The following is a 72,089-nucleotide window of genomic DNA, read 5'->3' on the forward strand; positions in this document are numbered from 1 at the left end:
TGAGAAATAGAATGAAGAGAAGAAGAAATCTCTCTTGAAAGAGATAGATTGAACAATTGAGGACTCAAATAATTCCTTATCCAAGGAATTTCTTAAGAGGATAAAATGATTTTTCTTTTTGAGAGGATAAGACTTTTTGTTCTGAAAAAATCTGAGCAAATTTGTGTTCTAAGTCACACATAAATAGACCTTTGATGGCCATGTAAAAAACCATTTGAAAATTTGTGACCCTTGGAAATAATTTTCTGAAAATCTCCTCTGGTAATCGATTACAAGACTTGTGTAATCGATTACAGGCTTTAAAATTTGAATCAAAACGTTTAGTAACTGCTGTTAATCGATTACCATCCACATGTAATCGATTACACAGTGTAAAATTTGAATTCAAATTTCTAATAGTTGTTATAAATCATTTTGGCCACTGGTAATCGATTACATCCTCTGGTAATCAATTACCAGAGAGTAAATCTCTTGAAAAAGACATTTTTGCTTAAACTTCTGGGCCAAACCTTTTGCAGTTTCAATTTGGAATTCCCTTCCTAAAACACTAGAGATCTTCTTGATGTTTGTATCTTGTATTCTTGGATTTTTGTCTTGAATTAAACTTGAGAAGCGCATTTTCATAAGGCATCAAAACATCACGATCATATGGCATCATCAAAACATCAAAGGCAAAGTCTTTGCTTCTACAGAGACTACAATGCAGGCTAATTGGCTGCGAAACTTTATTTTAGGGCTTGGAATTGTCGACAGTATTGCCAGGGCACTGAAAATGTATTGCGATAATTCCACATCAGTATTTTTCTAAGAACGACAAGTACTATGAGGGTGCTAAGCATATGAAATTGAAGTACTTTGTAATGAAGGAAGAAGTTCAGAAACAAAAAGTGTCAATAGAACATATTAGCACAAACTTTATGATAATTGATCCTTTGATAAAGGGATCACTGCCCAAGACATTTATAAAACATGTTGAAAGTATGAACATTATTATTATTGATAATCATTAAGTGTAATTTACCTTATGCATTTTACAGACACTCTGATGAGCTCATTTATGATATGTTTCTGATTACATGTTCTCTATGTTTGCATGCATATTTGTATTAGAGTAATGTTAACAGGTTTTGTCTTGAATATAGATATTATGTTGGACCAATTATGTACTCCTAACTAATGGTAATATTAAGGAGAAAACTAATTTGTAGTACAAGGAAGGGACTATGTCGATTAAGTGATGTACAACCGCCATGACTCAAATTGGTTCGTATTCTTAATCATGAAATTATGATTTACCCAATAGAACAGTTTAGCCATTTTAATGCAGATTATGTTAGTTTACTCTATTTATTTATTTAGTCCATAATGTTTAGTAATGTCACATGAGCTAAGTGGGAGAATATTAGAATTAATGTCTCATGTGAGAGGCATGTGACTTATGTAGGGACTAAGAAATAAATAATTAATAATTAAGGACTAAATTGTAATTGGGTTAAATAGGAGAAGTTTCTAGAGGTAATTGTACTTGATGGGAGTAGTGGTTATAAAAGGGGTGAATACCCACTAACGTGAAACAAGGTTCCCTTCCCCATAGTGTTTTCTCTAATCTCTAGTCATCACAAACGTAGAGAAAGTACACCAGAGAAAAGTCTCACTATGGAGAAAGGTACGCATCGTTCATTTATTATTTGTGAGAATCAAAGATTTTAAGATCCTGTTGGTTTCAATCAAAAATAATTTTTTTAAAGAATTTTGATTATGATTGGATTAAAATGATTTTTGCAACAAAAATAAGAACAATATTTAAATGATTATAGGTGTATAATTTTCTTATTCGTCTAGGCACTAAGAATCTTAGGGCCAACCCTACTTAAGATGGTTGTGCTATATGCAACATGAGTGTGCTCTTCAAGTGTGATCTTTTTTTTAGCACATTTCAATGTCCTTTTGGGCTTATTTTCACATTTTTCACTTTCACATCTATTTGTTGCACACTTAACAAAAATCATGAGTTTTACCAACAAAGTTAGTTAAAAATAAGGTAAAACAAGGAAAAGAAAAGTTACACATTATCACATACAAATTCTGATTTATCAAATTTCACAGTGACTAAAGGCATAGTCAAAATAGTGTATAAAGGTGAAAAATTCTAAGTTAACTTTTTGAATTGATTTAAACCACAATCAAATTCTAAAATAGTATTTGATGCTTGAAATGTTTTAGTCCTCCACATGAACACATTATGTTGGATAACTTATGTTAACTAAAGATATAACCAAAATAATTTATAAGTGAGAAACAATTATCACACTATGAGTTAATTGTTTAGATTGAGTTAGGTTCAAATCTAAATTCTAAAATTTCTTTTTAATATTGGTTGAAAATTATTCAAAATTGTAAATTGAGACATGTTTTTCGCTGCTACTAAAATAAAGGCATAATTATGTTTTTGATCTCTAATAAATATTCAATTTTTGTGTTTGTTTCCTAGTTATTTTTTGTTTTACATTGAGTTCTTAATAAAACAATAATTTTGTTTTTGATCATTTTCACTTATTTTTGGTACCTAATAAATTAGTGAATTTTTTGTTTCCTCCATGCTAATTTTTTTCATTTGTTAATAATCTAGACTAAAATAAAATTCGTTAATTAATTAAGAAACAAACACAAAAATCACTCATTCATCAAGGATTAAAAAAATTAAGGACAAAAATTAAATTATTATTTTATTAAGGACTCAACTTAAAACAAAAATTTATTAGAGAACAAATAAAAAATTAAAATATTTATTAAGTATTAAAAACATATTTAAGCTTAAATTAAATAAAAATGCTTATAGTGAGTATTTTCTCAATACCACATTGAGTGCACTGTGCACATTCCACTTTTCAAGGCTTCAAAATTTCATGTGTCATTCATTATATATGTTTCGCTAAGCAGTGATTGTGTGTGTATGTATATAAGTAGATGAGCAAATATTGGAACAGAATGGAATTGACATGAAATCCTTGAGCCTTAAGGCAGGAGAGGAACGGTCCAAGCGACCAAAAAATGGAGACATATACAGAGAGGTGGCAGCCAATGTGCAAAACATAGAGAAACGGTTGAAATATCTATGAGAGAATGCTTAGTTGTTCTCAATTGACGCGGCTATTGAAATAGCTGATGCTGCATATCTTTTCAGACTTTTGAGAAAATCAAACCATGATATTGAGATGGTGGGGCAAATGGCACATAGAGGTCCCCTCTTGATGCTCTTCAGGCAGAAATGCTATCCAAGAAAGGAAAGGAACTACTCAAGCAGAGTAAAAACAAATTAAAGTCGACTATCCTGTCATGAGCCACTAAGGTTCATGTCCGTTAATGAAATAAAGAGTTAAAGTCATGTCCAGTCTAGATAATAATAAAATTCAGGTTAAATTATAAATTTCGTTAATTTTTTTATTTTTTCAGAAAAATCCTTATAAGAATTGAACTGATAACATTTTAATCAAACATGAGTAATAAACTACTACAAAACAATTAACTTTATAAACCCTATTTTATATTATTTTATATGTATCATTAGTGAAGAGTTATTAAATTTTTTAAAATTATAAATATTTATAAATTAAAAAATATTTCATATATAAATATTTATTAAATTTTTTAATATAAATTATGTATTTTTATTTTGAATGGTTTATGTATTTTAATTTTAATTTTAATAATTTATACTTAAATTTCATAAATTAATATATAAATTATTTACATAAATCAATATTAATGTTTATTATTTTTACTCTAATAATATAAATCAATATAGTTATATCATTCAATATGAAAATTATACAAATTACGTAAATATATTTTAATATGTAAATTATTTTATGTAATTTATAAAAGTTTATTTTGTATTTATAAATCATAAAAAAATTTATTTTCATATAAAAGATAATAAATTTTTATTGTTCAATTTTTAGATAATTTTAGTATTATTTTAATATACGTAACTTATATTAATTATTTTATGTAATTTATAAAATTATTTTTATATATAAATAATTCAAAATTTAATTCAAATTATTAAAATTATTATTTTTTTATTTTTACATTATTTAAAATTTACTTAATTTGTATAATTTACATAAAATAGTTTTTTAATATAACTATATATTTTTTTATGTCATTGTTGTAAAAACTATAATAAAGTGCGAACAAATTTTTATATATAATACTTTATTAATATATATTAAAATAAAAATTAATAATGAAAATAAATACATGTAAAATTAAATATTAAATATATTTAAATATTTATTATTTGGTTTTAATTTTTAAATTGTATAATTTAAGAAATGTTAAAATTAAAAAGATATAAAATATGTTTTAAATCATCAAAAAATCAAAATAAAATTTAATAATGAGAACAAATACATTAGTTTATATATTAATTCATAAAATTTAATTATAAATTAGTAAAATAAAAATAAAAATATTTAAACTATTCAAAATAAAAATATATAAAATGATATGAAACAAATTTAAAATGTTTATATATTAAATATTTATTTAACTTATAAGTTTTATAATCCAAAATAATAATAACTCTTAAATAATAATACATATAAAATAGTTTTCAAGATGTGTTTTAAACGAAGTAAGTGTATTAGTGGTTATCATCTTATCTTTGAATAAAAGGTCTTTAGTTCAACTCTTACTAAAATTATTTTTATTTTTTACTTTATTTAACTCCTTGTCAGATAAGTACCATGTCAACAGCTTACATAAGCGACATGTCAACACCAATACGATACATCAAAGTCAACATTTGACTTAGGACGGTCAACTGACAAAAGGTCCAAAATTGTTTATTCTAAAAAATAAGGGGACTAAATGTATTAATTTAGAAATAAAGAGACCAAAATCATAAATTTAAAATTATAGGGGACTAAAATTATAATTTAGTCTAAAATCTATTATTATGTTGAATTGGCTTATTTATTATGTGTATATTGTAATCATGATATTTTAAATAAATTGAATGGGGGTTAAATATAGAGTGATGATAATACACTATCTCTCCTGTTTTTTTTTTTTTCAATATACATCACTTCACAATTTAATTCTCAATCTACATTACTTTGAACATTGTACTTTGATTCACACCATTTGCAAATGAATGAGACCAAAGAGATCTGACAGCTGCAAACTCAGATGAATGTGAATACACTCTCTCTCCTTTTTGTTTTTTTAATTTAAAATATTATAAAATATAAATATTATATTATATAATTTTTTAAATTGGTTTTAAAATTACTTATTTGTTAAATTAAATTTTATAATTTTGTTTTTTATTTTTTAAAAGAAAATAATATTATTAAATATAATTATTTTTTTTTATTATTTAATTTACTTAACAAGTTTTTAGGTGAATATTTTTTATTTAAAATTTGAATTTTCTAATATAATTATTTTTAATAAAATTATATTACTAAATATAATTAGTTTGTTTATGTCATTAGATTTAATTAAAAATGATAAGACTTTTTGTTTAACAATTTATTTATAGAAGAACATTATATTGCATTATTAATAAAATACTTAAATAATACACTTGGCTAAGGAAAAACTTAAGATGGAGATATGTTAGAACAATTGTTTCTGTTATGACCATGTTGCCGGCAAATTCCACATTTTTTTTCTACTTTTCCGTTCATTTTCTTCTTCGTCCATCTCAATAGGAATGCGAGTTGAAATGGAACGACCCTTTGCAGTCCTCTTTCTCCTTGGATTAGGACCCCACTGATCTCGTTTATATTCTTGCCACATTGATTCGTGTGGTAGTAAACCAAAGGGGTTCTCGTAGACGTGCAAAATATGTTGTAAAGTGAATAGCATCGGCACATAGTTCATATGATTAAGATTGACAGATTTATAGGCAGCCATGACGTGAGAACACGGTAAGTGTTTAGCCTAATATTCACCACAATCACACTTTTGGGATTGTAACATTACTCTAAACCTTTCTTGTGGTTTGGGTGTTTGAAGAGGGGATTAAGTCTCTGTTATAATAAAAGTGTGATTGTGTCTGTCGAATTCATTTACAATGTGTGTATTAGATTCTTGTTGATCGCTATTCATTGCATCAGAGACGACTTCAGAATACTGTAAGTCGAAGTTGATCATTGCCTGAGTTTGTCAACCTCTAATAGCAAAGATTTGTGCGATCTTGAAATACTTCTCCTCAACAAACAATGACACCAGGAAATATCTTGTATTTTTTTAACATCGAATTAACAGACTCAGACAAATTGGTAGTCATATGTCCCCAATGTTTCCCCTCATCGAAGCAATGTACCCAATTTTGTTTGGGTAATTGATCAAGTCATTCAATTACACTTGGCTTATGTCGCCGGTGCATCTTCTCAGTGTTTGCGTAACCGGTAAATATTCAATTAATCTATTACATTATAAAATTTGATTAAAAATAAAATTTAATGAATAAATAAAATAGATTCTCACCAGCCAACATGAGTGATTTCTTTAAATGTTTGTCATTTGAGTTACAAAGTTTTGTGCAATGTGGCACAGGCAAAAGAAATGGGATGTGTTGTGAACACATAAGTTAGTTGGGTTGTTGTAGGCACTTATAATTAAGGGGTGTCTGTCTGAAATGAGAGAAATGTTAATTTGTAGAGTAACATGTCTTCTCAAATTTTTTAGAAAAAAACCTCAAGCTGAAGTTGTCTCCCCTTCTACAATGGCGTTGGCAATCAGAAAGATATGGTTAGCTTCATCTTGTGCAGTAGCTATGGCCAGTATACTTTCCGTAAAGCCATGTACCATCTACTTGTACTATGGGTTTGCAATATGCAAAGCCTTCAATGCATGAACCAAATGACCAAAAAACACGTTTAAACATTATTTTGCTCGGTACAATTTCTCCCCCCTCATACAAAGATTCTGTTTGAGCAGGGACCACAGTCCCAGGAATACAAGATTGTAAAGCTCCCAAAAGTTTTGGTAGTTTGACATATGATTCTTTCCCAGTTTTCATGAATCATCTCCAACGTTCCTTGCTTTGCTAACCATGTCTTTAGAATGTAGCATGGACAAGCTCAAGCATTTAATCAAGCAAGTTGCACCTACAGGGGTTTCTTCTTATGAAATTCACGAATCACAATTGGTTAGACGATTGTTCTTTTGACAACAAGGTCGTGCTAAGTATTCAGAAAATTTAATTGAATATGAAATAACAGAATTGAAAAATGACGAAGATGTGCTAAAGGTGTTGGCACAATTCAACTATTGGAAACGACTCTGCACAATAGAAATTTTGGCTACTTTTAACAAACCAGTAATCGAAATAGAAGAAGACATGTATCATGCATAACATATTTCAGATCATCATTAGTTTTGTCATATTTGCGTTGTAATTGTATTTTTTAATATGTTTCATTATTTTCGACTATCATCTCAGTTACTACACTTTCAAATTTTATGTTTATTATATAAGATAGATGTATCAATTATTTTTTCACTGTTTTTTAATTTGTTTTAATGCTACTAACTAATTTTCTTATTTTTTAATTAACGAACATAACAAAAAAATATCAAGAGCACATAAATTTAACTATAAAATTACATACAACGTAACTAAAAAATTGTACTCTAATTTTATCCATTTTTTATTTTTCTTTATCTATATATTTTTCTTTAAAAAAACAAAATTATAAAATAATTTAATAAATAAGTAATTTTAAAACCGATTAAAAAAATTATATAATAAATTTTATAATGCTTTAAATTAAAAAAAACAAACAAAAAGGAGAGAGAGAAAGTGTGTATTCACGTTCATTTGAGTTTGCAACTGTCAGATCTCTTTGTCCATGTTCATTTACAAAGTGGTGTGAATCAAAGCACAAAGTCCAAAGTAGTGTAGATTGAGAATTAAATTGCAAAGTGGTATACATTGGAAAAAAACAGGAAAGAGAGAGAGCGTATAATCGTGGTTATATAGATGTTTTTTATGATATATCTTTAATTACGAGTGTAAGAAAATTAGTAAAATTCAATTATTTTTTTGATAAAAAAATAATTGATGCAATTCCGAATGGAATAGGTATTACAAGTTTTTTTATGGGAGAGGCCATCAAATATGTAGGAGGCGGGCGAATTTCTTCATATATTTTATTGTATATATTCTATATAGTAATCTTTATACTAATTTGGTATTTTTTATTTACTAATATTTAAATCGAAACAAATAAATATTTACTAATCTTATTAATATTGAACTTGGTAAAAAAAAAGGGTTTAATAACTGAAAAATAAGATTCTGAAAGAAGATTCTTTGAATACTAAAATTACGTATTGAATTTGGATTCTTGTATCCATAATTCAAAAAGTTTTTGTGATTATTGCCGAAGAACTAAAATAAAAGATAGGGTAGAGCTATGACAGTTATTATATGGGATCTACCCAATGCTAAATGCAAAGGCGCATAATAGATCGATATGAACATTATGAGCTGTCCCGTAATAAACCCAGTTGTTGCCGATATTTTCTTCTCGGTCCCTTCTTCCACAAGCCTAGCTCGAAGAAGGAAGAGATAAGAGGGCCCTATGGAAAATGTGGTCAGAAATCCATAATAGAGTCCGACCACAAGTGGGTGTTTAAAATCCATTATTTATTTTAAACACTCCATTAACAATACTTATAGAGGGATGGTGTGTTTAAAACAAGTGGGTGTTAGAAATATATAGGATCACTCATATCACCAAACACACAAACATACATTTGAGAAATCATAGAATAATTGGTACATATTACATTAGGCATGCAGAAGCTTTCATTGTATTTCATATACAATCTTGCATCTAAAGTAATAATTAAAAAGGTTAAATTGTAATTTGGCTAAAATATATTGGTGATCCCTGGTATATATACCCGACTTTTGTTTTCGATTCATAATAAAAAAATTCACTTTTGCGTACTGATATTTGAAAAGTTTTGTCTTTGATCCCTGTCATTAGAATTCATTCATAACTGATGACGTGTTCATTTACTTTTTAAAAATATAATTTGTGACAATTTTAAAAACGCCAACATTCATTTGAAGATTAAAATTACAATTTAACTACTAGAATCAATTAAAGTAAAATAAAATAGATATAACATTATTCATTACAAACACACCACTAGAACTAATATCCTAGGATCTGGCTAGCATGTGAAATCTTAACATGTCTCCCACCATGGGAAACATATATGGATCATTGGATTTTATTTAACTTTAAATCAATAAGGGTTAAGATTTTTTTTATCTTTTATCTTTTCTTTTTCTTTATCTTTTTTTTTTTCATTTTGTCCTAGTTGCCTTTATTCCATATCACTTAGGCACTCATTTACATTGGAACATCACTGTTGTGGAATCTCACCATGCTGGAACAACAATGCCATTGGAACAACGATGTCGTTATCACCCACCATTCCTTATCATTTAATTGACTCGCTTTCCACCCTTCATGTCCTTGCATGAGAACGTCTTGAAGGTTTGGAGTGATTCCCAAATCAATTGACCCACATTCAAAGGTGGATCTTGGTTTTATTAGAACTGGACAATCCATCCCTAAATGATCCACTCACCTCTTAGTTTTGATAAAAAAAAATATATATTTATGATAACTAATGGTTTAAATATAAGTGAACAAGACCTATCAGTTGAAGCTAACGTGGCAAGATCTTTCTATTCTTAGTGAGCTTTATGATCGTCCACTCCCATTCACTAGAGCCTTAAATCATATCCAGTGTCTAACAGACCCCAAAACACTCAAAGACGAATTTGTTATGTTATTATTAATTGTGGTCCACTTATTCTATTTCGTAAAGGAAAATTAATTATAAATAGAATATTCTGTGGAACAATATTATCTTTCCTTTTATAAATAGTTAACGTTTGAATTTAGAATGAAGAATAAATTTAGAAAGGATAGATTCAAAATCATTATCGCTGAGGAGACCATGCCAGTCTCATCTATCTCCAACTGGAACCAAAGGATCAAGATTGACAATGGTCAAAATTTGAATGCACAAGATCCCATAATGATTCGATCATCATAATTGAGTAATAGAATCTATGATTCTTGAAAATGTTTGTTTATGGAAGCCATGAGTGAGTTAGTAACAAAACAATACTTGGGTATTTTTAGATTCATGCGAGTCTAAGGGTTGTGTCAATAGTGGTCTAGAAAATACTTGTAAAGTCGAGAGTAGCAGGCCAAAATACTTGTTATAATCAATCTTTGATTAGTGAAATCCTTTATTGTTTTGTAAAAGAGAACTAGACATAGCTCAAGTTGAGTGAACCAGTATAAATCAAGTTATCTAGTGCTTTCTTTGAGCTTCTTTGAGTACTCTTTAAATATTATTATTGACACAATGTTGCACATAAGTTTTATGTTGAATTGCTTTCCAAGTTACTATTTTATCAATCAATCGATGACAACTTACAAGACCTTTGTTAAAACTTAGTTCTGTCACTGGACAATAGTTCTTTATTATTGGACGACAAGATTAACAATTTGTTTGTTGCAACTCATTTCCATTGCAAAAAGTTTTATAAGTTTATCTAACACATTATTCAACCCTCTTCTAGTGCGATTTATTATATTTCAGGTTCTATGTTTCCTTTTATGGCAAATATGGTTTGAGAATGACACACAATCTGGAATTGATAGTGCAACATAAAGCTTCATTGTTGAAGCTCAGATCATACAGGGGGTTCAATCTAGATCCAAAACTTGGTCTATTTTGACCTACAAGGTCTTCATGACCTGCTTCAAAACCTTTGAGATCACCCCAACCTCATTAACAACATCATCAAAGCACTAATTGATGGTGGCAACAAATGAAAAATCAAAATCGAGAGCCAAGTAGAATGACAGATGCGCCCAACTGCAATCTTGTTGCGTTGCCTGCCCCACCACAACACCACCAACTCATCATCTTCATTCATATCTAAATGAAACACCACAACCACTATGTCACCATATTTGTGCTTTAATTGATTTTGATGGTTTTTAATTGTCAAAAATAGTAATTTTAATTTTGAAATGAATACTAGTGGTTTTTGAGCCACCGCAAATTGCCCTATCAAATATTTAGTAGATACGTTATCACTTAATTAATGATAGAAACTTAAAACAAAACTTTTCAAATATTAGGGAGCAAATGCGAAGAAAAAATTTATCAGGGATCAAGAACAAAGGTTGGGTATGTATCAAGGATCACAAATATATTTTAGTCTTGTAATTTTGGCCTCCCTAGTTTCCCAAATCCATGATTTTGATCTCCCTGATTTTTAATTGTAATTAGCATTTGATTCCCCTAATTTTATAAATTGGTGACTTTGGTCCCCCAGTAGATTATTAACTAATAATTATGATTAATAGTTATTAAATCAATTATATATTAAATAAAAACTATTAATCATTAAAAAAACTTTAATAAAAGATTACTAACCCTAATGTTGTGTTATTGTCGGTGGAGTCATGTGTGTTGGTGGAAGTGTTTGCGGAGAAGACGAGAAGCACAATATTATGGAGAATTAGGGTTAATATTTTTTTACTAAAGTTTTTAATAATTATGTAGTTTTAATTAATTTATAATTAACTTAATAACTCTATTAATAAGAATTATTTATTAATAATTTATCAAGGGCCAAAATCGCCAAATTATAAAACTAGTGAGACAAAATGTTATAATTAAAAACCAGAGGACCAAAATCATGAATTTGGAAAACAAAGGGTATCAAAATTGCAATTTAGCTAATTAAAAACACTAACCAAGGGATCTAGGTTTCTAACTCAGTTGGTTGAGCAAAATGCATATATGGAAATTGACAAACAAATGATACTCCCATGTATGGCAACTACTTTCCGATAAACATACCTAGCAACTATAAGGGTGTTCATGGATTGGATTTTTGAAAATTCAATCCATATCCAATTAAATGGATTGGATTTAAAATCTACATCCACTTAATTGGATAAAAGTAGTCCGGCATGTTGTAGATTTGATGCTTGCATAAGAGGCCTTACTCCTAGAAGTGGCTTCCTTATGTATGAGGCATGTTTCTTGGGTGTTGCAAAAATGTGACTACCCTATTGTAACATTACTCTTAATCGCATCGTCCACTCACAAAGAACCATGATCTTGTTTATTACGTTCTCTCGGAATTGTCTTTAATTCTCTCCTATTTGATGTCTATGAAGTATTGCTTTTGATCTCATTATCCAATAGCGAACCAAAACCCAGGGTCAGTCCTGACATTTTATTGACCTTACACGGAATAATTAGTAAGGACCTTTTTTATGTCTAAAAATATGTATTGCAATTTATTAGGGGCAAAAAAATGGATAGGTCAGCCCAACCTGGTCCATCGGGTCAACCATATTCTATATGAGCCTCATTTTTTTAAGTCTAACCAAGCTTGGTGGTCTATTAGGGCGGCCCATATTGGTCTATTTTACTTTTTCTTTCTTTCTAAATTTATACTAATTCAAAAGAAGAAAAAATTAAAAAATATTTCTTAAAAATCCTCTTCCTTTTCTTTTTTCTTTCTATTTCTCTTTTTCTTTCTCACCACATCATATATTTTTGTTCTCTACTAATATACTAATTTTTACTTTTAATTTTTTTTTATAATTTGAGTAATTATTTGTGTTTCGTATCTTATTAAAAAAACACTTTTAAGTTATGATAATAGGTTCATTACATGTTAATATATCACTTAAAAATTTATTAATCTAACATAATCTTATGAGTATAACGCATTAGATAAAAAGAAAAAATTAAATCTTCTATACTTTTGACTCACATCTCATATTTTAATTTTAAATAAAATGAGAAAAAATTTCAACCTACTTATAAAAATAACATAAAGCAATATAATTTTTTTACTACACATTTATAAATATATTTTTTTTTTACATTTTTTGGGTTTCTTTTAGTTATAGATCTTGAGACGTCGCACCATTAGACTATGTCCATGGTCAGCTCTGGCCAAAACTGTGGGTATTTTCTTGGGATGTTCCCAAATATGTTGCGGCACTACTCCTTATATCATTCTTCACTAGCTGAGAAAAAGTGGGGGCATATTTATTAAATATTCTTGGATTTTCCAAGCTTGATTATGACAAATGTTGATGAAGGTCCTTAGAACATTAATTAAGAAATTAAAAGAAAAAAATTATTAAAATATGTAAAATTATACTATTCATAATTTATTTTTATATTCTCTTATAATCTTCAAAATAACTTTTTTTCTTTTAGTTCCTTAATTAATATTCTAGGAGCACTAGTTTGCAATAACCTATCATTATTCTCAAGTGAAGCGAAACCGTGGAGGCTTGGCTTATGTGTGTAATATAGACTTGTAGTTGCTCACGTCAACACTTTAGTTTAACCGAATATATTAATTTACAATCTAGACCAAATTATTAAAGTTAAAAAGATTTGATCGTTTACCTTAAAAGGTTATATATATATATATATATATATATAAGATGAGAGAGGAAAAGTATATTTTCGCTTTCAAATAATTATAAAAATATTTATATTTTACTACACATAAAAATCCAAAACTAGTTGACTTAAAGATCCACCAGGTCAACAAGCCAGTGGTATTGAGAATCGACTAAAAAAACCAGTCGTCATGGTTCCAATCATTTCCCCAACTCTGCTGAGAAGTAACAGGGAAACTTCAAGTCTTCTTTTCCTTTTTCTCATCGTTTTCTGAGAACCTTCACATCCATAAAAGGCATATATGGTATCACAGAAGGAACCGAGAGGGAAGCAAAACTAAAATTGGTCTCAGTCACATATGTGCTTTACCAATTCTTTCTCCCATTCCTTTTGCTTCAATTCTTTGTGCCTACTACTAAGGCTCGGGGTATAGCTCGGTTGGATTGAGGAGGATGCAAGAGTTGTTGTAAATCCCTTAATATTCATTTTCGATTTCCACGAATAAAATATACTATTTGTGCCCACTTCTTGTTCCATCTCGTCACATTCATCCAACCTATTTTCCAATTCAAGATGACTCAACAACCAGACTTTAGTTGGATGGTTCCCATTGAAGTGATGCTGGGCTCACTCTACCACGGACAAGTCCAAGCCTGCAGCATCTCAAGCGTCACAGACGAGCTTCGAGGCCCAAACAAAGCAGCTTTCAAGCCAAAGGAAGTCTCCATAGGACCCTTACACAGAGCAACCACGAGGCACGTGCAACTAATGGAAGAGACCAAATGGCGTTACATGCGTGAGTTTCTCGACAGAAAAGGCACGCAGGAGCAGAACAGAAGATCGGAGCAGAGGCTCAGAGAGTGCGGCACTGATATCCTCAAGCTGGATAAGATAATCATGGCAAGCTATGGAGGTAACATCGAATCGGAACCGCGAGAGTTGGCTAAAATAATGATTGTAGATGGTTGTTTTCTGTTGGAGCTTCTTATTAGGCTTGGTGATTTTATATGTAACAGTAGCAATAGTACTAATAGTTATGCAAACGACCCTATACTAAAAAATAAAGAGAAGGTGGTGTCTGTTCTGAATGATATCACAATGCTTGAGAACCAAATTCCATTCATTGTTCTCAAGAAGTTGTATAGGAAGGTCTTTCCCGATTCCAGTGACATCAACAACGACCACCGGGTTGCTGATATCGTTCGCAAGGCCTTCGGTTACGACGAGGTGAAAAACCCTGTCCACATACTTCACTTGATGCACTTGTCCACGGTGCAACAGAGCCAGCAAGAGGGTAAACGCGTGAAGCAAGAGCTATTGCGCTGTGCCAAGAGGCTTCAAGCTGCAGGAGTAACAATTGAAGCTGTAAACACCACTTCTGGTCATGAGTTGGTGGATTGGTTCAACTTTGAGTTAAATTTCAGTGACAGTGTGCTGCGGATCCCACGGCTGTATGTTAAGGACACTACAGAAGTGAGGTGGAGGAATTTGATCGCGTGGGAGCAGAGCAGAATTTGGATAACATGTAAATACACTTCGTATGCTCTTTTCTTCCAAGGTTTGGTTTGTTGTAAGCATGACATTGAGCTGCTTGAGAAGAATGGGGTTATAGTGAACAAGGCCGGGAAGAGCAAGGATGAACTTCTGAATTTGTTTCACACGATTACGAAGGGAGCAGAACACATGGATTCGAGCTATAGCGAAATTTGTGAAAGGTTGAATGAGTACAAAGGGGGAAAAGTCACAACTGCATTTCAAGGATTGCCTGTGGTCACTTGGCACAAGTGCAGGCATGTTTTTCAGATCATTGCATACTATTGGGGAAACTGGTACAAAATTTTGAAACGCGATCATTTCCCCACGGTGTGGAAATCCATAGGAGTGTTAGCGGCTGCTGCACTTCTTGTTCTCACTATTATGCAGACCTATTACTCATCCCGCAACAATGACTAATTTAGTGTTTTCTTATTTCACCAAGTTTCCTTTAGCAAATGTGAAATCAAGAGGAATCATGTGTCTGTTTATTGATTGCCTTTTACTAGATGAGTAAATCAAAATCTTGATTTTGTGGTATCATGTGTCTGGTATATAGGCTTTTACCAAATGAATAAATAAAAAAATCTTGATTTTGTGCTAGGAATAATGTTTTTGCTAGTTAACAATCACAGTTTCACAGATTTTGTTTCTCCATGACTTTCTATTTTTTAATAAGAAAAATAAAAGTGTACATAGAGATATGTAAGGAACATAAAGTTATGCCTTAGTCCAAGTGTTTCATTGGCATTAAAACAGAACTTTGATCTTTGTGCTTAGATTGCTTCTCATCATTCATTTTTCTTCTATTGGCCTTATTGTGATGGTTTTGCTGCAGCTAAGCAAGGAAGGGTTTTTATCCACTCTTTCTCACAGAGAGAGGGTATAGCAAAACAGACATGTCAAATCATTAATCAAGGAAGATTTCGTCTGGTTTTGATGTTCCATTTACTAAATCCCCTTGTTTCATTTACTAATCACATCAGTATTATATCCGATGCTTTGGTTACTTATTGAGAATGAATAGAATCAGATACTAAGGTAACTAACACTTAAATGGTTATATCCTTATAGCACTGGAAATTTTTTTGCTACCTAAAATCATAAGCTGTAATTAATATTCTTTGATTTCTTTCCTTAGTTATTAGATGGAAGCTCATATGTCCCTTGTATAATATCTAGGAGATATAAGTTGTCGCTTACTTATTTTCATAATTATGTGTTCTCGTTTATCCATACAAATATTTCATGTGGATAATGTTCTTATTAGAGAAGCCACATGGACAGAAGCTATGGGAGGAGATTTCCCTGCTAATCCAATGACTTTGCACGCAACAATATGGGATGCATTTGATTGGGCTACTAATGGAGGAAGATTTATGCTTAGTATTCAGACCTTGACCTGCATGGTTCTATAGTTGATCCAATTGAGCTTGCAGCTAAGGTAGCTATTTTAAAAAGAAAATTGCTGAATTAGAAGACACTACATGGAGGAAGAAACAAATTCAAAATTAAAGAAGGATTTGTTGGTTCTAAAAGGGTAAGATGCAGACATATAGTAAGTTATATACAAAATTTATAGCATATCAGCAGACAAAAGCTTCCTTCTAGGAAGTAAAAACATCTTGAGCTTAATGAACTTGATTTTTCTTGGCATAATGATATCTGTTGGAAAGTTATTCTAAATTTTTGGGTATTGGATAATGATAATGTGCCAATAGATGAAGTGAATAGTTGTATTTTAGAAAGATGAGCGAGTTTTGATGTTATTTGACACTGTTTCTCAACCATGTTGTGGTGTAGTGGAGTTTAGGACAGGACACTTGAAGTTGTGTACTCGCAGGATCAAAGTAAGACAAAGGTTATTCATAAACATCATTGCTGCCATGGATAAATACAAAGCTTGCAGAGGAAGATAGAGAGAAAGATAGAGAGAAAATAGACATTGAAGGAACTGAATAGCATGAAAATGAATTAGCTCACAAAGTTAGTTATTACAATTGATTATATAGTTAGTTGTAAGAGTAACTAACTCATAACTAACTAAGCTAACTCTAGTTACATAGAGACTAACCAACTAAAATAACTCTAGCTTGGAATACGAAAACCAAAAAGCACCAGGAATGAGGGCCTTGGTGTAAATGTCGGTCAACTGATTCACAGAAGACATGGAAGAAGTTTCACAAGACCATTCATCATCTTCTCACGAACTCTGTGACAATTAATTTTAATATGCTTTGTTCTTTCATGAAAAATAGGATTTGCTACAATATGAAGAGTAGATTTATTATCACAATATAGTATAGCAGGATGCTGGAAATCAATCTTAAATTCTTCCAACAAATAAGTAAGCCCTTATAGCTCACAAGTGGCACTAACTAAGGCCCGATATCCAGCTTCTAAAGAACTTCCAGATATAGTAGCTTGCTTCTTATATTTCCATGAAATCAATAAATTACCAAGATACACAGCATAACTAGTAATAGACCTCCTAGTATCAAGGAAGTCAACCCAATCTAAATCACTAAAACCTTTTAAATGAATAGTACTAGAAACTGACAGAAAAATTCTTGCACCTGGAGTCCCTTTGAGATATCTGAGAATTCGAAAAACAGCTTGTCTGTGGTCTGTAGTGGGATCATAAAAAAATTGGCTTAGCTGTTGTACAACATATGTAATGGCTGGCCTTGTGTTGGTCAGATAGATCAATCTCCCTATTAATCTCCTATAGGAGGAAGCATATTCTGTGGAAAGAGGTGACCATGAGTGTTGATGCAACTTGGTGGTATAATCACAAGGTGTGGAAGCTGACTTAGAACTAAGCATGCCAACATCATTGAAAATATCTAGTGCATACTTTCTTTGACAAAGATTTATACCAGTAGAGCTTCTAGCTACCTTAAACCCCAGAAAGTACCTTAGGTCTCCTAAGTCCTTGATTTTGAAAGCATTGTCGAGTAGATTTGTAATTCTCTAAATTCCAGGCAAATCATTTCCTAACAAGACAATATCATCAACATAAACCAATAAAACAAAAATTGTGTTGCAACCATGCTTAATGAACAAAGAATGGTCAAAAGCACATTGCTTGCAAACTTAAGAAAAGATGATAATCTTGCAAACCATTGCCTACTAGCTTGTTTCAAGCCCTATAGAGTCCTTTGAAGCTTGCAAACTTGCCCTGGTTTAGCCACTTGCATACCCTAAGGAATGACCATGTACACTTCTGTAGCAAAGGATCAAGCCGATGTTTTGATGATGCCAAAAGATCACATGTGTTTCAAAGCTTTATTCAAGACAAAGCAATTAAAGATATTCAAGATGGATGATCAAGACAGTCTATAGAGTCTTAAAAAGGGTATATTAAATAGGAAGGGAATTCCAATTGAAGTAGCAAAAGGTTTCGCCAAGAAATTTAAGTTAAAAAGTCTTTTTCAACAAATTTACTCTCTGGTAATCGATTACCAGAGGATGTAATCGATTACTAGTGGCCAAAACTGATTTACAACAGCTATTAAAATTTGAATTCAAAATTTGCACTGTGTAATCGATTACACATATATGGTAATCGATTACCAGTAGTTTCTGAACGTTTTAATTCAAATTTTAAAGCGTGTAATCGATTACACACATATTGTAATCGATTACCAGAGCAGATTTTCAGAAAATATTCTCAACAGTCACATCTTTTTATGTGGTTCTTGAATGGCTATCAAAGGCCTATATATATGTGACTTGAGACACGAATTTGCTAAGAGTTTTTCAGAACAAAAAGGTCTTATCCTCTTAAAAAGCAAAATCGTTTTATCCTCTTACAAATTCCTTGGCCAAATTACTTGTGATTCAATAAGGAATTATTTGAGTGCTCAAATTGTTCAATCTATCTCTTTCAAGAGAGATTTCTTCTTTTCTTCTTCTTCATTCTGAAAAGGGATTAAGAGACCAAGGGTCTCTTGTTGTGAAAGAATTCTAAACACAAAGGAAGGGTTGTCCTTGTGTGTTTAGAACTTGTAAAAGGAATTTACAAGATAGTGGAACTCTCAAGCGGGTTGCTTGAGGACTGGACGTAGGCACAAGGGTGTGGCCGAACCAGTATAAATCTGAGTTTGCATTTTCTCTTCCCTTAAACTCCTTTATTTATTATTGTTTTATATTCATATTCAAATTGTTCTATTTGAATCAATATTTAAGAAATTCATTATTAAGGGAATTTATAACTTGAATAGAAAGTGAAATAGAATTTTAATTGGGGAAATAAGTTGTAATATCTTAATTCAACCCCCCCCCCCTTCTTAAGATATCTGAGGCCACTTGTCCAACAAGTGGTATCAGAGCTTCATTCTTGTATAAAGTTTAGAAGCTTCAAGAATTATGGCCTCATCAAACTACTTGTTTCCCGAGGGAAATTCTATAAATAGACCTCCTATCTTTAATGGAGTGGGTTACCACTACTGGAAAACCCGCATGCAAATCTTTATAGAGACAATAGATTTAAATATTTGGGAAGCCATAGAACAAGGACCTTATGTTCCCTCTATAATAGCCGGAAGTGCAACAATAGGAAAACCTAGAGCAGATTGGACTGAGGAAGAAAGAAGATTAGTACAATATAATTTAAAGGCCAAAAATATTATTACATCTGCCTTAGGAATATATGAATACTTTAGGGTTTCAAATTGTAAAAGTGCTAAGGATATGTGGGATACACTACAAGTAACACATGAAGGCACAACAGATGTTAAAAGATCTAGGATAAACACTTTAACTCGTGAATATGAACTTTTTAGGATGAATGTAAATGAAAGTATACAAGATATGCAAAAGAGGTTCACGCACATAGTTAATCATCTTGCATCTCTAGGAAAAACTTTTCAAAATGAAGATCTAGTAAATAAAGTCTTAAGATGTCTTAATAGAGAATGGCAACCAAAGGTAACAGCTATCACAGAATCTCAAGACTTATCTAGTATGTCTCTTGCTACATTATTTGGAAAATTGCAGGAGCATGAAATGGAATTACTAAGATTAAATCAGCATGAAGAAACTGATAAGAAGAAGAAGGGAATCGCTCTTAAAACCTCATCTGCAATCCAAGAAGACAGTGATAAAGAAGATTCTATTGACTTGGATAATGATGAAGATATTAGTCTGTTTGTAAAAAGATTCAACAAGTTCCTGAGAGTCAGAGGAAATCAAAAGCGACCCAATTTTAAACCTAAAAGAAGGACAGAAACTTCATCTTCTACTCTAAAATGCTTTGAGTGCAATCAACCTGGACATCTGAGGGTTGATTGTCCCATCTTCAAGAAAAAGATGGAGAAGTCTGAAAAGAAAAATATTAATGAAAAGAAATTGAAGAAAGCATACATTACATGGGATGAAAACGATATGGAATCTTCTGAAGATTCAGAAAATGAAGAAATAAACCTCTGCCTTATGGCAAAAAGTTATGAAAGTGATGAAGAGGTAACATCTTCAAACAATTTATCTATTTCTTTTGATGAATTGCAAGATGCATTTGCTAATTTGCATAAAGAGTTAATTAAACTTGCAAAGTTAGTTTCATCTTCAAAGAAAACAATTTCAAATTTAGAAAATGAAATTTTAAAATTAAACAAAGAATTAGATCATCTTAGAAATGAAGTCTCAATTTCTAAACCTGATGAAAAAGTTCATATCTCTGCTATTTCTAACAAGAAAATGCCAGATTCTTGCAGTTGTTGTGAAAAGTATGAAAAAGAAATCAAAGAGTTGAAAAACTCACTTGCAAAATTTACTTATAGTAAAAATAATTTAGATGTCATATTAGGAAAACAAAGACATGTCTCTAATAAGGCTGGACTAGGATATAAATATGAAAAACAACAAAAATTTCATAAAAACTTCTCTACTTCCACACAAAAATATAATTCTAGTTCTATCACATGTTTTTACTATGGAAGAAAAGGGCATGGCACATCTACATGCTATTTTAGAAGAAATTGTAACAATATTAAAATGATTTGGGTCCCAAAAGGATCCTTTATTCATACTAACACACAAGGACCCAATAAAGTTTGGGTACCTAAGTTACAACCTTGATTTTGTAGGAACCCTTGAGGAAAAAGTGGTACATAGATAGCAGATGCTCAAAACATATGACAGGAGACGAATCAAAATTCACACATATCTCTCCCAAGAAAAGCGGACATGTAACTTATGGTGACAACAACAAAGGTAGAATTCTTGGAGTTGGAAAAATAGGTACAAATGCTTCAACCTCCATTGAAAATGTTCTACTTGTTGAGGGTCTTAAACATAGTCTGCTTAGTGTGAGTCAATTATGTGACAAAGGCTATCTGGTATCATTTGATTCTCAAAAGTGTGTCATTGAACATAAACATGATACGAATATAAAGCATATAGGGTTTAGAGTCAACAATGTTTACATGATAGACTTAAGTCAAAAACTAGATAATAATCAATGTTTTCTTAGTAAAGATGATGATCCATGGTTGTGGCATAAACGGATTGCACATATAAACATGGAACACTTAAATAGATTAATATCAAAAGATTTAGTTGTTGGTTTGAAAACAAACTATGTGATGCATGCCAAAAAGGAAAACAAACTAGAGTTTCTTTCAAATCTAAAAACATTGTTTCAACTACTCAACCCTTACAATTACTTCATATGGATTTGTTTGGTCCTTCCAGAATCATGAGTTTTGGAGGAAGTTACTATGCTCTTGTTATAGTTGATGACTATTCTAGATACACATGGACTCTTTTTATCACTCATAAGAATGATGCATTTCAAGCATTTAGAAAACTTGCAAAAATCATTCAAAATAAGAAAAATCTAAAGATTATATCTATTAGGAGTGATAATGGGGGTGAGTTTGAAAATAAAGAATTTGAATTATTTTGTGATAAGCATGGGATTGAGCATAACTTTTCTACACCAAGAACCCCTCAACAAAATGGTGTTGTTGAAAGGAAAAATAGATCTTTGGAAGAGATTGCTAGAACTTTATTAAATGATACTCCTCTTCCAAAATACTTTTGGGCTGAAGCCGTTAACACTGCATGCTACATTTTAAATAGGGCTTTAATAAGACCCATTTTAAAGAAAACTCCATATGAATTGTTCAATGGCAGAAAACCAAACATCTCACATCTTCATATCTTTGGTTGTAAATGTTTTGTATTGAATAATGGAAAAGATAACTTAGGAAAATTTGATGCTAAGTCAGATGAAGGTATTTTCCTTGGATATTCTCTGCATAGTAAAGCTTATAGAATATATAATAAAAGAACAATGACAATTGAAGAGTCTATACATGTTTCCTTTGATGAGTCTAATGCCATTCTTCCAAGGAAGGATTTTTTAGATGATATTTCAGATTCCTTAGAAGATACACATATTCATGGAAATGACTCTAAAGAAAAAGATGAAGGAAGCAATGAGGATTCTCAAGATAATGGGGCTAGAGGAAATAATGAACTTCCAAGAGAATGGAAAGCCTCAAGAGATCATCCCCTCGACAACATTATTGGTGATATATCAAAAGGGGTAACAACTAGACATTCTCTTAAAGATTTATGCAATAATATGGCTTTTGTATCTATGATTGAACCTAAAAATATAAAAGAAGTCATAGTAGATGATAACTGGATAATTGCCATGAAAGAAGAACTGAATCAATTTGAAAGAAATAATGTGTGGAAACTAGTAGAAAAACCTAAAAATTATCCTATCATAGGAACAAAATGGGTTTTTAGAAATAAATTAGATGAACACGGCATAATTATTAGAAATAAGGCTAGGTTAGTAGCAAAAGGGTATAATCAAGAAGAGGGAATAGACTATAAAGAAACATATGCTCCAGTTGCAAGATTAGAAGCCATTAGAATGCTCTTAGCATATGCATCCATAATGAATTTTAAACTCTATCAAATGGATGTTAAAAGTGCCTTTCTAAATGGTTTAATTCAAGAAGAAGTATATGTTGAACAACCCCCAGGCTTTGAAATCCCGGATAAACCAAATCATGTTTATAAATTGCAAAAGGCTCTTTATGGTTTGAAACAAGCCCCTAGGGCATGGTATGAACGTTTAAGTAATTTTCTCCTAGAAAAAGAATTTTCTAGAGGAAAAGTGGATACCACATTATTCATAAAAAGAAAGCATAATGATGTTTTGTTGGTTCAAATATATGTTGATGATATAATTTTTGGATCCACTAATGATTCATTGTGCAAGGAGTTTTCCCTTTATATGCAAAGTGAATTTGAAATGTCAATGATGGGAGAACTAAAGTTTTTCCTGGGATTACAAATCAAGCAAACTCAAGAAGGTATATTCATCAATCAATCCAAGTACTGCAAGGAATTGATCAAAAGATTTGGGATGGAAAGTGCAAAACACATGGCTACACCAATGAGCACTAGTTGTTACTTAGATAAAGATGAATCTGGTCAATCTATAGACATGAAACAGTGTCGAGGTATGATCGGATCTCTTCTCTATTTATCTGCTAGTAGACCTGATATTATGTTTAGTGTATGCATGTGTGCTAGGTTTCAATCCAACCCCAAACAATCACATTTGAGTGCAGTTAAGAGAATCATGAGATATCTATTAGGTACAATAAATTTAGGATTATGGTATCCTAAGAACTCAACATGTAACTTAATAGGATATTCTGATTCTGACTTTGCCGAATCTAAAACTGATAGAAAAAGCACAAGTGGAACTTGTCAATTCATTGGATCCGCTCTTGTCTCATGGCATAGTAAGAAACAAAACAGTGTTGCTTTATCCACTGCTGAAGCGGAATATATTTCTGCCGGCAGTTGTTGTGCACAGATTTTATGGATGAAGCAACAATTATCTGACTATGGTATCCTTCTTGATCGTATACCTATTAGGTGTGATAATACTAGTGCCATAAATCTATCCAAAAACCCTGTTCAACACTCTAGAACCAAACATATAGAAATTAGGCACCATTTTCTTAGAGATCATGTCCTAAAGGGAGATTGTATATTAGAGTTTGTTGATACAAAGAATCAGCTTGCTGATATCTTTACAAAACCTTTCCCAAAAGAAATATTCTTTTCAATAAGAAGAGAATTAGGCCTTTTAGACCTTAGTGATTGTTTGTGTTTTGATTAAGTATGACGCTTGTTTTGTTTAATTTAGTTTACTTTTCTTGTTAGTATAATTAACTCTTAAGATAGTATAAGTTTTTAGACTTAGAAATAAGTTTTCTTTTAGGAAAAGGCTATTTTTTGTTCTGGTAATCGATTACATGAATATTGTAATCGATTACACTAGATTACATGAATATTGTAATCGATTACACTAGAACAGATGGCATGTAATCGATTACAATATTCATGTAATCGATTACCAGTAGGCTGCCTCCTCCTATAATTGATTACCAACTTTATGAGGAAAGACTGTAACATGGTCTGTGGCACCTGAGTCAAGGATCCACTCTTCTTGACTGATCTTGCTTACACTACAAGTAATGGATAGAGTACTACCTTTGTTGCTAGTTGTACCAATTTGACTAACATGTAAATTGTTGTGAGTTATGTTTTGTTGTTGCAATAGTGCCATCAAAGCTTTATACTGCTGAGTAGTTAACTTCACATCCTCATTTTATGTTGTTTCCTTTCTTGGGTTGAGTTATCACCTTCCTCCTTTTTTGAACTGACATTGTTGATGTTCAAACCTTGAGACTTGTAAAACCTGTGTTGAGGAGGATAGCCATGCTTTGTGTAGCATTCATCAATAGTGTGGTTAATGAAACCACAATATGTACATAGCTTACTTCCTTTTCCTCCTGAATTTCCTCTACCAAAGCCACTTTGACTTCATGTTCCTCCTCTAGGAGCGTAATTCTGAGGAAAACCATTTTTTCTATAACACTTACAAACAATATAATTATCTTTACCACAATAGGTGCATGAATTTTCTGAATTAGATGAATTGGTGTAGGTTGTGTTAATCAAGCTAGTGTTTCTCATTATATCGTTACTTGCAAGTTGTCTCTCTTACTGAATAGCATATGAGAAGACCTTAACTATGCTAGGCAAATGATCCATCATCAATACATTGGATCTAATAGTATTAAACTGATCATTCAGACCTCTAAGAAACTACATAACCTGATCTTGTTGCTTTCTCTCCATAACACTAGTAAGAGCATCACACACACATTTTGGATCGCATGAACAAACTAGATCTGATCTGTAACTTTCCAATTCATCCCAAATAACATGCAATTTTGTAAAATAATCAATTATAGATTTGTCACCTTGTTTGATAGATGTCATATCCTGCTGCAATTCTGAAATTCTCAGCAAATCTCCTTGTGAATACCTCGACTTCAAATCCTTCCATATGTCTCATGCATCATCCATCCAAAGAATGCTCTGTCTAATTGAAGGTGAGATTGAGTATACAAGCCAAGAAACCACCATATTATTGCACCTCCTCCAAGCTGTATGAAGTGTATGATTTGATGCATATCCTTGTATGGATCTATCGACAAATTCAACTTTATTTTTTGCACTTAATGTAGTAAGCATTGATCGACTGTACAAACAGTAATTTGTTGAATCAAGAACTGGAGAAACTAGTGCAGTTGCTGGATTTTCTCCTAAATGAAGATAGTATGGGTTGTGTATATTCGGAGATTGATCTTGCGAAGATGAATTGGCATTCATGATGAAGAAATCGAAAGAAAATAATAGAAGAAGAAAGAATAGAGAGTTGCACAGCAGAGCTCTTAATACCATCATAAACCTAATTGCTGCTATGGATAAATGCAAAGCTTGCTGAGGAAGGTAGAGAGAAAACAAATATTGAAGGAATTGAATAGCATAAAAATGAATTAGCTCACAAAGTTAGTTATTACAATTGATTATATAGTTAGTTGTAAGAGTAACTAGCTCATAACTAACTATAACTAACTAAGCTAACTCTAGTTACATAGAGACTAACCAACTAAGCTAACTCTAATTACAAAATGATTCATGCTAAAGTTATTGCTGTGAAAATAGAATGTTGTTTCAAAATATTATCAAAACCTTGTGCTTACCACTTGTTTCATTTTTTGGATGCCTTTTTCAGACTTTACACAGGCTAACTGAGAATTGGAAGGCTGCAAGGAAGAGTTGGTTGAGGAAAAAGGTAAATGCTCCCAAGTCATGCTAGAATATAGGTTGCTGCTTTGATCCTAAAGCATGGCATAATAATAAAACTATCTTGATATTTTAGCTTCCCAATGGTTATGCAGCTAGTTCTGAGATAGCCTTCATAGAGTCTAAAAATACTATCAGAATGTAACAAGAGCGGGTAAGTACAAGATTTTGATGCAAGTAGCAAACAACTAACCTTCTGATAATCTTACTTTGATCACGGGAGTACACAACTACAAATGCCTTTCCTGAACTTCACTTCACCAAGACACTGTTGAGAAACACTGTCAAAGAACTTAAAAACTAGGCACTTGCTCCATTTACATTATCATTATCCAATACCTAGATATTTATGATAACTTTCCAACACATACACTACTAGAAAATTGACTTTTAATGACGATTCTAATGTACATTTAACAACGGTTGATGAATCATCTTTGAAATAAACGACGATAAAAGTTATTGATGTATCACGACGATTATGAAATAAACCGTCTTATAAAATATGACTCTTCTAAGACGATTCTTATGTAAGAATCGTCTTATTAGAATGGGTCTCTTATAAGACGGTTCTTATTCTTACATAAGAACCGTCTTAGAATGGGTCTCTTCTAAGACGGTTTTTACATAAGAATCATCTTAGAATGTGCTTCATTAAGTATAATGCATTGATATATACAAACATACTACATCAGAAGCAGTTAAATGACAATGATGTCACTAATTTAGTCACTGATAAATAATACAATTTAATTTGCAAACCAATATAGAGCATCGACCACAGTACATGACAAGTAAAGAACAATTTCAATACTTTACTAACATCCATAAGTAGAAAAAAAAATTTCAACATGCAGCATAAATAGAGTCCAATTCCCTAAAGCATAATTTTGTTTCATGAATGAAATTATGAAAACACAAGGAATTAATGATAGACAACAATTACGACAAGGTGCATGGTGTAAAAGTATTTAAATTATTAGTCATTGTCGTTGTATTCTTATTTTATTCTATTAGGTTAATTGAATAATTGTTTGTATTAGCACGTTGACGTACATAAATTATACATAAATTGTTGTTATGCGAGCGCTAAATCAATCTCAGCCACACAACTTCTCCTACAAACACCTAATCATTTGATAAACTACACTTTGTGCATCTGACAAAATCATAGAATATGATGTTGGTTTTGTTTCGGCTAAGTGAGAACTATAGCTTACTCTTTTGTTTCGTGAATTATAAGAGGTTTGGACTTTGGAGCCCATGGGTGGGCCATTTCTTTTCTCAGTTTGCTTTCACCATATAGGGAGAGAGATTCACTAATAAAAATGAAACAAAGAATTAAAGCTGGCATATGGTACCGGATATCCTTAAAGTTTATTTGGTTTTTTGGGTGTCCAACATAACATTAATTTGGAGGGAAGAAAACACAATAAGGACATACCTTCTTCTATTTGGTTAGATAAAAATTGACAAAATTTGATTGCGGAAAAATAAAAATTCAAAAAAATTTCTTCTTTCTATTCAAATTTTAAAATTCTCTCTCTATTTTTTTTCCATGTACCAATCATACCCTTATATATATATATATATATATATATATATATATATATATATATATATATATATATATATATATATATATATATGACATATCATATAAGAGAAATGTATTTTATATAAGCTTGAGATTTAAATCTAGATCATAAATTGTCAAAATTTGATACCTAAAAAGATTTAATCATCTCACTTTTGTATAAGATGTTTCTTCTCAAAGTGTGTGTGTGTGTGTGTGTGTGTGTGTGTGTGTGTGTGTGTGTGTGTCTATGTGTGTGTGTGTGTGTGTGTGTGTGTGTGTGTGTGTGTGTGTGTATGTATGTATGTATATATGAAATATTAAATTATACCGGTATAATTTTGATAACTATTACGAAATTTTATAACTTTTAACTAAATAATATTTTCTTAAAATTCATCACTAGATTGAAAGTTCTTTTCACATAGATCACATGCAAAAATTCATATTAATCTAAAATCATTTGTTATCTCGTTTATATAGATTAAAATCAACATAATATAATCATTTCAAAATATATTGAAATATTAATGATCATTTGATTATCTTGTTGTTCTTTAATTTTAATAAAATTTAACATAAACAATCTTTTTAGTACGTAAATATAATTCAACGGTTAAATCAATAAAAATTACATTTTTTTATGAAATTATAAAAATAATATAATAATTATCAAAATTATAATTTGATCTCATAAAAATATGAATAAAGTCAATATAAAGCATTAATGATATACATGACAATTAACAAAACTAAAACAACTCGTAACTGCCAGAATTATCATAATAGCACACAAGAGACATAAACCTCAGTTGCTGCTATGTAGGGCCATCATTAGTTCCATCACTAGTAACAACAACAACCTCATGAAACATTTTCCTCAAATTGGCCATGAACTTATGCCTTTCGAGCGTTAAGGATGGTGCCATCACCTGAAACCATATCAAGTACAAAAGAAAACTCAACCATCTATGGTTAGACCACCCTCGGTAAGTAACCATACGGATATCACCAGTAACCATGCAGATAGTTATTCCAGCAGCTAAATAAATAACATACAAACAAAGGTGTTGCTCGGTTATAAAACTATTTAAAGACAAAACAAGGAATCACACATAAGTCATTTTCATAAAAGCAAAATAACTTGAGATTTAAAAATCTTTCTCAAAGGAAGAAAAAAATAAGGACAAGAAACCAAAGTTGTTGCCCAGTTATAAAACTATTTAAAGTGAATTTAATGTATCTCCAATCATATTCATAGGAAGAGGGACACAGTTCCAAGTACGATGAAACATAATATATTCACAAATGTAAATAAGCAGCAGGGTTGTCCACAACACAAATTTTTTATCCATCTTTCATTGAATAATTTGCCTATGATTTAGGGGAAAGGAATACATTCCAGAACCTAAGTGTTTCATCGCCAACTCCAGTTACAATAGTCTAAAACAATATAACTCATCACAACTAGAAACATAGTACAAATGATAAAATGGAAAGAAATCATTTTCTTAATCATAGACACAGTAATATATAAAGATGAATAGGTAAAAGAACTGAAATACATGTCCTTCTGGAGAAATGGCAACATAAAGAACTTTGTAGGTATGACCCGTAAGAGTGGCCAACTGAATCGAAGGACCAAAAATGATGGTAAAACATGTTAAAATTAAGTAAAAATAAAAGAGATTCGGCTTATCACAAGAGATATAGTGTACCTTTGACATGGAGGGGTATCTCCAAACAATTATGTAGTTCTGGGAATAGCCATGTGTGCTTACTAGTTCATTGACATTTTTGGACCAGACAAGATTGCAAACCTACCGTATATGAAGGTTGAACATCATTGTGTTAACAAAGACAAAAGACAGAGCAGAAAGGCTCTATAATCATTCTCTCAGTATGTGAAGGGGCTAATGCCACAAGTTCTTAAAACAACTTATAAATTGCAAGAAACTTAAAAACTCAAACTTACACAGCTATGAATGATCAACTAAAATGACATTTAATCTAGCATTATTTAGGTAATTTTTTACAACTTTAGAATAGTAAAACACTAAAGAACTATTAATTCATACACCTTCAACTTGTAAAGAATAGTAAAACATAGTAAAACACTAAAGAACTATTAATAATGCTTACAATTTGGTATCAATATACAATAAGACAACTGAAAAGTACCAAGACATATAACAAGAAACAAAATTGAGTTTTATCTGCAAGCATTACCAAGAATTAAATTGAGAATCTGTCCCAGATCAGATTTCCACATATGAAAACAAATAGGTATTATAGTAAGATACACTCCATTGGATCAGGAGTTAAAAGTTTAATCAACTAAAAACCTTAGGAAAAAAAAACAATTCCTCAACAAATAAGTTGAGCCAAAGAAAAGACTACGTCTTTGGTGTCATTAGCAACCAGAATTTCAGTACACAATTTTGATTTTACTATTAAGTGAAAAGTGCAAGTATTTTACTATCATACTATATCATAAAGTTTCTATGCTTTATTTTTTGCCTATTTTCTAAGAATTAGGCTTCTATCATAATGAACAAAGAGGAGGCAAATTAACAATCACCATGTACCCACCAAGCGCACTTTGTACCAGCTGTGATATCTCAGTGAAAACATCTTGCTAAGAAGCCTCGTGATTAAATATCTTGTCAAATGTAAAAAGGGAAAGAAATAATTAATGTGAAAAATTAGTTTCGAAAGACTTGAGGTACTTACTCTTTTAACCCTTGGGAGAAGGGGAAAGAAATCCCCACATATGCATATCTATTGACCAAATTCCTCTTTTATGCCCTTTAAATACAACTAATGATACTAGATCTGGAAGTCTCCAAACACAAGTTGTACGATCCTAATGGGATACAAGTAAAACAATAATAATGATAAGTATAGTGAAAGCACTAATTTTCCAAAAATAAAACAAAAAGTAAAGGAAGGAAGGCCAATGAAGTATTTAGTGACTTTTCTTTCTTCACTCGAAAGTCAGAAGAAAAAAAGTAAACCTTTGTTGTGAACATAATCAGCCAGAGCCTTAATTCCTGAAGGAAATGTCGTAGCATTGGTTTACCTCATAATTTAATCATACTAAACATAAATCAACCTATCAGTAAAAGGACAAGAACAACACTTACATCATAATCCCACGATGGATCCACCACCAAAAAAACTCATTTCTATAATCCTTTTAATTTACTTTATATAAAAATAGATATAGATGGAAAAAGAAACAAAAAATAATAATGTCAGTGCACAAAGCATGTTGTCCCTTAGGATTCTCACTTAGGATTCTCGGAGTACAAAAAACATAGTCAATTTAGAGGGAGAGGAGAATGCACCTGTGAATAGAGGAAGGTACCAAGAATTGCAATGGCGATACCAAGAACATTGATAGGCTAAACAAGCGTGGGAAAGATAAGGATGGAAGAAACAATGACCAAAATCCTCTTCATTGTGTTTCCAATGCTAAATGTTAAGGGAGAAATCTGATCAAGAGACGTGTATGGGACTTGATTGTACAGGTGGTAGAAGACGCTCTGAGCAGCTACCCACCTACAAGCATCAAAATCCATTCGTTAACAACATTTGATAAATAGAACCCACTAAGTTAATTTGGCCCAACAACATGAAATAAAGCACAACAATAAGAAATCTTGTTGAACCAATTCAAAAACTAACAGTAAAAAATTACAAAAATATGCTTACCATACAAAATTGGGACCAATTTGAGACACATTTGTTTGCCAGCCTGCAGCCCAAACCTTGGGGTCCTCAACAACAATGGCAAAAGTTGTGAGAATTGACAGTAACATTATGGAAAAACAAGAATAGTTGTTCATTCCACTAATAGACATTCCCTTCATCCCCTTCTTTGAGAATATATTGCAATAGACAAATTCCAAATTTGATATCATAGCCCCCGTGAAGCCTGAAACATTGTCAAGTGTTTTCTCTATTTAGAATATTGAGCTACCAAATAATAGAAAATCTCAACCTTGTTTTTTAGTTAAATAGTATTACCAATCATGTTGAAATTGAGCTTAGTCACTGCAGCTAGTGCACCACCACCAATAATTGGCAGCAGTGACAGATAAACTGGTATTGGGAATGCTTTTCCGAGCAAGAATCTTGACACAAGGACACTAAAAGTTGGCTCTCCCTTCTTGATGATGTGAGTAAATCAAACAACAACCTTCGACATGCTCACAGTTGCAACAACATGCCTAATTGCATGTGCCACCGCAACCTGTACAAGAAAATTTGAAATTCGATAAAGTGGAGGTGAGCCATGGGCAAGGAAAAGCATTCAATACCTTCTTGTTGTAAATGTTGAACACCACATTCAAAGCCTACCATGTAGCAAAATGCACACCAATCTTGAACCTCTGTGCCACCTCTTCACCTTACAACTCAATGTTGATCTCCAAAGACCATGACCTGTCAGCTTCATAGGCCTGGCACTCTATCACCCTTCTTCTCCTCACCAATGCCAAGTTCTCGGTGGATGAAAGGTAAAGAGGCTTCTCTGAACACAACTGAGAGGGACCCGTGTTTTGTTCAACGTTGTTAATGGTTGGTATGTCACGAGCTGAGGCCTTGCAATGGGAAGCTTTCTGTTTGAGAAAACAGAACATGTGAGAGATGAGGCTGTACATTTCATTGACAAGACCATGGTGTGGCTGCTTTGCTTATTATTAGAATCTGTAACAAAATGGAGCTGAATTTGTGGGAGAAAAGAGAAATCAAGTGCTATAAATTGATGTGTTTGTGTTGTGTACTTCAAGAATATTAAAGTTCACAATGGAGAAGAGATTAATGATTGTTTTGGGGATTGGCAGAAGTGGAGCTTGGACCAGGCAGGCATGCATGTGGGAGATTTTGGAGAAGAAGGAGTGGAGCGCAACATCGACGATGAAGGCGCACTTGGTGGATTTGACACCAAGCTGGGGTTCTAAAGGGGGTGAAATGAGTCCAACCAAGGGTGGTGTTGTGAGGCTTGATGGAGGGGTGCGTGGTAGCGTAAAGGGCGAGGAGGACGGCTTCGAAGCCCACGAGGGACGATGGCTCCGGGGAGTGGATGCGGGAGAGGTAGAGACTGGCGAGGAGGGGGACGAAGGAGAGGACTTCTAGGAGGAGGTGGGGTCAGAGGAAAGGAAGGTGGTTAGAGTTTTCAAAAGCATCGAATGAGAGTGAGAGTCAGAGGGATAGAATAAGAAGGGAGAGAGGAAAGGACACTTACATCTAAGACGGTTTACATAATTGTCATCATATATTTACAAAATTATCATCACCTAATATACAAAGACAGTTCTTGGGGAACCGTCGTGGTTTCACTGTCGTAGAAAACACTTTTTCTAGTAGTGTTTCTCAATAGAATTAAAAATCTTGTTTTTGGGTCTATTTTTCTTTTATCTATTTAATTTTTATTGGGTTGCATGTCACAACATTTTCAAGTACAAACGTGACATGCACTAAATTAGCAAACCACTTCAATTGGAAAAAGGACACATCCTTCAGAATTGAGAGATTTCGATTTACACCGAGTAGCAAGTCCAGAAAGGGTTGAACATTCTCTGGTTGCTGCTGGCATTAATTTAAAGGTTATATAATACTTTATAGTTGCATATCAAGTGATCATGTATCTCACTCATCATATAAATCTGCAAAAAAAACATAAATTTGATCGGAGAAAATATTTTGTAAACAACAAAAAGTTATTTTTTCAAAAAATACACATATACTCTCTCTCTCTCTCTCTTTATATATATATATATATATATATATATATATATATATATATATATATGTATACACACGCACACACATATATTCAGATTAATCATGTCTTCATGTTACATAGGTGATCGACTTTGGTTTTCTATTAGGCTATGTTTGGACGGGGGAGATAGAAGGAGAGGAAGCCAGCATGTGAGAAAAGTTATGAAGCCTAGATAGAGATATAATTAATACACGGGTATGATACAATAGATATGAGAATACAATAATTTTTTTGACATTAAGAATACTACACATCTTGAATATGTTAATAAAAAATTATATATGAATGTAAAATAAAATGTAATAGTGGTGGTATTAAAATGTAATTATGCAAATGTTTTTTAGTGTTGTTGAAACACTCCAAATACGTAAATTCTGTTTTAGCAAGCACTTGTAGAAAAAATATGCCCCCTTATCAGACAAACGTCCATACCTGCGAAAAGGAGTTATCATGCTTGGAAAAGAGGAAAGGGATATGTTGTGTTTTTGTTTATGTTTTGAGAAGAGAAAAAGAGTTGTGCTTTTTGTATGTGTGAACCTTTTTTATATTAAAATTTTTTAAAGTTTAAACAATAAAATTATATAAAAAAATAAAAGTGACTCAAGCCATATCGAAACCGTATCAAACTATCTTGAGTCAATTAGAGTTGTATCTCAATCGTGTCTTACATTTGAAATAAAAAATAAAAAAAAGATACTTCGTGTATACATATTGGGACGTATCGGTGACTGACATGGGCACGACATCGATATTTTTCCATTTTTTAAGTATCTTGGCTTCATAGGAGAAAAGAAAATTTTCTTTTCCATTTATTTATCTTGGCTTCACGACACCAATTCAAGTCCCCATGTCATACATAGGGACTTCAAGTCGAGCAATATCTTGCTGGAAAATGATTTTACACCAAAAGTATCCGATTTTGGATTGGCTCGAACAATAGCTGATGAGGGGAATAGACACATCAACACGAGTGATGGGAACTTTTGGGTAATAGTTCTTACTCTCCGGTGTCTATTTTGGAAATTTTTATCTACAACTCATCTCTTCACATCGTTACCCTTTAAGTTTTTCTAATCACTCCAACATAATAAATTTGTAGAGGTTGATCAATTAAGTTAAACTAGAAACTCTATCAGTTTAGTCAAATAAAGTGATTTCTAAACCATTTGTAAATACATTTGCTTTTGTAATCATTTCTATTAAGAATTTGCAACTTGTATACTGTCTGAAATAATTTTGATTGAGACTATTTTTGAAGAGTGGGGGTATAGCAATAAATAAATGCTAGTGTTGTTTCTGGTAATTTGTTGTGAAACTAGAATCCCACCTATATGTTGCTCCTAGATTATTTAAAAAGCAAAGTGAAATTTTAAAGTATACATGTTGAAGTAGAGAGTCTAATTGGTGATAATGATAAAATATATATTGTTAATATCATATATTAAGCAATAAAGTAGTATAAAAGAATAAAAAATATAAGTTAAGTAAAATTTTAAATTAGCATAAAAGGATCTTATTATGTGTTCCAATGAATAAAAAATTATTGATAAATAGTAAAATAATAGCAAACTGTAAATATCATATATGAGCCTTTATTTGATTATTTCTTTCTTTCTTTTGTTTGATTATTGGTTGTCTAAAAGATCTAGAAGTTGATATAGAAAATCTGACAGAAAAATTAAATGATATTTTAATTTTTTTTTAAAAAATTCTAAAATAGCTTTTTGAAAAATCATCTTAAAAAGTTTATATTCTAAGACGATTTTTGATAAAATCATCTTAAAATCCTCAATGTTTTTTTGAATTTTTTTAAAAAAATATTCTAAAACGATTCTTTAAAAAATCATTTTATTTCTAATATTGGTTTCTTAGAAAGAACCATCTTAAAATAATTTTCGTAAAAAAAATTAAAAAATTGATAAATATTTTAAGACGATTTTTCTTGGACGATTTTTGAAAGAACCATCTTCGAATTTTCATTTTTTTTATTTCTTTAAAATACATTCTAAGAGGAGTTGACACATCTATCTTAGAAATTGTACTCTTCTAACATGATTTTTGAGAATCATCGAAGAAATTTTTTATTTTCTACGACATTGATTTTAAAGACAATTTAAAACCGTCTTAAAATATTTTCAAGCCGTCTTAAAATATTTTCAAGAATCGTCGTCGAATGTGTATTTTTTAGTAGTGAAAAAAGAGAAATAAGTAAAAAATAAAAAAAAAATTGTGTTTAATTTTGAGGATAGAAATAAAGAAGATAAAAATAAAAGATTTTTTTGAATTAAAGTATAATGTAAAAGGTGTGAGACCTGCATAGGACCAACACAAGTTCATTTTTATTTCTCTCTTCTCCCCTTTAACCAAACTCAGCCTAAAATTTATTTGGTATAACAGAAATAGAGTGAAAATAAAAAATAAATATTTAAATTAAAATGGTTTAATAAATAAACACGGGAAAGACAGCCTATGCGAGAACGTTTTCGGCCAAAAAGGCAAGAGAGAGAGAGAGAGGATGCTTTTGGCCATGGGATCCACCTACTTTTTTTGAATATTTTTGTGCTCTTCTTTGCTAGCAAACTTAGCCTTAGTCACGGTATGGTAAAATAGAAGATTATATAACAACAATAACTAAAAAGTCCTTTTGAAAATGTTAGAGACTAATATGAGAGGAAAAAATTTACATGGTTTAAAACAAGAAACTCTTATATTCACTGGAGCTAAAAAAATATTTTAAGTCAAAATTATTTTTCCTTACATTGTTTTGATAAATAGTTTTAATATACGTCCTCAATTGATCAAAAAGTCGAAGGATACTATAGGTTCAAATTAGACAAAATTAGTGTACCACAAAATATAGAAATCATATTCCTATTGATGTACGAAACTTTATAAAATAACAAAGCTTACCTTAGATGTAATGTTTTATATATTTTTAATTGTAATTAAAATTTTATCTCAACGTACAAGAAAAATCATTAAGAGTCCTCGTCGTCAATCGTTAAGGTAGAACTCTAATTTTAATTTAAAAATAATACTTTTTTTTACAGAAATTAAAAATAATACTTAAAATACTACTGTCCAACTATATCACATATTTGGAAAATAGACATTTACAACATGTGGATATAAACAAGTACCAATTGTTTCGTGCTCGAAAAAAAAAGTACCAATTGTTTCAATAATGACATTTTTTAAGGCAATAATGACATTTATATAAAAGTATTAATAAATTGGTCAATATCAATAAGGAATCTAACTCAATTGATTGAATATGTATGTGAATTGTAAATTTCTTGGTATATATCTTCAATTCTTACCTATAAACAAACATATAAAAAATAAATTGGTCGACACCTTACAATCAATTCCATGAATTAAAATTAAAATGTAAAGGTAGGGCATATTCATATTAATAATAATTAAATCCGCAAGGTCAACTCAATAATCCACAATGAGAGATCCAACTGTCCAACAATCTTTCTCTTGATCCGAAAATGATTCTTAAGCTTTTTGTTAATGTACAGAAAGGGGAGAAAAAAAAAACCCTACACTTTACCTAATACGAGAGATAAGAGTAAAAAAACTTGCATTATATATGTGTCTTTTAGTTACAGATATTTTCCTATGAATTTTCATTTGTTTCACCATTGTAACATATATACAAATTAAATATAGTACAAGTTTGTGCAAACATAATTTAAAATGAGTGGAGGAGTTAATGTTCTTTCTTGTACTACAAATCAAACAAATTGAACATGATATGGCAAACACATAATCAGATAAGTTTGTGAAGGAACTATTAAAAAAGTTCAAGATGGACAATACAAAAGAAAAGAAAACCCCCATGCATTCAACATCAATTCTTGGATTGGCCGAAGAATCAGAGAAAGTAAACCTAATATTTGTTTAGTGTATGCCATATGAAAGATTTCAAACAAATCCAAGAAATGTACATTTAACCATGTTTGTTAAAAGAATATTTAGATATTTCATTGGAACTAATCATCTTGATCTTTGTTTTGAGAAGAAAAAGGATTTTAGATTAGTTGAATATTGTGATTGAAGTGCAAAAATAGCACAAGAAAAAGGATTGAATTGTGTTTTCCTAATCTTTCGTTCCTTTTTGAAAACAAAGTATATTCTGATATAAGTTCAAAAAAAGGAATTTTAAAATGAAGAACTATTTTGAGCTCAGAACGAAAATACAAGCAATTTCTTCGCAACAATCCTGTTGGACTTCACACCTAGCCATTGTTAGACCAACAACTTCACTAGTTACAACATTTGCCAACCACTTGTTGAACTTTTACAACAAAGGGTTTATGTGTTTAAACTATAAAGAGACATACTTTTCCTCACAAAAAGGAATTTTCACTCAAGAAATTACAAGTTCACATTTCTGTCTATGATCTATATAAGCTTGCAAGCAAACTCAGAAGTGAGTTTCTCTCTATTGAGAGGGTTGAAGCAATAATGACAAATTTCTCTCATAGAGAACTCAGCTCGAGCTTCTCTCTCTTAGAAGGCTTCAACTTATCTTCGACATGCTCCTTGTTGACCTCTTAAAGGTTCAAAGATGATCGTTGAAGTGAAGCCTGCACAACTAACATACTTCTAGAAGAAGCAGGAAAATGTGATAGTTGCCAAGTCATGATAGCTAACAAAGTTATTTTGGGGTTCCCATTCTAAGGAACCCTTTTGATCAGCATTCTGAACTTGAACCATTTTGAACTCCATTTTGAAGTTAAGTTCTCAGAGTCAAGATCTTCACCATTCTAATGTAGACTCTGATGCAACTTCACCATTCTTTGTCTCACTACTAAAATATATTGATTTAACATCGCAAGGTTAACATCGGTTAGTAGTAAAGACTAATTGAATTTAGTAATATTAAGAAGGATAACTTTTAATTAGTCAAGACACATTAATAATTAATTCAACCTCCCCTTCTTAATTATTTCGAGGCCACTTGATCCAACACGTCTCACATTAGATAGAAGTCAAACTTTGTCGGTGGTGTAGAGTTCTAGCTTCAAACCTTAAATAAACAACAAATAAAAACAAATTAATAGTCATATAAAATAACATGAGACCAACAAATATGAGGGTAGATGGAGAAATGAACCAAAAATACCTAACTGCCAATTGTGCAGAATATATATATATATATATATATATATATATATATATATATATATATATATATATAAGAAAACATAATTTGCAGTCTAGAAGATTTGTTGACTAAAGAATAAAAATTTAGCAGAATTATAGAGTAAAGGGTACTAATGAGTAATATAAAATACAAGAAAGGGTACAATTGTTTATTGAAATGTTGCTTAGGTTCTGTAGAGCCAAAAAATTGTGACTAATCTTCAAAGTAGAGTAACTGTTAACCAAATGAAAAAGAAATCTAGTTGAATAATTGTTTCAGTCCTCAATAATATAACCAACTTGGCAGTGATACATAACAACTGTAGTCAAAGTCCAGCAACTACGTTTCAACTAATCATGGACCATTATTATTCAAATGACAAACAAAAATACACAAAGGACAAGGGTCGCGTACAGCTTAAAAGTTTTCGGTGAAGATTGAGAATAAATCACTACCAAGAAAAAAATAACGCTTCAAAAATACACAAGCATGACTGCATGAATTGTATATGCAAATATATACAAAGAAATGACAAATCCAATAAATTTAATAAGTCACTTAGCTCATAAACTCTTCTCTCAATTACAGTTGCAAGACATTGTATCACTCTTTGTCTTTTTGCATCTGATTTCATAGGGGACCCATCTATATGCTTGATGTAGTATTCCTGCACAAGCAAGCATAAAATATTAAGCCAATGTCCTAAAAAGACCAACATCTTTCAACAAACAACAAATGGAATCACAAGTCACTGTGTGTCCTTGTGTGTTTGTTCAAAACAAAGTGGTGAATCTGATCTACCCGATATGCTTATGGCCCCTCAGCATCAATGTTTGCATAAAAAACCACATACTTCATGTCTGTCAAAGTACAAACTATGTCTGAGATCGAGAAGCTTTGGCTTATCCTTACACTAAATAGTAACCACCAAGCACATGGCTTCACATTAGGTCTTTGGTTTATGGTTTTAATTATTAGCTTGACAGTTCATTGTGATGACAAGCTGTATTCTGTGTGTTTTGTCTTGTTAGTCTCGTACAGTCTTTCATTCGCCAAGTTGGTAAACATAAAATGAGTTTGAAGAGTTGTGTCTTATTTTGTGTTCGTACTGTGACATCCTGGAAATTTCTACCCGGAATTTTTGGAAACAATGTATTTTGAATGATTATATATATATATATATATATATATATATATATATATATAAGTATTATTCAGTGTATATGCATATATGTTCTTGATAGAAGTAGGAATAGTGGGGGCAAGATATGCGGGTTAGGCTAATTAAGGAAGAGAAATCCATAACTGGGAGGTTATGGGTTAATTCTTAATTAATTAGTTTAAAAATCATTGTTTTGCGTGTGACTTAAAATTTAACGAAACCAACCTCTGAACCACGCTCGGGGTTTTATTCTGAACGTTTTGATATATATATTGAGTACTTTCAAAAACTGGCCCTGACGGACGCAGAGAAACGTGAGGAACTGGAATCAGAGAAACGGCACGCAAACCGAGGCAGGATTTTAGCGTTTCAAAGGTCAGATTTTTCTCACTTTTTGTGGCTGAGTATGGGTCACCATCAAAAGAGAAAGTGGGCCCTTTTTGCTCCACTCAAATGGAGACGTGTGGCATAGCTTAAATAAAACAATAGAAAAAGAGAAAACCCTTTTATTTAAAACCAAAAAGCTGTTCTCTCTCCTCACTCAGCAAAACAGAAAAATTCAGAAGCTCTCTCTCTCTCTCACGCAGCCTTCTTCTTCTTTTCTCTCATCCACCATTGTTGCCCAACAAAGCTTCAACCTTTGGTGCCCATTTCTGCTCCAAATCGCGAAAGGAGGGCATTTTCGGAGTCGTGAAGCGCGTCTCTACGTGTGGGACTTCGAAATTTCAGATTTGGGTGGACTTCTTTCCCTCTTGATTTTCGTGGATATGGGGTTTTGGGAAATATGATGGGTAGTTTTGCTAAGTTTCTGCTTCATGATAGTTATTTGTGAAGGAATTTGTGGAAAGCATGTTGAAATTGCCATGTTTGGATGAGTTAAGCTTACCCATTCAGTTTTAGGGTTTTTATGATGATGCTTGTGATGTTTATGTGCTGAAATTGCTTATGGAAAACTGTTAGAGATGAAAGGTAGAGTTAACCTAGGGTTAGAAAGTGAGAATGTGGTGTTATGAGTGGAAAAAGAGTGAGGCTTTGAGAGTTGAAAGGCTAAATCTGGATTCTGTGGTAAATGGAGGTTAAAATGAGTTAACCCTAGCTTGAAATGCCATTTAGAACATGTGAGAAAGGTTAGGCTGAGCTAGAGAGAAAAACAAATGACCAAAGTGAACAAGGAGTCATTTCTAGGGTAAATTTGGGTGTTGGAGAGTCAAATTTTGATTCGGTGAGATTTTAGGTGTAAATCCAGTTTGAGCAAGTTTAGATTGATGTTATAGACTTGTGTGAGGTGAGAGTTTGCTCCAAATTTACCTCATTCTCAATTTCACTTCTCAAACCTAGAAAACCCATTGAATTGAGGGGTGTTGGACACCTAGATTCTGTGTTGCTGTGCTTTAAAGCTTGACTTTGGTTTAGACATGATTGATACATGATTTGGGACTTGTAGGATTTGATTTGGGCAAGATTGGATGAGAGGAAGTGTGATTTTCGAAATATGCACTTATGCAGAATTTTGCTGTCAAATAGGTGCAGCAGAATTTTGGCCTTGTGCAGAAAAATGCTTATGTGTGGTGGGCTGTGGAAAGAGTAGTACAGAATGAGTTCTGGATGTTTGCTAGTAGATCCCAACGGTCACAATGTAGGCTTAAGTACTAGAGACTTCCAGTAAAATTTTCGAGTCGATCCAACGGTTAACGAATTGGAACGAAGGAATTGTTACTGGGGTCTTTAAGTGAGAAAAGCTGTGATTTTGGTTGGTGTTTTGGGCAGAGTTTTCTGCCTTTGCCCTGTTTTGCTTGGCTGTGATAATTTGTGCTATTTGAATGTTGTATTACTTGGATGTTGGGAAAGCTTGGGAGGATTGATGGGGACCCGGTGTTGAGAGAAACGAGGATATGGGCTACGTGGGAGTACGTGAGCTCAGTTGGAGGTGGGCAACAGGGGATGGTGGGTTTATGCGCGATTTGTGGATGTGGAAAACTTGTTGTGCACCATCGCCCGGCCGCCACCTAGTACCACATGTGATGGGTATCCCATAATCCTACAAGCTTGAGATGAGGAAGTATAGAAGGGTGAAACTTCCTGCTTTTATTCGTTGACCACAGAGTGGTACCTGGAGATATGTCGCGGGGGTCAGGAGACCTCGGGGACGTCAGGTGGGGTGCTATTGCCCAAAACCAAGCTTGACCAATCCCGACCCAACCCGGGCATAGTCGGTCAGTGAGAACCTGTGATGTACCTAAACAGGCGAGCTCCTGGCAGTCAACAGATAAAAGGAACGAAGACCACAAAGCAAGGAGGCTTGTGGTGGCTGGCCAGTTGTGAATTTTGTGTGATATATGGGTTGTGGCCTCTGGTAATCGATTACCAAGGGTGGGTAATCGATTACAAGGCTAAAAAAATGAAGACAGGAGGCTAAGATGGTCTCTGGTAATCGATTACCACGGGGTGTAATCGATTACCAGGCTTGAAAACGAGGTCAGGAAGCTAAGGGAGCTTCTGGTAATCGATTACCAAGGGATGTAATTGATTACCAGGCTTAAAAAGGGAACTGGGAGATGGTGGAGGCCTCTGGTAATCGATTACCAGTCTGTGTAATCGATTACACAGAGGAATGGGTCATTGGTAATCGATTACCAGGTATGTGTAATCGATTACACAGTGCATTTTTGCAGATTTCATGTTCTGAGGCTGTGTAATTCAAGTTTAGCCTCTGGTAATCGATTACCAAGTCTGTGTAATCGATTACCAGAGATGAAAAGCCTTAAGATACTCATTTTAATTGCATGTAGTGGTTATGAGACGCATTGTGTTGCGGCATAGTTAGATTCTTGTGAAAGAGTCTACCCCTTTCTTTTCCTTCTTGTAGATCGTGATGGCGGCACAGCTAATCCATGATCGAGTGGAGATGGAGTGCCTAGAGGGAGCTTGGGAGACCCTCGAAGGCAACACGAGGTGCCGATTTCGGGGCACCATTCGATTCACGGCTACTTCTTTGGTGCATCCAGATGAACCTGCACGGACGCTTCAGTGCACGGTGGAGTGGATACTACCCACGCCTACACCATATCGTCTAGTGGAGCCCGTCCAAGTGATCGAGGTAACGTCATCCGAGGAAGACCCTGAGGAGGATCTGGAGGAGCTACCTCCTGAGCCTGCTGTGGATGCCCTTGACTTTCTAGAGGGTGATGAGGATCCACTTCTTGAGGTGGATTCTCCCGAGGAAGTCATGTCGGCATCTGAGGCAGACTCTACGGAGGATAGTGGCCCGGGGGAGATGCCGATCAGCGGAGGCTCTTCATCCTAGTGGACAGCTCTTTGGATTCGTTTTGTATACTTTTGAGGGTGGGTGTATCTAGGACTGACTGTTAGGTTTACTCTTTTGTTTTTGTATGGGTAGACCTGATGTATAGGAATTTGATGATTGTATACATGTGGCTGAAGCCACCACTGTGGACACCTTTGCTCTGGATGACACTATGTATTTTGTAAAACTCCCATATTTTGGACAGCGTTAAATGATGAATGCATTTATGATCGATCTTGTTATTTGAAAAGAAAGCATTAGCAACTTTACTTGTAAAAGAGTTTATCGGCCGTATTTTATTCTTATATTTTCACGTGACGACCTAAAGTAATGGCTGGTACATTCTTCCTTTTGAAACAGAAAAATAGTTTAGAGATTATGAGCGGTAAGAAAGAAATGACTCCGAATAGAGTTGTGAACTGGCCATTCAGGACTCTATAGTGAGGACTTTCCTTCTAAACCTAGTTATGGTGAAAAGAGAAAGAAATGAAAAAGAAAAAGAAGAAAAAAAAATTTACTATGGTTTTTGTTATTTAAATTATTACTATTAAACCAGTCATTAATTTAGGGACGCCACACGTACTGCACAATTCTAACCCACTGTTCTTGAGTACAAGCCAGCATCAGTAAAAGCCTAGCCACAACTTATCTCTACTTCAAAAGCAAAGGTAAGCCTTGTAACCTGCAGACTTTAATTGAAATTTTGAGCTTTTTACTTTGAGAATAGTTCATGTTATATTGTTATATATCACTAGCAGATGTCACTTCTATTTTAGGTCATGTTGGTTCATGATCATCTGTTATATCAGTTTTATAGTATAAGTGACTTGAACGGCTGTGGCTATTGATGTTCACTAATCATGCTCATGATGACCTAGTGCACAATAAAGAAATAGAAGTGTGTTCATCCTCAGATTTTAAAGTGGGTAACATTCTTCACTATAAAGACAAAGTGATTAATACATTTGTACAAAGTGGATGACTATTAAATGAAACTATGGTAGATGTAACTATATAAGTGCCTAGTGGGTAAGGGCATAAGTATTGAAATTGCTATTTTTACCTACATGGATATGGTTAGATATTAGTGTTATTTTGCAAGGGGACAAATATTGTAATTAGTACCCTACCCAAACCTTGTCTACTATTGCCCCTACTCCCAAATTCCTATTCCAAGTCTAAAACCTAGCTTCTATTATATTGGTCATGTTCTTATGTGCAGTCCACTATTGTAACTAACCGACTATTGATACTTTTGTGGACTTTTGAGTCTGTAATTCTAACTAGCCAATTGCTGAAATTTGAACAGCAATTGGCTACCCCCCTTTGTGCCATGTATCTAACAATAGCCCCCCCCCTTCTTTGAATAGCAATTGGCTACCCCCCCCCTTTGAGCCATGTATCTAACAATAGTCGTCCCCTTACAATAGCTACCAACATCAGGGTCTGCATTCTGGAGGCACAGGTTTCACCATTACAGTGGTATATATCTCCACCATTTCCTCTCTCCTATGCCGCAAAGGCTAATATGTACACAACCATATGTTATCAACTCCCATTGCCAACCATAGTCTGTATATTCTTCTTTAACAGTTCTACTTTCTCCTAATTATTCTGGTATTGAAGTTCTAAAGATGTCCAGCATGTGTTTGAAACCTAAGCCTGCAATATATCACCAAGTAACAAATGTAGTATGGCTTGCTGGACGTGGCATATTAGTGTTGCATAAGTTCTAAGAATTGATGCAAGTTGCACCCACATTAATTTTCACAAATGGTGGTGGTGGAGGAAGAAGAGCTTGGTCCAAGAGAGTAATAATAATGCTCAATAGAGTAGTATGCTCAACTATTGGGAACTTAAAACAGATCAAGTGTCAAGGAATGTAGTAATAGTAATGAACTAATTATCCTCTTACAACTCTCTTTTCCTATCACATGAATAAGTAACACTTTTAATAGCCAACAAGTAGTTTCACATACTTTGGTTAAGCATAAGTTGAGTTCTTCTAATGTCGTTACTCATTAACTCTCAAAGGGTTTTTTTTTGTGCAAAATGTGATACATATAATTGTTGTGGCAGTATGGCCCATGGCTAATTGGCATATGCTTTTTATTTTTAGGTTATCATTTACTACTGCTAATTGGCCTTGTTGTGGAAGCTGTTTGATTATAGAAACTCCAGGTAAAGCATGTTGTTACTACTGCTTATATATACATGTTTATGTTTAAAGCACATTGTTACGTTGTTGTTAATCGTAGTTCCTAGCTAGTAGTGGCTGCATTTGAAGCAATTGGTGTCTCAATACCAGGAGTAGATTAGAAGCCCGGAGGTTTGAAACACCTTTCTCTGTTTTTTGTTTAGCCTCAGCTGCTCGTGTCAACACAAAGGAAAGTTCTGTTAATCCCTTAGGGAACGATCCAGACACGGGTGACTCAGACAAATACGGGTTGTACATCGAAGAAAATCCTCCCTGCATGGTTGCCTTAGGAAGAGTTTATGAGGGATCCACAACCACTGACAACATCCATTTGTTGCATGATCAAGTGAAAGTCGGTGCTGAGGAGGTTAAAGATACAGATGCTCCCGTTCCTGTACCCACTGACAAGGTTAACTTAGTGGGACATGCACTTAACACCTTTCTTGCTTGGTCGACACATCTCGTGAAGCGTTTATCAGAACAGGTATTTTGTTGTCATTAAATGCTTCTTTTTTCAATTCAATTGTTCACTGTAATTGCCTAATGTTAATTAACTCTGTTGGATAAACAGCCGTAGAAGCAAAGCTTCATGGTGAATCAAAAGTGATTCAAAGATGTTTTGATGATAACAAAGATGATAACAAAAGATGATGACAAAGGTGATGACAAAAAGCTCAAAGGTCAATCAAAGAATGAGTTCAAGATGTTCAAGATAGAATCAAGAACACTTCAAGATTCAAGAGGAAAGTTGAATTCAAGAATGAAGAAAGGCTATTCAAGAATCAAGAAAAAGCCTAATCAAGATAAGTATGAAAAGGTTTTTTCAAAAACTGAGTAGCACATGGATTTTTCTCAAAACATGTTTACCAAAGAGTTTTTTACTCTCTGGTAATCGATTACCAGATTATTGTAATCGATTACCAGTAGCAAAATGGATTTGAAAAAGTTTTCAAATTGAATTTACAACGTTCCAATTAATTTCAAAAAGTTGTAATCGATTACAATGTTTTGGTAATCGATTACCAGTGCCTTTGAACGTTGAAATTCAAATTCAAAAGTGAAGAGTCACATCCTTTCACATAAAAGCTTTGTGTAATCGATTACACTGATTTGGTAATCGATTACCAGTGATTGTTTCTGAGTAAATCAAAAGATGTAACTCTTCAAATGGTTTTTGACTTTTTCAAATTGGTTTTAAGATTTTCTAAAAGTTATAACTCTTCAAAATGATCCTCTTGACCAAACATGAAGAGTCTATAAAAGCAAGGCTTTGTTTTATATTTTTATTCATTCATTTAATCAATCTTTCTAATACTTTTCCAATCAATCTTATACAATCTCTTACAAGCCTTGAATCTCTTTGAACTTATTCTTCTTCTTTGTGCCAAGAGCTTTCCAAAGTTTTCTGGTTTTCTGAACCTTGAAAACTTGTGTTATTCATTCTTTTCATCTCTTCTCTCTTTGCCAAAAAGAATTCGCCAAGACTAACCGCCTGAATTCTTTTTGTGTCTCTCTTCTCCCTTTTCCAAAAGAACAAAGGACTAACCGCCTGAATTCTTTTGTGTCTCCCTTCTCCCTTATCAAAGAATTCAAAACAACACAGTTTGAGGATTCTTTTGATTCTTCCTATTCCCTTATACAAAAGTGTTCAAAGGACTAACCGCCTGAGAATTCTTTTGTATCCCCATTCATAAAGTATCAAAGGTTTAACCGCCTGAGATTTTGTCTTAACACATTGGAGGGTACATCCTTTTTGGTACAAGTAGAGGGTACATTTACTTGGGTTTGACTGAGAACAAGAGAGGGTACATCTCTTGTGGATCAGTTCTAGTGGAGGGTACATCTACTAGGGTTTCAAAGAGAATAAGGGAGGGTACATCCCTTGTGGATCTTTGCTTGTAAAAGGATTTTTACAAGGTTGAAAGAAATCTCAAGGACCGCAGGTCGCTTGGGGATTGGATGTAGGCACGGGTTGTTGCCGAACCAGTATAAAAACTCCTGTGTGTTTGTCTCCTTCTTCCCTACTCTTTTACTTTTCGCTGTGCATTTTAATTTCTGCTTTTAATTTCTGTTAAGTTTCTTTCCTACTCCTTATTCTCTTAACAACTTAGTAAAAGCCTTAGAAGAGTAATTTTTTAATTAGTAAAGGTTCGTTAATAATTAATTCAACCCCCCCCCCCCCTTCTTAATTATTCTGAGGCCACTCGATCCAACAAGTGGTATCAGAGCAGGTATCTTGTAGAAATTCTAACCACTTCAAGATTCATGGCCTCCTCAAATCCCTTGTTTCCTTAAGGAAATTCCATTCACAGACCACCCATTTTCAATGGTGAGGGTTACCATTATTGGAAAACCCGCATGCAGATATTCATTGAAGCCATAGATCTAAATATTTGGGAAGCAGTAGAATTAGGACCGCACATACCCACTACAGTAGATGTAAGCACAAGCACTACAACCCAAAAACCTAGAGATAAGTGAATAGAAGAAGATAGGAGAAAAATCCGGTACGATCTCAAAGCCAAAAACATCGTCACTTTAGCCCTAAAATAGATGAGTACTTTAGAGTGTCAAATTTTACTAATGCCAAGGATATGTGGGATACTCTCCATTTAACCCATGAAGGAACCACAGATGTAAAAAGGTCTAGAATAAATACCCTTACCCATGAATATGAATTATTTAGGATGAACCCAAATGAAAATATCCATAGTTTGCAAAAAAGATTTACACATATAGTAAACCATCTTGCATCTTTAGGAAAAATCTTTCCTAATGAGGATTTAATTAATAAAGTCTTAAGATGTTTAAGTAGGGAATGGCAACCCAAGGTAACTGTTATTTCTGAAAGTAAAGACCTTTCTTCCATGTCTCTTGCCACTTTATTTGGTAAATTGCAGGAACACGACATGGAACTTCAACGCCTCAATCAAAATGAAGAAAATGACAAAAAGAAGAGAAGCATAGCCCTTAAAGCCGCATCTTCAATACAAGAAGAAAACGAAGAAGAAGATTCAGATGATGAAGAAGATTTTTCCTTCTTTGTTAAGAAATTTCAGAAATTCATCAAGAAAAGAAGAATTGACAGGCGTCAGAATTTCAATAATGGAAGAAAATCACAAGATGATTCTCAAGTACTTAGGTGTTACAAATGCAACCAAATTGGTCACATCAAGGCCAACTATCCTTCAAATGAAGAATGGTCGGAAAAAAGTGAAAAGAGAAGATTTGATGAAAGAAGAACTAAGAAAGCATATATTGCATGGGATGACAATGATTCATCCGATGGTTCAGAAAAGGTGATTAATATTCTAACCAAAGATTATGAAAGTGACGAGAACATCTCTCAAGGATGAAAAACAAGGAGAAAAAGCATGATCCTCATCTTTGAAGATCTAGACACTTCAATCATGAAAAAGGTAATATCAAAACCATTATCTTATTAAAATTTCTCTTAAAGTTGAAGTTTTTATTCAAACAATTTGATTATGATGACTAATAATTTTGTATTTGTTTGTTTTTTTATTGTTTGAAATCATGAGTATATGTTCTTGATTGATTTCATCTTATTTGCATGAAATATCCATTCATTTATTTCAATAACATCAATACTCTTCATACTTGTGTTGATTGTTTTGATAAAATTGATTATTTACATGTTTTAATGTTCGTGCATAATATGATATGTGAATTACATGATTGAGAACTATTCATAAAGTATTTTTGAATATATTTCTTATGAAAAAGTATTTTGATAGTAACTCAAAACTTCTTCTCTCCTAGAAAGCCTTTTGTTTTTATTTTCTGGCTAAAATAACCTCTGGTAATCGATTACCATAATAGTGTAATCGATTACAAGTAGTTATTTCTGGCAATGTTGCTCTCTGGTAATCGATTACCATATTTGCGTAATCGATTACAACGCGTCCCTGCATCTATATATTCAGATTTCAAATTCTGAAATCTGCAACAAACCTCTCTCTCGAAAACCCTCGCCCCTAATTTTTCTTCCAGCCATATCTCACTCAATTCTTGTCCAAATCACTCCCCATAAAGCCTAAACTTCATCTTTTTTTAATCTCTTTCATTTGAAACGATTGAAATCTCGAAAAAACTCCTCAAATGGAGGAACCATCGAAGAAGCGGAAAGGCACTTTGAGTCGGAGTCAACAACATTCAGATCACAAGAAACCCCAATTCCTTCCTCCATTCCCTCTGGATCATTGTTCTCATCAGAGGAACAGCATATACGGTACACAAACCTCTTTTCCTCTCATTCCATTATAGACCCAAAATTCATAGATATGGATTTCTTCTCAAATGAGAGTTTAGAATGCCTTCAAGCATTTGAAAACTCCAATCTTATTCCTTTCATGTCTCTGAAATTACCTGTTTATTCTAAACTAGTTAAAGATTTTTATTCTAATCTAGAAATCCATGAAGGTACCTTAATGTCTGAGGTTTATGGGACTAAAATGGTCATTGACCAGTCCCTATTCTATGATTTAACCCAATTGCCAAGCGAAGGTGTACCATTTGAAGGCGCACTGATTGACGATTGGAAGTTTGATTTCTCTGTACATGATGCCCGCCGATTGGTTTGTACCAATCAAGCGGATATGACTAGAAGGCTTCTTGCCGGTTCATTGGCTTTTGAAAGCCGCATCCTCCATTACCTTATTGTTCGCATCTTGCTTCTGAGATCTTCAAACCTTGCTCAGGTTTCTGAAGAAGATCTCATTGTCATGTGGGCCTTTCATAAAGGTTTACAAATTGATTGGGCACATCTTGTTAGATATTGCATGCATAAGGCATTGTGATTGAATGCCCCATTGCCTTATCCTCATCTTGTTACCCTTTTCCTTCAATACTTCAACATCCCTCTTGATTTTGAACCCTATGTTCCAATCAAGAGATCATTCCTTATAGGCGTTTTAGTCATAGCATCCTTTGGTTATATAAAGGAGCATGATGGCTCTTGGGTGAAGAAAGGTGCTAGAAATGTTGGTGAAGAAGGACATGATGGAGAAGATTCATCTCTTCTTTTGAAGATTTTGGAAAGGTTTGATGGTCTTCAAACCTTTGTTGGTGAGAGGTTTGACACTTTGGAATTGCAAGTGGATATGTGCTTCAATGAAATGGAGTCAAGAATGACAAAGGTTGAGGAAGATGTGTCTTACATTCGTTCAAGCTTCGATCTTCCACCACCGCCGCCACCATCATCTTAGATTTCTATTTTAATATTATTAGTACTTTGATTTTCAGCCTTGTATTTTGGCTATATTATTATGGTATTTGAACAAGTTACTATTTCCTTATTTGCATGATATGTTTGAACAAATATTAAGTTTGCTATTTGACTATATGGATTTTATAGTTAATCTATTTATGATTGTTGCTTCATGGTTCTTGCTTCATAATTTGGTTGATAGTTGTTCCATGAATGTTGTATGGGTGTTTAAGTTATATTTGAATTTGATACGCACTTTGGCTTTTTGTTGATGCCAAAGGGGAGAGAAATGGGATTAAATCAAGAATTCACATGAGTAATCAACTTAATTTTAAGATAGGCATAAATTCAAAAACAAAGGGGGAGAATTTATGTGAGTGATCGACTAGGAAAAAGTGTGTGTGTGTTTCTTGATTTCAAAAGTTGTCATCATCAAAAAGGGGGAGATTGTAGAAGCAAAGCTTCATGGTGAATCAAAAGTGATTCAAAGATGTTTTGATGATAACAAAGATGATAACAAAAGATGATGACAAAAAGCTCAAAGGTCAATCAAAGAATGAGTTAAAGATGTTCAAGATAGAATCAAGAACACTTCAAGATTCAAGAGGAAAGTTGAATTCAAGAATCAAGAATCAAGAATCAAGATTTAAGAGATCAAGATTCAAGACTCAAGATTCAAGAAACAAGAAAAGGCTATTCAAGAATCAAGAAAAAACTTAATCAAGATAAGTATGAAAAGGTTTTTTCGAAAACTGAGTAGCACATGGATTTTTCTCAAAACATGTTTACCAAAGAGTTTTTTACTCTCTGGTAATCGATTACCAGATTATTGTAATCGATTACCAGTAGCAAAATGGATTTGAAAAAGTTTTCAAATTGAATTTACAACGTTCCAATTAATTTCAAAAAGTTGTAATCGATTACAATGTTTTGGTAATCGATTACCAGTGCCTTTGAACGTTGAAATTCAAATTCAAAAGTGAAGAGTCACATCCTTTCACATAAAAGTTTTGTGTAATCGATTACACTGATTTGGTAATCGATTACCAGTGATTGTTTCTGAGTAAATCAAAAGATGTAACTCTTCAAATGGTTTTTGACTTTTTCAAATTGGTTTTAAGATTTTCTAAAAGTTATAACTCTTCAAAATGATCCTCTTGACCAAACATGAAGAGTCTATAAAAGCAAGGCTTTGTTTTATATTTTTATTCATTCATTTAATCAATCTTTCTAATACTTTTCCAATCAATCTTATACAATCTCTTACAAGCCTTGAATCTCTTTGAACTTCTTCTTCTTCTTTGTGCCAAAAGCTTTCCAAAGTTTTCTGGTTTTCTGAACCTTGAGAACTTGTGCTATTCATTCTTTTCATCTCTTCTCTCTTTGCCAAAAAGAATTCGCCAAGGACTAACCGCCTGAATTCTTTTTGTGTCTTTCTTCTCCCTTTTCCAAAAGAACAAAGGACTAACCGCTTGAATTCTTTTGTGTCTCCCTTCTCCCTTGTCAAAGAATTCAAAATGACACAGTCTCAGAATTCTTTTGATTCTCCCCATTCCATTATACAAAAGTGTTCAAAGGACTAACCGCCTGAGAATTCTTTTGTATCCCCATTCACAAAGTATCAAAGGTTTAACCGCTTGAGATCTTTGTCTTAACACATTGGAGGGTACATCCTTTGTGGTACAAGTAGAGGGTACATCTACTTGGGTTTGACTGAGAACAAGAGAGGGTACATCTCTTGTGGATCAGTTCTAGTGGAGGGTACATCCACTAGGGTTTCAAAGAGAACAAGGGAGGGTACATCCCTTGTGGATCTTTGCTTGTAAATAGATTTTTACAAGGTTGAAATAAATCTCAAGGACCGCAGGTCGCTTGGGGACTGGATGTAGGCACGGGTTGTTGCCGAACCAGTATAAAAACTCATGTGTGTTTGTCTCCTTCTTCCCTACTCTTTTACTTTCCACTGTGCATTTTAATTTCCACTTTTACTTTCTGTTAAGTTTCTCTTCTACTCCTTATTCTCTTAACAACTTAGTAAAAGCCTTAGAAGAGTAATTTTTTAGTTAGTAAAGGTTCGTTAATAATTAATTCAACCCCCCTTCTTAATTATTCTGAGGCCACTCGATCCAACAATAGGGAGCTGTGGGACTCGCAAAACCTGTAGATAGTCGAATCATCAGGTCAATGATCCCCTATATTTGATGACATTTACCATCCCACAACTTTTTTTGAAGCCTTTCCAGGTTATGTGGGATTCTACCGTGTTCGGGGTGTTTAATCAAGACTTCTCGTTGTACATAAAGCACGAAGATCTGTTTGAAATTGCACACAGTGGTCAATGTCTCAGCATCTCTGTTATACAGTTGTGGATTCTATAAGTCAATTTAGATTATTGTTAATTACTTAAGTTATTGTTTTTAATTCATACATAATTAAGTTTGTGTTAACAACAATAGGCATATGACTGAGAGAATTATGCGAGCGGGGAATTCCGATGTGTATGGATTCCTCGAGCCACAGTCCATCCAGAGATCTGGGTAATCGCAATTTAAATCAGAAAGTTACATGAAGAACTGTATGTAGAATTCAAAACGCGATGTCTACTTAGGAGCCTACCTGAATGGGTAAGTAAAACTAAACAAATGAATTTAAATAATGTATAATACTACAATAACCCATATTGGTCTCCACTGTAACACACACTGGAAAATGGTTGTCATTTTGCCTAAGGAAAATCTTGTTGTCTGGTTTTGTTCTTGCATAACATGCCAGACAACTACCTTAAAGGAATAATTAACAAGTCAGTGTTATTTTTCAATGTATTTGCATTAGCATTACTCAACAACATCAATATTTTAATGTTCCTTGTATTCAACAGTGCTTTGAAAGGACTTGATGATACTCCACAACCTAAATCCAAGGCTGGTGCTAGGTGGATTGTTGTTAAAGTTATTTAAAGAAAACTTCTACTTATATATATATATATATATATATATATATATATATATATATATATATATATATATATATATATATATATATTATGTGTATGTACACTAATTGTAGTTAACGTTTAATATCTAAATTTCATTATTTATTTAGTGTAATAGACAAAAAGGAAGCACTGAGTGTGGCTATTACGTGATGCACTACTGGATGTCCACTATAATCTTAGGAAGTTTAAGGAACAATTGAGAAATGGTAATTGTTTATTTCAAACAAATTTGATTTTGTTATGATTGGTATTACATTATTAACTTATGTTTTATTTGATCATGCAGTATTTTAATGATGTTAGACCATTGGAAGCAGAGAGATTGAAGGCACTTCGCATCCAGTGGGCACAATATTATCTCAAAGTTAGAAATTAAACTTAGGATGTTAGGGAACTATGTAATTTTAGTTTACTTAATTAGTTTACTAGCTTGCTTTATATTTTTTACAATTGTTGTTTCCTTTTAACATTGAATATTCTTTATTGATAGTTATTAATAAATTATTTATTCATAGTTATCAATTGATTTTTTACAATTGATAGTTTACTAGCTAGCTTTCTACTAAAAACTGTTTCAAAGCAGAATGCAAATGATATATGCTGTGTTGTGTGGTCTTATTTGAAATTTACAAGTTAAATTTTAGGTTTTTTGTAAAGACAGAAAGTGTATTTAAAAAAATTCCTAATAACAACATCAATTTTTTTAAAAAATCGATGTTAATATAAAAAACGTTAACGTTAGTTTTTGTAAAAAATTGATATTAACTTATACGTTAACATCAATTTTTGCTAAAAACCGATATTAATTTAAAATGTTAACATCGGTTTTCTAGAAAACCGATGTTAACATATAAGTTAACATCGGTTTTTGAGTGAAACTAATGTTAACGTTTGGAAGTAAACATCGGTTTTTATAGAAAACCGATATTAATGTATAAGTTAACATCGGTTTTACATAAAACCGATGTTAACTGTCAACATTCATACCTTTTTTTGATGTAATTCTTATTATATAGTATCGATTATTTTAATAATCGATGTTGTCAATTTTACGTTAACATCGGTTTTTAAAAACCGATGTTAACGATAATACTTTTAACATCGGTTAATAACCGATGTGGAAAGTCATAAATAACTGATGTAAAAAACATATTTTCTAAGGATGCATTGCACAAGGTTGCATTGTTTAAAATTCACAAATTTGTACTATTTCATTTAGTGGAGGGCATCCCTTTTGTAACGCCCCTAACTATTGACACCTGGACGACTTACATTTTACAATACTTCACACGATGATACTCCACTTAACATTCTTGTTGGTTAGAATTCTTTCCTAGATAACCATTTTCGAGACATCAAACCAACTTGATTACTTTTAGGATTGTTAGTTGTCCCCACAAATTAACACAAAATTTTTCAGCATTTTATCATCAAACCATTTTTCACCTATCTCATAATTGTTATAAGCTAAACACACTTAAATGTAGAATTTTTCATTAATGAGCTATCGAAAAGTAAATGCATCTTTTTAGTATAGGTAATACTAATTATTTCCTCTAAATCATTTTCTATCATATAGTTTCATACTTGTATAATCTCTGAATCTTTCTCATTATGGTATGATTCGTATGAGATGTTACACCATTCAACTTGTCTCACACCATCTACATATAGCAAGGAATTTAATAGGTCATGAGTAAATTAGTTTTTAATTATATTTTCATTACAAAATATTTGAAGTTATTTATTTGCTATCATTATAAATATATTTTATATATAAATACTTCACGCATGGTTTAAATATAGCTTCAACAATATTTTTATATTTTTATGTTAGAAGATATTTAATTAATTTTTATATGAAATATTTCAAATTTTTGGTATTTGATATAGTATGTCTATAAGCACTATTACAAGATTATTTCTTAAGTTATTGATAATGGTCAAGTGATAGATATTTACAATAACAATTCTTCAACTCTTGATACTGAGAGTACGATTACCTAAAGTTACTGTTCGTTTTTATTGTAATTAATCACTCTTAAGTAGATAATATAATAAAAATAATTAAGATATATTATTTTATTAAAAATATGCATTTTAATAATAACTTTAAATTTAAACATATCCAATTTTTATAATTTTTAAAAATAATAACTAGATTTTAATGGAAAAATAATTTATGCATAAATTATAAAATCAATTAAACATAATTTTTTTAGTAGCATCTATCAAATAGTATTCAAAATTTTAAAAATAAATATTATATTTGAACAATTAGATGTTAATTATAACAATATTTAGATTCTATTATATAATTAAAGGAATCTAACTTAGTTGGTTAAACAATATAAGTAGTTTGTTTTAAACTGCCTATGTCTAAGTTCAATTTCTACTAACAAGAAAAATCTCTTGTGTAATATTTTTGATATTTTTTTTAAAAATTACTTAAGTAAAGTAAATAATTTATTAAACCATTTTTTTTATTACAAAACAATCTTAAATTATTTTTTCAATAACATCATAGATAAAATATTTTCTAATTACTTCATGCATTGCATAAATACATTTCAACAATTGTTTTAGATTTACATTATAGGCCTGTAAAAAAAATACATTATAGGATAGGATGAAAATATAATTGTGTTTACATACATTAAGGAAAGAAATTCAATATTTAATAAGGTACTCAATTAGGATCATTGTTCACGTGAATCAAATAATGTGAAGATGTTTTAACCTTAACAAATGATCTCAAGTTTAGGTTTTAAGTATGTAATTATACTCAGTGACTCAAAGACAGAGTTTTGTTGCTTAGAATAGCTCTACTCGACCTGACAAATCATCCCTACAATCCAAACCATTTACAATAAGTTTGGTTCTCTAATTTATCTTTTTTCAAATAAAACTAACTTGATGATCCAGTCAATTATTTTTCTAATTTTATAACCCGATGATTTTAACCAAACTAATTTGATGTTAATTGTATTGGTTAGGTTTGGATTATCCATAAAAAAAATTAAAACCCAAATTAAGTCCAATCAATTAAGTTCGTACTGATTATCAGTGAACAATGCTAGAATTACACCTTAAACAGAATATAACTATAATCTATATAAATAAATAAATAATCAATTAGGATTAATGAACAAATTACATAACTATCTAAATCAATGTTTTAAAAATAGAATTATTCGATGACTCTATCAATGTATTAGATTAAGGAGTCATTGGTTAAACAAGGAGACACTAATTAAACTGCGTGAACAAGTATAAATGATATAATATACATATATTAATTTTGTTATATACTCTCATCCTTATTATAAGCAACAAATGGAACTGAAAATCTAAATAATACATTATCATTCAAGAAAAAAAAAAGGAAAAAACAAAACCAGCACATCATTGAAACATGAAAGACAAAGCCTAGTGAAGTCGACACTTTTTTTGTTTTCAGTAAACTTAAACATGGGTGAGTTAGTTTCAAAAAATAAGACATTAATTATTGACCGAGTGCCGAAAAAACAGTCTGGGCGATGGTTAGACCAAGTCCCAGTGCAGCTGCAAGCAGTGCTATTAGTTTCCATCCCGAAGGAAAATAAACACGTCTCAACCCCCGATATGTGCCTCTACATTGGTACCAGCTCCATGTTAGAAAGCATATGAAAATATGCCACATGATTTTACTGGTTGTCGTGACACGATCTACAGTAGTTGGGTGCGAGTTCAAATTCTCAATCACCTGAGCAAACCAGGAATCCATCTCGATCTCAGCATCAGGAACTCCCTCTATGATGTTATGAAATAAATTCAGCAAATCTTCGTCGCTCATTAATTTATGTACCACTATGACATTTCTATCCCGAAGCAGTTTAACGTCGTGGACGGAACAAGTCAAACTTTGAAAGAACAAAGCATAAGAAATGAATTGGCAGCTAATTCTATCTTCATTCCTAACCCCGCGCTGTTTTTCTAGGGTAGTTCTGTTAAGCTCCCAAGCAATGAAGTTTCTCCACTTAGCTTCGGTGGTTTCAGTAATATGTAGTTGCGGAATTTCTAGTTTCCCGTCGCTGAATGTTACCTTCAAGTCAAACCTGGTCTCAGCTGCAACCCTAGGTCTGACATTAACCACAACTTCCATATTTGCAGCCTTGCTCAGTGCCTCTGGAGATTGAGTTGTAACCTCGCTCTGTGCCTTTGGCGGTTTGTCTGTAACCCCATCTTCCATATTTGCAGCCTCGCTCAGTGCCTCTGAAGGTTGTGTTGTAACCTCGCTCTGTGCCTCTGCAGGTTCAGCTGTTACCCCAGCTTCCATATTTGCATTCTCGCTCTGTGCCTGTGGAGGTCCGATTGTAACCCCAGCTGCTTCGAGCCTAGTAGCGCAGCGCTGTAGATTTTGTTTTCCATGTCTGGTATTTGGAACTTCTCCACTGCTTATAGAACTCTTCAAATCCTGGTGAACAAACTCGAGTAAATGAGAGGCTTTGAAATCGGAATCCGGAGCGTTGTAGCCCAATATAGAAAGTGCAAGATTTTGTATCAATTTGTCTGTACCACCGTCTGTAAAAATTTCGGGAAAAAGTATTCCAGAGATCCTTTTGAGAACTATGAGAGGGATTTGGTTTTCCATCATCGTCAAATCCGACAAGACCTTCTCTCTTTTTATGAAACAGCTCCGGGACTAGGTTCATCTAAGGTCCACCTTAACCGTTCGTCTAATTCGGGTGATCCACATATGAGAAGCTCTAGCAGAAAACAACCATCCAGTACCATAATTTTGGCGAGTTCGCGGCGATCGAACTTAATCTCATAAGTATTGTAGCATGCGCGAACCATGTCATCTGCCCTCGACAAAGCTTCGATGCACATTGTCATTAGAAAAAACATACCCGCTTCATCTTTCTTGGTTCGAAGTAAGAGATACGTCATGCAGCGCCATTTGGTCTCCTCCATGTATAGAAGGTCCCTTTTAGTTCCCTTGTGTAGGGGTCCTATGGAGACCACCTGTGGCATGTAAGCTTCCACTTTTGATTTTTGAAGTTGCTCTGGAACAAAGGAAACGCTACATCCTCCAACGGTGTCGCTTTTAATAGAAATCATTGTAAAATACATAGAATCAGCACATCTGCCCAAACTTGATGCCCTAGTAAGCCTCTGTTGGCTATTTGAGGATGAGGCTTCGTCCATGACCCGTAATTTTTGACCAAAATGGCCGAGGCTAATTCTTGAAATGAGGAAGTTTTGTTGATCTATAGTTAGACAAAGGAAGAGCCCCTTTGGACCAAGATGAAGAGAGAGAGAAAAAGATATAGAAGAGACTAACGAAACCAGCAAAAGAGAATACAAAATGACTTACAGTCACACTTTTGTTGGCTTAGGTATGTCTTTTTAAAGAGCTTCCGCAAGGGGATGCTTGGGAGATGTGGGAGATGCCTAAATAAGTGTTGGAAACTTGTTTAAGCCATCAAATTCAAATGCCATATTTAATTTTTTATTTATTTATTACAATATAAAAGAAATAGCACGTTAGAAATTAAACGTCAACCAAAAGATTAATTTTCTACTATTGAGGGCATCCACTCAATGCTCACATGCACTTTGAAGTGGTTGGGTCTTTTTCCTGCGAAATTAATTCATGCCTAAAACCATTTGCAAGTGGATATATTCATGTGTAGACACGCATCTCATTTTTACACACAATTAATAAATAATTGACAAATGAAAAATATAAAGAAAAGTGCTATTCATTTACTAAATTTTATTTGATCCCTTCTGATAAAGAAATGATATAATTAATTTCCTTTAATTAAAATTTGATCTTATAAATATATATTAAAACATTTGTAGAATAAAAAAAACCAATTTTTATATGTATTTTTTAATATAAATATATTATGTAAAATATACCATATAAAATATATTAAATAGATTAGCATTTATATATTTTAAAAGCTACGTATACGCTCAGTTTAAAATACATATAAATTATATTTATAAATTTTATTATATAAATTATATAAAATAAATCATTAAAATTTAAATTGTTATTAATAAAATCGACCAACAAGAAATTTTAAAATAATATATTGTGTTTATTTTTAATATATTTTACAACATTAGTATTATTTCTTATAAAATTTATAGGACATTTTATAAATATATCTTATATTTATTTTTAATAAATTTTGTGTTATTGTATTTAGTTTGTATTACACTCAAGAGGTATATTTTAGTATATTAAGAATTTTAGTTAATAATATATTTCTTGTAAAAATGAAACTTTATAAATTTTAGTTAATAATACAGGATATATTAACAAAATACAGAGAAAATATATTTATAAAATTTCTGGTTTAGTTTGTGTAAAAAAAAATCTGATTTAGTTAGTTGGCTACATATATATTTTATTTCATTTACATAAGCAGAAGATAACAAGATAAAATGTTTTTTTTTATAAACATTTAACATCTTTGTAAGATCAAATCTTTATTAAAGAAACTAATTATATTATGTCTTTTTTATAATAAATTTAATTGAATTTAATAAATGAAGGACACTTTTTTTATATTATACCTCTCACTATTAGAAAATATGCTTTCTACATTGATTATTTATAATTTTTTTTTACCAACATTCTATAAAAATTCTATAAAAGTTAAACTCTATTATTAAAAACAGTTTTTTTATATTTTCAAATTAACTAATATCAAATAATTTATATAAATGTGTGTTATATTTAAATGATAATCATGAAATAATAAAATTAAAATTACAAAATTCATTTTAAAAATTTAGTTTAATTTTTAAATGCTTACCTTTTGAATTTATTATTGTTTATTAATTATTTTATTTTTTAATTAAAATATAATTAATAACGCAATATATGATTTTTTTTAAAATATATAAATAATAAAAAAAAAGTTTATATTAACATCGGCTATTTGAAAACCGATGTTAATAAAATATTTGAATGAATAAAATTAAAAGCAATTTTCTATCTATGTAACGTTCCACAGGTTAAGTGGCATTAATTATCCACTTTCGGCAAACTTGGCTAGTTAATTTATTATGTTTTCTTGAGAGAAAAAAAAATAATTTTTCGTCCCTATTTATGTAAGTGTCAATGCAATTAACTTGTGTAAGAAAAAAAAGAATAGAAATATGACCTGTATCTCGGGGAGGAAGCCACTGGCGTTGCAAACAATGATGACAGAAATTACACCAAAAGCATTGAACACCTTGCTCATGACTTCACTTCCGCCAATATCATAATCCCTATTCGAATTTGATCTCCCTTCCAACCACAATATATAATTTAACCCTAGTTATTATTATGGTTTGAGGGCAAGTTTGGTGAGAACAATTAATTAATGTAGTAGTATTTTGAAAGCAAATGCTTAATTACCATATTTGATTAAAACAATCAAAAGAAATATAATATATGTAAAACAATCAGAAGAAATATAATTTTTTATTTTAATAATAATTAAATAAAAATATATTAATAATAAATTTTAATTTTTTTACGATATAATTATTTTTTACCAACATTCTATAAAAATTCTATAAAAGTTAAACTCTATTATTAAAAACAGTTTTTTTTAAATTAACTAATATCAAATAATTTATATAAATGTGTGTTATATTTAAATGATAATCATGAAATAATAAAATTAAAATTACGAAATTAATTTTAAAAATTTAGTTTAATTTTGAAATGCTAACCTTTTGAATTTATAATTGTTTATTAATTATTATATTTTTTTAATTAAAATATAATTAATAACGCAATATATGATTTTTTAAAATATATAAATAATTAAAAAAAAGGTTTATGTTAATATCGATTTTTTGGGAAACCGATGTTAACATATCATACGTTAACATCGGTTTTTCAAAAACTGATGTTAACTAATGAAGTTAACATCGGTTTTTACTAATGATGTTAACATCGGTTTTTAAAAAACCGATGTTAACGTGTATGCATTAACATCGAATTTTTGGAAAACCGATGTTAACATATCACACGTTAACATCGGTTTTTCAAAAACCAATGTTAACTAATGATGTTAACATCGGTTTTTTGAAAAACTGATGTTAACATATCATACGTTAAGATCGGTTTTTGAAAAACCGATGTTAACATCATTAGTGAACATTGGTTTTTGAAAAAATCGATGTTAACATCATTAGCTAACATCGGTTTTTTGAAAAACCGATATTAAGAAAGATACTTTATTTAGAAATATGTCACCGCGTTTAACTTAACATCAGTTTTATCCAAAATCGATGTTAATAAGCCGATGTTAAAATTACTTTTTTGTAGTAGTGCGATCTTATCAATTATTTATTGGTTGTCTAAGAATGGGGTGTAAGGTAGTGTTTGACTCAACTTATTTTTCACTTTTTTCTTCTTAAAAGAAGTTGGCCCAAACATCAGTTACATAAAATTTCTTAAAATTATTATATATGTTTTTTTTCTAAAACTAATTCTTAAAAAAATTATTCATTTATAATTTCTAAAAATTATAAAATCATAAACTTTAAATCTTTTAATAAATGATTGAAATCATGTTATCCGTAATTATAAGTACTAAACACAAATAAATTTTTTATATAAACTATAACAAAAATTGAAGTAAATATACACATATAAGATTATTTTCATTTTTTAATGAATTGTATTTACAGCCTTGTTAATTAATAATAAGGTTATTAAATATTTCGGAAAAGATTTTCGTTAAACGATCTAATCTAAAATACTTTAGTGAAGTATATTCTTTAACATGTCTTCTTAGGTGAAGGAGGGAGACATTTGTCATTGTTTATGATCCATCCCCCCTCCCTTATGATTGCAGTTCCGGATATAATGACGTATCAAGGTATTTAAGGACATTATCTTTATAGATCGTATATTATCCGGGTGCGTAGAGGCTAAGGCTTAGTGAGCGGATTATGATCCAATCTGGATGGCACATTAAATAAAATGAAAATTTGAAACTAATCTGACTAAAGATGATATATGAGTTAAGTGATACACACTTCATTTTTTTTTATTTTGCTTGATAGTTGGAAGTTGATAAGTGAGATTTAAGTAGGATTTTCACAACCAATCAGATCCAACTATTTGGAGGGATCGATTAAATTGGTAATTAATCACAGTATTTAATTTTATTAAATCTTAAATTACCATCTTCATTTATTCAATTTTAAAAGCACAGTATTTAAGTAAATGTTCAGTAGAGGATTTTTTTTCATTTTTAAAAATTATACCAATTCTACGTTAGGGGTGGTTTGATTGTGGCTAAATTGAGAGGAGAAGGATGGAAGAGAAAATAAATGAGTGGATGTTGGGATGTGTGCGTGGTTTGGTTGCACCTAAATGGGAAGAAGTGCGGCAAAAACACCAAAAAGGGTCACTTTTACATTTTATTTACCAAATAGGGGCTGTTTTGCAATTATTTACCTAGGGGGTCTGTTTTTTTATTACAAAGCGCCCCCAGGAAGGCGCTTCCATGGAGCACGCGACACGTGGCACAGCGCGGCTCACGAGGCAGCAGCAGGGTAGCGCCCCTGACACGGGCGCGTCTGGTAGCGCCCTGCCGCTGGGCGCGACTGGTAGTGCCCTGCCGCTGGGCGCGACTGGTAGTGCCCCTGACGCGGGCACGACCCAGACGCCTATGTATTTTTTAAATATATTTTAATAAATTAAGCTGATTAACGATTAAATAATTTAATAAAATATTTGACATGTACATAATAAATAAATAGTTATCCCTTAAGGTTTATAGAATACTTATGTCAACATTTAAAATTGATCACAAAAATTAAAATTGTTGATTTTTTAAAAGTAAAAAATAAAATATCTCCATTAAAAAATAATGGGACTAAAAGTACAAATATAAGAGAATAGAGGAACAAAAATTGTATTTTAACAAAATTAAACATTTAAATTAAAAAAAAATACACGCCCCCCTTCCCAGTTCCGTTGAGTCCGGGAGAAAATGTATTTTTTTAGTGGGTCTAAATCTAATTTCTTTTTTTTTTTTAATGTTAAGAGACGTTTAAACTAAACCAACGTACTGAATCAATGTTTTACTATCAATTCAATGAGTCATCTGTCATATGCTATAAAGTTCCAAAAGATCATAACTTTTTTATTTTTTTTTAAGAAACAAAAGATCATAACTTGGAAATTTCATATTTTATAAAGTTATAAAATTCATATTATACCATAGAAAACTTAATTAAATGACAATTTAATTGAGTTTCGTCGTAAATTAGAAAACTTAATTAAATGACAAATATTTTTTTAAATTATTTAATCGTTAATCAGCTTAATTTATTAAAATATATTTAAAAAATACGCGCCTGGGTCGTGCCCGCGTCAGGGGCACTACCAGTCGCGCCCACGCGCTGGGCACTACCAGTCGCGCCCAGCAGCAGGGCGCTACCAGACGCGCCCGCGTCAGGGGCGCTACCCTGCTGCTGTCTCGTGCGTCGCGCTGTGTCACGTGTCGCGTGCTCCATGGAAGCGCCTTCCTGGGGGCGCTTTGTAATAAAAAAATAGACCCCCAGGTAAATAATTGCAAAACAGCCCCTATTTGGTAAATAAAATGTAAAAGTGACCCTTTTTGGTGTTTTTGCCGAAGAAGTGCAAAGAAATACTGATACTGCATTTCATCTCCAACATGAGCAGATTTGAGCGGAAAATACTGTTCCTATTGGGTGCATGGCTTGTTGCTAGTTGCAGCAGATAGAGGTGATTTTTTATTTTATTTTTTATTTTTGAATGTTTTATATTTTTTTATAGTAATAATAAATAAATAATAGTAATAATAAACATAAACAACAATAATAAATAATGATAATATAATAATAATAATAACATATGTTTATTTAATATTAATTATTTTTTACTTTTCTTATCTACTAACTAATTTTAATTCAAATATTTCATTCTATTTCACCTCAACCAAATCACTTCTCTTTCTATTATATTTCTTACTTATTTCTCTTCTTTTTTCTCCCCCACAAACAAACCAAACCTTAATCTTGAAGGATCCATTTTGCTTGTTGTCCATTATCTATTCGGCCTAAAATGTATTGCGAGTCTTTTTTTTTTTTTCTTTTGCAACAAAATTTAAACTTAAATATATTTTGAATTACGAGGATGCATATTAACGGATGTAACCAATTCAATTAAAGGTTGAGTTTGAGTAGTAGGTATCCTCAAATAAATCAATTAGTTATATATATATATATATATATATATATATATATATATATATATATATATATATATATATATATATATATATATATATATATATATATATATATATATATATATAGAGAGATATATTTTGATACATATTTTATTATATATATGTGTCTATATATATATATATTTATATATATATATATATATATATATATATATATATATATATATATATATATATATATATATATATATATATATATATATATATATATATATATATATATATATATATATATATATATATATATATATATATATATATATATATATATATATATATATATATATATATATATATATATATATATATATATATAATGAGATAAATTTTGCATCATAATTTATTTAAAAAATGTGTCTTAAAATGAAAATTATTATTATTTTGAGAATAAATCTTTTGACTCACTATAAAAATATTAAAAATTAAATTGAACTTTTAAAAATGAGAGAAAAATAGAATATTATAAAAGAAAAATAAAAACTGAAAGTGTATTTTACCTAAAAACTTTTGATTTAATAGTTGCCATGGTTCATAACGGATTCCACATTCTAGAAGTACAATATTCTTGCAAAATCCAGCTTATATATGGCCCTAAGGTTTCCTGGAAATTTTTGGTGCGTTTCACTGCTCACTTAATTATGTAATATGTTTTTTCCTTAAAACTTTTTTGGTAAATAGTTTTAAAATTTTTCCTAAAAAAGCACAAGGATATATACCACAAAATATAGAAATTATATTCCTATTCATGTACGAAACTTTATAAAATAATAAAGCTTAATTAGGTGTAATAATATTTTATATATTTTTAATTATATTAAAACTTCATCTCATTGTACAATAAAAAAAAGTAAAAGTCGATGCTGATCATTAAACTAGAACTCTAATTTTAATTTAGAAATAATATTAAAAATACTTAAAATACTTCACCTAAAATTTGTCCAACTATCAAATTTTTGGAAAATAGACATTTACAACATGTTGGTATAAACAAGTACCAATTGTTTCAATAATGACATTTATACTAAGCATTAATAAATTGGTCAACGCCTTACAATCAACTACAATAATTTAAATTTAAATATAAAGTTACAAGATGTTGATACTAAGTTGGCGTTTCGCCCAATTTTTTTAAAACTTTTATATATATTCTTCTTAAAAAAGAGTTCGTTGGGCCAAACACCCTTATATAAAATCTCTTAAAAGTTTAAGTATCTCATTTTTTTTAAAAATTATTAAAATAAATAGCTTATAAAAAAGCTAACAGAAGTAACTTAATACACATTAATACACATTCAAGAATCCAATTATCCAACGGATCGGGATCCTCTACAGATTCTTTTGAAATTGTAGAGTATGCAGTTGCAACTCTAGCCATTAAAAATGAATGTTTGGGATTTTTCCAACTTCCTTATTAACACTGTAGAGGATAAAAAGTAATTACGGTTGATGACAGATTCAACCATGATCCCACTAAAGAAGTGGTTCATGGGTGAACCAATAATTATCACCATTAGATATATTATTAAAAATTTAATGAATCAAATTCAATGTATTATAAAGTTTATAATTAATTAAATTTAATTAATGTCATAACCAAAACATGACACACCATGAACACAATCATCTTCTCTGAACCGAGCACCACCATGAACACCATCATCTTCTCTATATTGTTACTCAAATCAAAACAAAACACAAACATCTTCTCTGTCACAACCAAAACAAAAAATAAATAAAACTTGATTTAGAGATTTATTGTCGATTCAACGAACACAATCAAAATCAAAATCAAATAATCTATAAACGCAACCTTAAAACCAAAATCAAAATAAAAAATGAAAGTTGATGGATTGCACTGTCACTAGGTGTCTCGCATGTAAGAAAAAGAAAATTTCTAACTAAAATCCTTCTTCTTCGTTGTCTTCTACGACAAATAAAAAAGCTTCATTGAAACACTATCATTTTATGTGTCAATCTTGGCTTTTGGAAATCCTCGAGGCCTCCAATCAAATCAGCCTTAGGGAGCGCCAATTTTTGGGGCATAAGTTCCATGGCTTCTACATGACCTCCTCAACGTCCTCGATGTTTCACTTGGTGGCAAAAAAGGGGTAGGAAAGGGCATCAGAGAAGGGTTTGGAAGGGACGGCGAAGGAGGTGGATGAGGTTTTGGATGGGGTGGCAGAGGAGGCTGAGGGAGCGACAAAGGTTTTAGAGGAGGGTTTAGAGCCAATGGTGAAGGTGTTTAAGAGGGCTTTGGACATGACGAAGTGACGAAGAAGGGTTTGGAGGTGGCGACTGGGGCTTTGGACATGTTCATGATGGAGACCTCATCTGGGGCTATGGCTATTCCGATGATGGCTGATGGAGCTATGTTTATTTCGTTGATAGATTTTTGAGGTGTGCCAATTCAAAAATGAAGGTGATGAATTTAGGTTTAGATTTAGAGTAAATTACACTTGCACCCCTGTGTTTTTCTCAAATTGCACCTTATATTCCTCCCTTTTTTTACATTACTTTTATCTCATTCTGTTAACATCGTTAACTAGAGTCAATTGAAATATGTAAGCAGAAGAAATTATTCTAATATTTTAATTGCAAAATCATACCTATCCTTTCTAATTATCCCCTCCCAATATTCTCAGAAATTAGGGTTCCTGTTCACATATTCATCTTCTTGTTCACGATTAGGGTTCCTCTCGAAAATCAAGTGAACGCTCCTTTGTTCCTTTTCCATTTTGTGATTTTTGTTCCTCTGTTCGCAATTTCTTCTTCTATTTTGCGATTTCACGTCATCGTTCCTCTTCCTCTCACGACATTCACGAGCATCATAGTTTGTCATCCTCTTCGACATTCACGAGTGCCTTTATTTCTCTTCCTGTTCCACGATTTCTGTTCGCACTAGGGTTCTGCTTGTAAGTGATCACTAGATCTTGTATATAGGTTGCTTTTTAAGATTATTTATTTAATTTTGATTGTTCATTCTCGCCTGTTTCTGATGGGGTTTCAATGGGGGACCAGTTTGGGACCACATGATATTCTTAAAAATACTTGTTTATTATTGTTGATTAAAGTAGTATTGATATTTGGGGCCACAGGAACATAATGGATGAAGTGGAATACATAGGTCTTGCACCAAGCAACGTGGATATTTTGGTCCACTTTATGGACCAACGGGGCGAACCAAGTGAGATATGCAATGTTGATTCTGACAAGTTTGGAATGTTCGGCACACATGATTGTGTGAACAACATTGCTAATGACTTAGAATTGCCACCATGTCACCCTTTTATTTTGTGGTTTCATTCTACTGCTAGTGGTAAAATTCTTCCCTTTAAGACCGATGCTAATGTGTTGAACATGTTTGTTGAGAATCAAAATTCAATTTATATTCATATGTATGCTAGTAGAACAAAGGATGAGTTTTGGAACCTACATGAACATGTGATAGAAAATGTGAATGAACATGTCATAGAAAATATGAAGGAACCTGTGAATGAAAATGTGAATGAACCCGTAAATGAAAATGTTAATGAACCTATGAATGAATCTATGAATGAACTTGTGAATGTTAGTGGACAATTCATTGATGATAAGGTCTATGCAAGTGATGATGATAAGAGTTATGAAATGGATAAGATTGAAAACCAATCTTCTGAAAGTGAGTATGACCTCATTGGTGAGTATGGAGATTGGAGTGTTGAAAATCAGAGTGATTGCGTTAGTGATTTTGAGGAAACTCGAGATGTGATTGGGAATTTGCATTTTGACGATGATATGAGTGATATTTATGTTGAGAGAGGAGTTTTAGGGAAACCATGTGAGAAGGAGAAGGATGCAAGGATAAAGCTTGAAGTTGATCAATTGTTTTTGAATGTGAACCACTTTAGGGAAGTGCTTAAAGATTTTTCTATACAGGAAAGATTTAAGTTGAGAAGGGTGAAAAATGAAAAGACAATAGTGACTTGTAAATGTGTAGATGTAGAGTGTACTTGGAGGATTCATGCATCTCCAAATCTAGATGGAGTTACTTTTAAGTTAAAGACATATAATGAGGTAAATACTTGAATAAGAGCAACAAAGAATTTTTATGCAAACTCATGTATATATTTATCTTTTTTTAAATTTTAGTAAACAATTGTATTATTAAAACTATTTTTTTTTAATTTCAGCCTAGATTGCCAAGAAGCTTGAAAGCATACTAGTGGCTGACCCTAATATATGTTACTCAACCATGAAACAAGTTTTGTTGGATAAGCATGGCCTTGAACCAAGTAATTTGATGCAACTATATCGAGCAAAGAGAAAAGTACATGAAATAACTAGAGGGGTTCATGCATTATCCTATAATGACTTGCCTGCTTGGGCTCTATCAGTAATAGAAACAAATCCTTGGAATATAGTGAAGATAGCTGTAAAACCAAGGTTTGATTTGAATCCCCAATTTAAAAGGATATTCATTTGTCTTGATGATATAAAAAAAGGATTTGTGAAAGGGTGCATCCCATGGTTCAGAATTGATGGTTGTCATTTAAAAGGTCCTTATGGTGGAATCTTATTATCTTATGTGTCTCTTGATGCAAACAAGGGTATGTTCCCTATTGTTATTGCAGTGGTTGAAGTGGAGTGTAAGGAGTCATGGAGGTTTTTTCTGACTGAATTGCATGAAGCTCTGTTATTTGTTCCAGAACGGAAGAATGAGTGTTTAACTATCATGTCTAACATGCAAAAGGTAAATGTACAATTTTGTAAAGTAAATTTGAGTATTTGTATATATGCAAATAATGTTTTACTCTATGTGTACAGGGACTGACTCAAGCAATAACTGATATTTTTCCATATGCAAAACATAGGTCAAATTCTACATATTTGATTTGTTTATTGTGTTGTGATTCTGATTTCAATGATATCTTGACTTGTTTTTTGTGCTAAAATTCTTATTCAAAGGATTCTGATTTACCATAATTGTGACTAAATTGTAGGTTTTGTTGCAACCATATGTTGAATCATTTTAAAACTAAGTTTTGATCATTAATGTTAATTGGTCACTTTTGGGCATATGTCATGGCATATAATGAATTTATGTTTGACAAAGCGATTTCTGCTTTGAGGAAGATTAGTAATGATGCAACTGATTGGTTATTATCTGAGGATCGATCAAAGCGTATGTGGGCTAGACACACATATGATTCATCTTGCAAGAGTAACCATGTTACAAATAATGCTTGTGAAGTCACTACAAGAAAAATGACCTATACCTACGGACAAAAACTATCACTATAAATAAAAAATCTGTAGGTAAATGTATGATAGACTTTGTCCTACAAACGCTTCTTCCATCAACTTTGAGGGGGCATATAATGACAGTGAATTGTCTATCACTATAGGTTTTACCTACTATGTATAGTGTATAGGTAAAAGTCATTAACTTCTACTTACATCTCCTAACTGTAGGTAAAAGTCTTTAATATGTACCTATCATCTTCAACTGTAGGTAAATGTTTAGATCTTAGAGAGAGCTTAGAACATACATAATTGAATGTGGGTAGTGCAACAATCCAACGATCCTTCCAGCTCCAACTCCAACTAGCTTTGCCAAGTTCATAATTACCTAGGCCTTGGCTAGAGCCGGCCCTCCACTATTAGAGTGACAAGACATCAAGGCCATAATCTAGTATAAGGACCATAAAGATGTCTACAATATCTTCTGCATATATACACAAAATTAGAGTGACAGGACATTAGAATAACTTCCACGTATATTTCAGTTAGACATAATTTTATAGTTGTGCTCTTAATTTTATTGATTTATATTTATAAGAAATAAATTTAAATCTAGAAGTATTAGCTAATCGCCATTTCCCTAATCTAATTAATCAAGAGCAATTTTAAACCCATATAATTAGCATTCAAAATCCAAAGTTAGACTACATAAACATAAAAGGAGATTCTATTGTGTGCGCATGTTCACACATAAACATAATTACAGTTCAAATCTGTCTTTCTTTTTGAGTTTTGAAAATAATAATAAACAGTTGTTAAACAAAATAGTTTAGTTTAATAGGCATAACTAAAATGGGAGTATTTACAATTTGTTTAATGACTTGATTTTTAAAAAATAATAGCATGGTGTAAGTCTGATTTTCATATTTAAAAAGAGTATACCATATCCTTGTAGGACATGAACACAAGTAACCACCTGTAAGTAACCTTCCACATGTGTAGATAAAGGTGCGACTCTAGATAAAATAAGACGTACTCTACCCCCTAAACCTTGCTTTACCTAATCAAGTAGTAAAATCATGATTAGTAAAAAATCCTGTCATACCAAGGGGAGGGGGAGTTCAAATTTATAAATTTTAAAACCTTGTCAAACACAATTTTATCAAGAAGTGGAGATGCCTCTCCATGTCTAATCCCTTTCTTCATGTTATTAAGCTTACTGCAATCAAATTTCAGAATTTGCATTATTAGAATATTGAAGAGCTAATTACCAATAATAATAATAATAATAAAAGAATATTCAAGTACCTACTTAAAGAGGTCACCAGTGATTTAGATACAACCTAATAAAAATTAATATTAATTTAATATGAATTTGTAAGTGAATTCATATGGGAACAATCTTAGTTCCCTAATATCTTATAGAGGATCCATGACAGTTTATTGCAGGTTTGTTGTGATTTCACCTTTACTCAAGAAACTATCTACAAAACAACACTTACTATGAATAAGCAAAGTTGGATAATGTCTTCTTCAAGAAGCCCCCAGAAGAAATCTTCTGTGTCAAACCTGTGTATCAGATTGGGGTTGAGAGTCAATGCATTTTTCTCCCAATTGGGAAGGGGAAGGAAGAAAAATGAAAAAGAAAAGTAAGAAAAATGCTACTCCAATGATCAAGAAATAATTTGCAGAGTAGCTTTGTCCTACTGAAATAATAATTTTACCATCAAGATTATATGATTATGGAAAGATCATTAAAAACTGTCAACAATCATGAGAATTTTCAAGAGTTTACCTGAGTACACTCTATCAAGCACACGGGGAACAACACAGAAAATAGTTGGTTTTAGTTCCCCAACATCATCAATTAACAATTTGACATCCTACAACCATTGAGTAAATAATGGTCATATTCCAAATCTGA

The 72,089-nt window shown here is 32.0% G+C and overlaps 1 protein-coding gene and 1 pseudogene across 1 annotated transcript; one reads left to right on the forward strand and one right to left on the reverse strand.

Moving 5' to 3' along the window:
• Window positions 1-14,082: 14,082 nt before the first annotated feature.
• Window positions 14,083-15,462, forward strand: LOC102659498 (UPF0481 protein At3g47200). Its single transcript, XM_006574105.1, has one exon. The coding sequence runs from the start codon at window positions 14,083-14,085 to the stop codon at window positions 15,460-15,462; it is 1,380 nt and encodes a 459-aa protein (XP_006574168.1).
• A 10,440-nt stretch (window positions 15,463-25,902) lies between these two features.
• LOC102662442 (glucose-6-phosphate/phosphate translocator 2, chloroplastic-like) lies at window positions 25,903-32,484 on the reverse strand (annotated as a pseudogene).
• Between the last annotated feature and the right edge of the window lie 39,605 nt (window positions 32,485-72,089).

The sequence above is a fragment of the Glycine max genome, chromosome 1, assembly GCF_000004515.6.
Source record: "Glycine max cultivar Williams 82 chromosome 1, Glycine_max_v4.0, whole genome shotgun sequence".
Taxonomy (NCBI): domain Eukaryota; kingdom Viridiplantae; phylum Streptophyta; class Magnoliopsida; order Fabales; family Fabaceae; genus Glycine; species Glycine max.

Bases quoted from the DNA above. Each gene is read 5' to 3' on its own strand.
- LOC102659498 (XM_006574105.1), top strand. From the start codon at position 14,083: ATGACTCAACAACCAGACTTTAGTTGGATGGTTCCCATTGAAGTGATG.